General features: G+C 45.9%; 1 protein-coding gene across 1 annotated transcript; it reads left to right on the top strand.

Moving 5' to 3' along the window:
• Window positions 1–1,553: 1,553 nt before the first annotated feature.
• On the top strand, window positions 1,554–38,703 carry EXOG (exo/endonuclease G). Its single transcript, XM_024201979.1, has 6 exons — window positions 1,554–1,632; window positions 2,692–2,841; window positions 4,363–4,502; window positions 6,937–7,013; window positions 10,764–10,878; window positions 37,838–38,703. The coding sequence occupies exons 1-6, from the start codon at window positions 1,554–1,556 to the stop codon at window positions 38,297–38,299; spliced, it is 1,023 nt and encodes a 340-aa protein (XP_024057747.1). The 3' UTR covers window positions 38,300–38,703.
• The last annotated feature ends 23,478 nt before the right edge of the window (window positions 38,704–62,181 follow it).

Below are 62,181 nucleotides of genomic sequence, written 5' to 3'. Positions count from 1 at the left end.
CCCCATAGACCGACCTCCCCTCGCCTCATCAGCACCCCCAACAACCCTCCTCACTGCCCTGCCCCCATATATCTCCCTCCCCTCATCTCATCAGGAGCCACCCCCCCCCCCTCAAGTCCTTCCCCCAATGCCATGCCCCCATAACCTCCCTCCCCACAATGTACCTTCGTGGACCGTTCCAAGAGGAAGTGTTTCCGTGATGAACTTATGGTTGAAGCTCTGAAGAGGACAACAAGCAGGTCCAGTACCAAAGACAAAGGGACTTACGGTTAGAGGAAAGGCATGGCAAGAGGCAAGCAGAAAGGCTGAGGCTGGCTGCACAGCTTGAGAACAGGGTTTCAGCACTGGAGCAGGCACTTGCTTTGCAGTTCCTGGAACATGAAAGGCAGCTAAGGGTGGAAGACATAGTTAAGCAGAAAGAGCTGTTTGAGCAGCTGATATCACTAATCAGGGCCATCCAGGCATCAGCGAAGGAAGCAGGTGCCTGCGGCGGCCAATAGAAAGGGGCGGCACGTGCGGGTCTTCGGCGGCAATTCGGCAGCAGGTCCCTTAGTCCCTCTCGGAGGGAAGGACCCGCTGCCGAATTGCCGCTGAAGAATTAGGTGGCGTGGTAGAGCCGCCGCCGAAGTGCCGCTGATCGCGGCTTTATCTTTTTCTTTTTTCTTTTTTTCCCCCCACCCCTGCTTTGCCGCTTGGGGCGGCAAAAAAGCTGGAACCAGCCCTGTCACTAATGGCTGCAAGAGTGCCGGTTCCTGCTGCATCACCCACACCATAGTCTGAGTCCTCTCTATGATACCTTAAGATGTTGTCCAGAAACAGCATGGAAAACTCCATGGCAGGTGGCCCATGCAATTGGGCCTCATGAGTAGCTGGGCAGGGCAACTTTGCTCCATGCAGTCCTCTATATTGCTCTCCCCCCCCGTCAATACCTCCACCACCTCCCCCAGTGCCAAGTGTGCAGCAAACGGGGAAAGAAGGGAAAAGAGGATGGGGGACCATAGGACATACAACGGCAGGAGGTTCTGTTGTTACCTGTGTTTTGGTGTGGTAATAGGTAGCTGGCCTGCCTGGCAGTGGGTGAATGGGCAGTGGGCAGTTGAACTTTTTAAATACATATTTATAAATAAAGCTTTTTATCAAGAAAGCTTACTGCTATCACTGCATCACATCCTACGGAGTGTATTTCAAATAATAAAGGTGAACACGTGATTAAGGACAATTAGAAATTAATATGCAAACCATATTCCTCAATACAGTTAGCTATATCACTCCATATTTAAATCAACCCCCCATTTGATAAGTTGTCATGTCATTCATAAGTACATTGCATGGCAATCAACCCCCACCCCTCCCCAGCACTGAAACCCCCCCCACAATCAATGAGCTTCTTCCCCATCACATCACTGGTTTGTGCAAGTCCATGATGTGGGAGCACAAAGCATCCCTGACTTCTGTGGCCTGGGTGCATCCAGCTCCAGCTGTGGTTGGTGTCCCTTCTGGCTGAGGGGACCGATTCAGTGGCCCCTCCCTGTCATAGGTCCATTCAGGCGGAAATGGCTCACCTCTGGTTTTGCAAAGATTGTGATGAGCACAGTGATGCGGACAGCATTGATGATGCTGGCATCCAAACTGGTCTGTAGATACCTCCAACAGGATTTCAGTCTGCCAAAAGCATTCACCAACCATTCTGCACCAGCTAAGAGTGTAATTAAACCTTTTGCCCGGGCCTCTGCAATCAGGTTACAGTTTCATAAGCCAAGGGAAAAGGGGGCACGCAGGGTCCTCCAGAATAACTGTGGGGACAGTAACACCATTTATGACACTGTGATTTGGTGGGAATAGCATTCTAGCCTGTCCATGAACATAGACTCCTGCTTGGTGAAATATGAGTACATAAACCGCAGAGGGTTCTACTCCATTGTTACGCAGGCCCTGGTGGACCACAGAGGTCGATGTATGAATGTCAACATGGGTTGCACTGGCAAAGTTCATGTTTAAGCGCTTTGTCGAACTGGGAAGTAAAACCCTGCTTCTGTGAGGGACTGAGTGCATCCTCTGGTTCGGTAAATGCCCTTAAGACCCACTGGCTTCATTGCGGGGGTTAGAATGTGGGGAGTTATCCTTACAGGTTTGCACTCTAAGTGTCATAGAGTCATTGAGCCATAGACTTTAAGGTCAGAAGGGACCATCATGATCATCTAGTCTGACCTCCTGCACAGCACAGGCCGCAGAATCTCACCCACGCACCCTGCAACAAACCCCTAACCTATGTCTGAGCCACTGAAGTCCTCAAATCATGGTTTAAAGACTTCAAGGTGCAGAGAATCCTCCAGCAATTGACCTGTGCCCCACGCTGCAGAGGAAGGCGAAAAACCCTCAGGGCCTCTGCCAATCTGCCCTGGAGGAAAATTCCTTCCCGACCCCAAATATGGCAATCAGCTAAACCCTGAGCATGTGGGCAAGACTCACCAGCCAGACGTTTAACGTAAGTTTGGTGTCAAGCATGGATATGTCTCTGGTGGACATGAGGTTTTTTTTTTTTGTGTCTTTTTTTTTGGTCTTAGATACGTTTTCAGTTAAACTCAAATAGAGCGTTATTCAATACAGAAACCTGAGAGACATTCCTCTCCCTCTTTTGTTTCTAATCCCTGTTTCATCTGAGGGTCGCTTTTTGTTTGTTTCCCTCCTTAGAATCAGTGGAAGAGTCTCTGCTGGAACAGTATGGATTCCCTATAGCTGGAACAGAGACCAGATGTTACACAAATCATGCACTGTCTTATGATCAGGCAAAACGGGTACCTAGATGGGTGATTGAACATATTTCAAAACACAAGACACTGGGTATGTATGTATGCATTTGTTTATTTTGATGGCACCCACAAGTGGGATAGGCACGTCACAGAAAATATATAAAGGGGATAGGTCTTGTTCTGAAGATCTTTCAGTCTGTGACCCAATCCTGCAATGAGCTCTGTGGAGGTGGATCCCTGTGCCCGCTCAGAGTCTCACCAAAGTCAGTGAGGCTACATGGAAGTGCTGGGTTAATGACTCTAGTCCTGTAAAAGGAATCTGCCAGTGCAAGTCTTCGTGCCTGTTCTGAGTCCCATTTTCCTTACGTGACAAATGTGATGGGTTTGAGTATATTCCATACAGCCTGAAGGGGAGGGGTCAGGAAGGACAAGAGTTACAGGTACAGGATGAGGTGGTTGTACACTTTACACAGACACATAGCTGGTGGTTCAGCGGCTGTGTGTACATCTGAAATACTCATTTTTTGTAGGTGACCTGGCAGAAGTGGTCTTAAAAGGTGAAGTTAATGACTGTGAGGCTACCAATGTAAAATTAAACTACATAAACTAAGGCCCCAACACCACACCCATTTACAAACATTCTTAACTTCACTCACTGGAACAGTCCCATTGAAGGCAGTGGGATTACTCAAGTGCTTAAAGGTGATCCTGGGGCAAATCTTTAGCTGCTGTAAATTGTTTTCGCTCTAGTCAATGGAGCTATCACAGTTTACACCAGTTGAGGATCTACCCCATGTCTGTCTTTGCAGGATCAGTCTGAATTAATCAGAATAGCTCTATGAGAGATTTAGTTAAAATATAAAGTGCCAGAAAAATAGGAGTATGTAATATGTAGCCCTGAAATAACATTTTTGGGAAAGTTGAATCAAGTGGGATCAACTGATCAAAACCAAATAATTAATGTAACACATTGTATTACATATGTTACTCAGTATGTAACACATAGTCTTTGTAACCCATTACTTACATTGCCTCAATTCCCCTAAACTGTTTTCACCATCTGAATGAAATGCAAATAATATACAACCGTCTTAATTTAAATTTATAGAATTATTTCAGTTTTAATATTGCAAGTTGTTACTGGTAACAAAGGTACCTGCATAACTGCAAAATAAGTAGCATCCCTTTAGCTATATCTCAATCACAATCTTCAGGGTAGCTTTCAAAACTACAGACATGATCCTGAAAGCACTTAGAACTGACTATAAGTAGTCCCATTGACTTCAGTAGTTCATAAGATGAAAGCAGTAATTTTAAAATTGTATTCAAGTGTCTGTAACCATCTGACATGTTAAAATGTTGTCCAAAGTATCAGAATCAAACTAACCATCCAGTTGAGATTAAACATCTTGAGACATGCAATTCTGATATATGTCTGATTGCTACTCTGATTAAGACAGTTCTATCAAAATTGAGGTGGAAAATAATACTCAGATCGTATATAGAATCCTGAAATGTAAGCAGTTTGGGAAGGCACATTGGGAAACAGCTTTTTATTCTGTAATGATGATGGTTCGCTAATAACCTAACAATTTAGTATGTTGTTCCTCAGGCAACGCAGATCGAAGGCACTGCAAATTCAGACCAGATCCTAGTATCCCTCTCATGTTTAGTGCTGTCAATGAAGACTACATTGGGAGCGGGTGGTCGCGAGGACATATGGCACCAGCAGGAGATAACAAATTTTCAATAGTGAGAATTCTTCTTAACTTATGTCTGTCAGTGGGAGGGTGATCTAAAATTTATTTATAATGGGGTTTTTTTTGAGAGGAAGCATGGCCTACTTGTTGAGGGACAAGACATGGAATCAGGAGTTCTGGGTTTTCATCCTGATTGTGCTGTAGACTTGCCGTGTGAAACTGAGCAACTCACAACTTTCTATGCCCTGGCTTCTCTATCTGTAACACGGGGATGATTTACCTATCACACCTTAAAGGTCTCTTCTGATGCTTAGTTAGTAAGTGAGTGGAGGAAAGCAGCACTGTCCTCTTTGCCAACAGGTACTGAGATATTTAAACCTTGATGGACAAAGCTCTAGCAAACATACTGTAAAGAGCTGCCCTGCACTGGCAGGGGAATAATTTAGATGGTTTAAAGGTCTATTCCCTTTCCAATTCTGTGTATGAAGTGAATTAAGGCAGCGTTTCTCCAAGTTCGGGTCGTGACCCAGTACTGGGTCATGGTATGTCAGGCACTGGGTCGCTCTGGTCAGCACTGCCAACCGGGACGTTAAAAGTCCCGTCGGTGGTGCTGCCCAGCTAAGGCAGGCTAGTGCCTACCTATTCTGACACTGCGCTGCACCCCGGAAGCTGTCAGCAGCGAGTCCAGCTTCTAGGCAGGGGGCCACGGGGCTCCGCGCGCTGCCCCCGCCCCGAGCACTGGCTCTGCACTCCCATTGGCTGGGAACAGGCCAATGGGCACTGAGGGGGCGGTGCCTGTGGGCGAGAGTTGTGCAAAGCCGCTTGTGCGCCTCCACCTAGGAGCCGGACCTGCTGCTGGCCACTTCCGGGGTGCAGTGCGGTCCGCGGTGCCAGGACAGGCAGGAAGCCTGCCTCCACACCCGGGCTGCACCGCTGACCGGGAGCCGCCGGAGGTAAGACCGTGCCCCAGCCCTTAGCCCCTCCAAACCTGGAACCCCTGGCCCCACCCCAGAGCCTGCACCCCCAGCCCAGAGCCCTGCCCCAGCCCAGAGCCCCCTCCCACACTCTGAACCCCTTATTCCCAGCCCCACCCTGCAGACCTCACCCCTCACCCCAACCCTCTGCCCCAACCCTGAGACCCTCCCATACCCCAAACCTCTCATCCTCAGCTCCGTTAGGTCATGGGCATCAACAGTTTTCTTCAACTGGGTCCCCAGAAAAAAAGTTTGAAAACCAGTGCCTTAAGGGACTGCTTTACCATTTGCCTTAGATGTCCTCTTAAAGTCTACAAAAAGTGTCTTTTCTAAGATAAGCGTGCTAAAATATTGGTCCCTTAATCCCTTGGCTGACTAACAAAGCAGCCTTGATTCTATCTGGTCCTAGTTTGATTTTGTTCCATAATACAGATGATTTGCTATTTAGGAAGCAGACTGAAAGTGCGTTCCTGTCCTGAAATGTAATATGCTGTGGAGCAGGGTGATGGCAGCACTGTTATGTCGTAGATTAATGCACTAGTCATTTTACTTATAGTGGAAGGGTCACTGATGAATTTTGTCTGTTCTTCCAGCTATTTCAACATGTTTAGCAGCTTGTACAATGAAGCCCAGGACTAAAATAGGGTTAGATATGTTAACTGGAATATTTCACAGTACAACCACTACCTGTACTAAGCATTGTTCTAAATATTGCTGCCAGATCCTTAACTTCTATGAATAAGGAGAATCTGAAAGAGCACTTAAAAATGAAATAAAATAATAAGTTGCAGGATAAGAGCCTGAGATTTTACTTTCATGTTTTTTCACATATTTGTAAATGTATAGGACCAGAAGAAGGCCAAGATTACTTCTTCTCTGGAATTACTTGGGCCTCAATCCTGAAATGTTTATGCACCTTCTTAACTGTACTCTCAATTTGTAAAGTTAAACAGGTGCATAAACCTTTGCATGATCAGGGTCTTGATGACCATTCCACCATCTGCACCCTATACCTTTTTAAAATTGTAAAATGTTAGTAATGTAAAACCTTTCCTGCCGAATAAAGGCAAAAACATATTGAACCAATCTGGGAAATAAGAACCGTAAGTGCAAATTTCCCTCCCCTTCAGAAAAGGCATCCAGCTACTCTCAAACTAATTACAATCTAATGCCCCTTTAATTCCATACTGTCATTCAATGTTATGCTTAAGTATTATTTTGTTTGTCTGCTGGCTCCAAAAATGGATACACTTGTGAATGTTTCTATAGAACGATAGATGGGCCTGAGCTGCAAAGATCATATCCCAATTTTCCATCTCTACTTCTGCCCCAGTACTTCGGTGGTACTCTGATCTAGGATTTTGATTTTACCCGTTATGTAAATAATGTCCATCTGTGAAGTTTGGATCTAGATATGGGTTCTGATTCCAAACCCTCCTAAAGTTTGGCTTTGTTTTCAGCCCATCTCAATAGCATTTCAATAACATGGCACCATTTTCTTTCTTTATACAGCAAGCTATGGCTGAAACATTTTACCTGTCCAACATTGTGCCCCAGAATTACAAGAATAATGCTGGATTCTGGAACAGGTGAGATGTTACTTTTGGATGGACTAAGTGTAAGATGAAGACTAAGTTTAAGTCAGTGGTAAAACACTAATAATATCTTACATATATAGAGCAAAGGATCCCTAAGCACTTTGCAAGCCATGTGCAAGAATACTGCATACTACATACTGCAGCCTCCTCCAGGAGAAAAGGCAGTGCCAAGAACTATATGCAATCATTTTGGTGCATTATTCAATAGAAATTGTAGGAGGGATTTAGGTAGGTGAATATAATTATTTATCCTAGGAATTAACATTAGGAGCCAGTTACCAGGAGTCAAGCCGGGTTGGAACGCCAAGAGATCAGAACTGAGAGACAAACTGGAGGGCAGGGATCAAGAGTCAGGTCAGCTGTGCAACCCAATTCTGCAGGGCTTGGTTAGCCACCTGAAAGCAGGTGGCCCATTTGGGTGAGTCCAGTGATTCTGGAGGTAGTGGCTGGGCTGCTGGGTCCATTCCTCTCACAGGGGGCCCACTCCTGTGAGTTACAGAGGTCTGTACAAGCTGTCAAGACCGAGCGTGGGTGGCCTGGCCTAGGGATTAACGTCAGGCACGGGTCGAGGGGCCAGGAACCAATTACCAGGAATCAGGCCAGGTTGGAATACCAGGAGATTAGAATTCAGAGACAAACCAGAGGGCAGGAAGCAGTTACCAAGATTCAGGCCGAATCAGGATACCAGGAGGTCACGAACAGGTAAATGCCAGACCAACAGTCTGTGGCAGGGTGAAGCCCAGTTGTAGGTGGTGTTAGATGTTTGGCTGTGTGTGTATGTGTGTTCTCCCTGTGTGCTGTCCTAGCTCTGCGCAGACATTTGGCACAGCAGACCTCAAGCAAACCGCCCAATGACCACTAGATACGTTAAGGTACGAAGGCACCTAGCCAGATTTATTGTGAACGAAGAACAGTCCTAGCTCCCTGGATCAATGACTATAGTTACACTAGCACATGTATGCCCATGACAATGGATGCAGCTCAATCAGTGGCAGGACTTTCCACTGCCCTCTAGGCTGGCCAAAGACACTCCCCCTGAGACTCCATTTTATACATCAGTACAAACAGGTTACATATTGCCACTCTGATGTAGTTAATTGACACCTTCTGACGTAGCCAGTTACCATCCATCACCTTGTACCTGTTGTTTTGATCAAAACATCTCTATCCATCATGTTGTTATTCTGACTTTATCTTTAAGATGGGTCAGCATGCTCCTGTTATCTTTGGGGAATGTGCTAGTATTGGGATGTTCTGGTACCACCCTTTTGGAATGTGTTTGCATGCATGGCCTGTGCCTAGCGTTTCTTTGGAATGTGTGTTTCTGCAATATTAGCCCTGTTCTTGCCAGATTCTGTGAGCAGGCCCTGCCTTTTAATCACAACTTAACTTTGCTTTATAGCAGCAAAGCTCTGACCACTACTTTAGTTTAGGCCTCAGGCCTCATACTAGGCCTCTAATACAAGGGCTTATGTTTCAGGGCCTGTTCCTACTACTGGAGGGAAAATTTCCTTTTTTCTCTTCTGGCTTAAATAGGGGCTGTGGCCCAATCAGGAGACTTGGAGCTCTCCCAGTCAGAGCATAGGGGCGTGGCTTGTACCCCAGTTGGGCTTCATCAACCCTGGTCCCAGCTGCTCTCTGAAAGCTGCCAGGTGGAAGACTGGAGTATAACTCCCCACAGCACTCCCACGGCTACAGATTTGAGACCTGCAAGGCCTGACAGGAGTACATGCATCCAAGTAACAACCAGCCAAAATCTTCACTTGTGAAGACTGGCAGCATCGCAGCTTTGAGGTGATGGAACTGGATGATGTGTATTAACTGTTCATATTGGCTCTTTTCCTTTGTTCCCTTGAGGTAAAAACTAATTAGTAACTAAAACAAACAGTGATTCTGTACTTGTTGTGTGGGACTCAACATCTTTTAAGGCTCAGAAATCAGAGGGAGTGATGAATTTTACAAGGCTCAATCAAGGAGAGGATAGTAAAATAATGTAAAATATTACATTTAAAAATCTAGCATAGGAAACGATTCATCATTCTTGCAAACGCTGCTCTCTACTTTTACAGGGATATATATAAAAGCATATGAGGCATTCAGTAAGGTTATATGATTTTATGGATAAATAATGCACTATGACATTTTAAGAGATATTCAATTGTTTTAATGCCTCAGGAAATTGAGCATAAGTTTTCACTGATGCTAAAGCTAGGCACGTGCTAGTTTAGGGTCGGGAGCCTCTGTTACTCCTCTCAGCTGAGAACTCTGGCTAATCAGGAGATCATGGGGAGAGCCTGAAAATTGCATCAGGCACCTACAGCCCCAAGGTCTTAGCCTACTAAGCAGAATTAAATATCACTGTTACCACTCCCCTCCTCCCCCAGTGCCAGGCCCCCTGCAATTTAAAGGAATAAAACTACTCTGTGTTATTTATTCAGTTCATATTGCCAGTCAGCTTTCTATATGATGCAGTTTTAAGGATGAAATGTACTATGTCTCTAGCTTTTGTTTCACTTCTCTTTTCTTCTACCCCTTCCTGGCTTCACGTCTCTTTTCCTTTCGCCTCTTTCCTATAATTGATTATTTCTAGTGTTGTCTTTCAGTGTCTGTATTCTTTTTTCATTTTCTCCTCTCAATACCCTTATCGCTCTTTCTCTCTCTCTCTTTTTCTTACATTTTATCTGCCACCTCTATATTTTCTGTATCTCCTTACTTCTCCCCACCAAAAAATCTCTCTCAATACCATGCTTCTTTTCTAATTTATCCCATCAATTTCTTCCTCTCTCTCTCCCACCCAACCCAAGTATATGAAATAACCGTTTGTACGTTTGACTATTCAAAGGTGACCAAAGTGAGACTTGCAAACCAAATGTGACACACCTCCCCTCTCCTCTCCAATAGAAGTCCCCACAGTGATCATTTTGACGTATAAAGCCGCTGTGACCTGTAGGAACCATATAAAGAGTGGCTATAATCAGTTCCATTTTATGAAAACTAGGCATGACTTGGCAAGCTGTTCACATGGACAAACTTTTCATGCTCCAAACTAAATTCACTAAGTATTTTTCTGAACCCCAAAAACATGCAGTTTGGTTTGATACCTTTCCCAAAGGCAGGGGGGTTACATTGTTCCTAATCAGTTTCACACAGAAGAGCAAGAAGGGGCTTGGAGACTGCAATTGGCATCAATGCATGTGAGAGAATGCCCGCAACACTTGCAATCTGATATTTAAGATTCTAAAAAATGCAGCTTACAAAATTCTCTAATTATATATTTTACAAAAATATTTGGCAGTATGTTGAAGGACCTTAATTCCTCTAAAATATGGAGGAGCAAACAAAAAATAATATAAAAAACCCTTTTGAAATGAGATAGGATGCAGCCCCCCAAAAATTCTTATTTATTCAAAGTGATCAAGACGTCAGTAGTGGAAATGATTGGGGAATTTGAGTTTTGAGGGAATGTGATGGAACTGCCGATCTGAGGTCTCAAATGTGTGCAGAAAATGCATGACCAATTGTAAATTAACCAATGGGGGGTGAATGAAGGAGATGGGACAACTTCAACTTATGTGTGCATTTACCCATTTTTGGAATGCAGCTTAGGCCCATATTTTGGAAAATGCACCCAAAACTGTTTGAGAGTAGTTTGTCTTGCCCTCTATGTTCTAGGCATGATTTTTTTTTTTAAATTTAAAGTTCACCCACTGGCATTCCCTGACCTGAGGGATATCTTTGCAGAATGGAAATGTATTGTCGGGAGCTGACAGAGAGATTTGAGGATGTTTGGATAGTTTCTGGACCTTTGACCTTGCCTCAGACAGGGGATGATGGAAAGAAAAGAGTTACCTATCAGGTAGGTACCTGTGCTGTTATACACTAAATTGAATGTCACTGTTAACAGTATCTTTACATAAAACAGAAACAAATAAACATAATTGTCTTGCAGTTTGGTTAAAACAAAGTTAAACTCCTTTGTAGTACTTGCAAAATGTTGGAATAGACATTAGCACTATTGTAGCTTGCCTACACTCTGAAATCGTGCTGCAGTGAATTCTGTTATAAAATCCTTCATTTTGTTCACCTAATAGAGGGCATTTAAATGCTTCTTTATAAAGCTGTATTAAAACTGTACTTAGTGCTTCTATAATGCAAGATAACTGCTAGGTAGAGGGCCAGTGGGGTTTGCTGATGTATATGTATCTATTTAATCATTTATGTATATATTCTTTAAAATTACACATCTCTGAACCATCACAACGCTAACACAGTGTGGGGTTTTCAAAGCCATGGAAGGGTTTTGGGTGCCCTGTTCCCATTAATTTTAACAGCAATTAGTTGGTCAAATCCCTTCGCCAGCATTTAAAATCTCAGCTCTAAAGCTTGATCTAAAAATCAGTGAAGTCAACTGACAGGCTCTAGTTGGCTTCAGTAGGCTATGGATGCAGCCTTATCACTGTAATCTTTGTCCTCCCTCCCTGTCACCCCTTATTTTTTATTACACCCATTGATGCGTAAAATGTTCATTGTAATTTTGGACAAGGTCTTCAGAAGTTATTGCATTACAAGCCAAGAGACCGAGAAATGCTATTGAGTTGATTGGTAGCCCCCCACCCCCATCCCTTTGCTTGACCAACTGCTCTTATTCTTAAAGGTAAGCATGTGTGTAAGTTCAGAGCAGGGACTATCTTTGACTGTACAGCACCTAGCACGATGGGGCCTTAATCCTGCCTAAAGTCTTTGGGTGCTAGCATAATGCAAATAAATAATAATAATTCATAATTTTCATCTTCAGAGATAAAGATTTACAACCTTTAATCATCGCAATACCCTTGTGAGGTAGGTAATTGCTGTCCTCATTTTACAAATGGAGAAACTGAGAGTGGTTAAGTGACCTGACCAAGGCCACATAGCAAGTCAGCAGCAAAGCTAGGATTAGAATGTTCTGGAGTCCAGGCTTGTGCATAGCCCACTAGAATTTGCTTCACTTTGATTATCATGATAGTTTAGTTTCAATTGTTTATCCTTTAAAAAAGATTATTATTTTGGATTACAAAGAATTAACAATCAACTGGGATCCAGAGGATGGACCCTGAGACTATTTTGAAAATGACAATGATTTTCTAGCAAGCTGTAGAATTGTTCAGAATCTAGCAGTTGTTTCCACTATGTTGAATTTTAGTCAGCATTTTCTAAATTGGAGGAACAATGTCTCTTCACAGTACATAGAAAAGGAAGGGTATATTTAAAAAAAAAACACTCTAACTCTGGGTATCAGTTTTGAAATGTTAATTTTAGCACTCCACAGGTAAAAATAAGACCAGTTTCTGTATCTTTCTGCCTTTATTAAAAGTAACTTGATACCAACATACTGTCATTGAATAATACAGTAGTACAGTGTGTCCGTGCGGCTTTGATTACCATATCATTTTGTTCTAGTCTGGTGCCAAGACATCTTCATCATCCCTGGGTTTGATGACAACTCACGTCTTTCAGTTGTATCAGTTTTGGTCTTAATACAAGCTATGAAGTGAAGTTCGATCTTATATGAGTCTGGGATAGGAAATGGCAAAGTGATGGTCACATTTATAAACCCTCTTTAGTAAATTACCTTTTTCCAGAATGAGATACAGTGGATAGATTCCTTTGCAATTTAACACTTTGTCATGAATTTCTGTATTATATTCCCAAACTAGCGTATATATAGTTCGAGGGTGGGAGTAATTTAATTAGTTTTACTATTTGAATTATTTCAACTTAAAATCTTTAATTATGTATGTGCATGATTGTTTATTTTAGCTGGCGTATTGGATGTGTTTGTGAATTTTAGAAAGAATCACTATTAAATTTCATGAAAATGAAAGGGGATAGAATATAACAGAAAACAAGCTAAATTTCAACCTAATGTGGTTACCGTGTGGCTGTAGTTCTGCTGCTTCTCAAGGTTGTTTAAAGGAACATGTAGTCTTTTCAACTCGCAACCACTCAGCTGTGTATTTGTTTGGTTATTTGGAGTAGCATGAATGCTAGATGCTTGTTGGCGCCTGATTCTCTTTGAAATTTGAGAAGGGACTCAGACTCTTACTAGGAAGAACTTGCTATTTGCAAATGTGCTTTGTAGCATATGGACAAAGCCACTTGTGTTCAGGTGCTTTTAAAGGGTTCATTCCCTTACTGTAAATAAAATATACACTGAAAATATCTAAAATTCCCCAATTTTTGTCATTTTGCATATTGTTTGCAGTAGAGACTCTTCTGTTCTCACTAGGAGTTTGTCCCTTGGGGAGCAAGACTTTGGAGTGTAGGAATTTTTTATTCACCAGTAAAAACTAATTCTCTCTCCTAAAACAGGGGGCGTAATTTTCCAAATCACACATAAAAGTTCATTAAAAATAAATATCTGGAGTGAAATCTGGCCCCTGGGAAGTCAATGGGAGTTTTGCCATTGACTTCATAGGCCAGGGTTTCACCCCTACAACCAGGAACCCAAAGAATTTGCTACTGGTGGGTACCCTTTAGTGACCTGTGTTGTGTTCAGACCAGTGACCTAGAAATGGAAGTTTCCGTAATCCACAACAAGCCTCTAATCTCATTGTTTGTTTGATGCGGAAGACGTGGGAAAGTATCACTCTTTTGAAGTTGTTGTTTAAAGAGACACACTGTAGTGTAGACTCAAGCACTGAAATTACATACTAATGATCTAACAATCTAAATGCTATGGCTGAGCTACTCATATCTTTATGATCCTCCAGTGTTTTCTTTTGTGAAACAAAAGATGTGTAAGTACTAAAATGTGCATGTTTGCATTAATCTATTTACTGGTCCACTCTTCAGTCTGTGTGTTCTTGTTCTTGGCTATTCAAATAGTGAAATATAGACCCGCTGGTGGCAAGGCTGGTGATTTTCGCATCATGGATATCCCCAAAACATTCTTTTTAGATCACTATAGAGCAGTGGTTCCCAAACTTGGTTCGCGGCTTGTTCAGGGTAAGCCCCTGGCGGGCCGCGAGATGCCTTGTTTACCTGAGCGTCCGCAGGTATGTCTGCTCACAGCTCCCAGTGGCCGCGGTTTACCGTTCCCGGCCAATGGGAGCTGCAGGAAGCAGCGCGGGCCGGGCCATCACTTCCCGCAGCGCCCATTGGCCGGGAACGGTGAACTGTGGCCACTGGGAGCTGGGAGCGGCCGTACCTGCTGACACTCCAGGTAAACAAAGCGTCTCGCGGCCCGCCAGGGGCTTACCCTGAACAAGCCGCGAACCAAGTTTGGGAACCCCTGCTCTAGAGGAAAGTCAGAGCAGCAGCCATGGCATTGTTCCCAGTTCCTGCTTGGACTGCTGTACCATTTGTTGTTTAATTCCAGAAAGGAAATTAACCTCAAACTCCTTATATGCCGATGTTCTATCTATTGGCTGAACTTGCTGTATCCCAAGAGAAATTCTGTCAGCTCATCTGCCTGCAGTGGAGGCTTTTATCGCAAAGGATAGATTGATGATCGTGCTTGGTATTTGAGAGATACATTTGCAGAATATATATATATATATAAAATGTAAAATAGAATGCCAACAGGAAGAATCTGTTCTGTGTCACTGGAGAGGCAGATGCAGGTTTTTCATCTTTGTCCAGAGAAAATCAAAATGACATTGTCTTGTTTTATATATTGCTATTCTCCAGTGAATGTCAGTTTAGTGATTTTCCTCTGTTGGCAGATTGTTGGTTTTAAATATGACTTATACAGTAATTTTATTGCATCACACTCCTCTCTCCACCCTTTGCTCACAATGAAATCATATTAAATTATAACAATTTTTTCAGCAATTGTTGTCAAAAGAAAGCACAATTGAGATCTCTGAAATAAACAAGAAGACATTTTGCTTGATACTTTTTTTAACAAAGTATTTAATAATTACTGGAAGTATTTGTCTTTTGTTTAATGTTTAAAGAATTAATATATTTTCCTAACACGAGACAGAAATCAACAATATGAGATGGGGTGCACAGCTGTCATCCACACCAGCAACTGAGGAGTGGGTGGTTAAAACCCTAACAGCATCTCTTCAAGTGTGTGGTGGTGATGTAAAGATGATTGAAGAACCTCTCAAAGGTTTTTATTAATCTCTTTTAATCTCGATATTACAAGGGAAAAGGACCTGCAACACAGAAGGAAGCAAACTTTGGTACCATTATTAGCACTCCAGATATGCTCAGTACTATAGAGACAAGTAGCAGACACAGTTCCTACCCCAAAAGGCGTCTGATCTAAGGGCCAGGATCTCAGCTGGTGTAAACGTCCATAGCTCCCTCAGCTGCCAAACTTCGACACGATGTACAAATGAAAATAATTTAAACACTGGGGAGGTAAAAAGGAAGACAGAGGTTACAAGATAGGCTCATGTGGTTGCTTTCATTTAGCAGTTCACGCATCTGGAAGGCTTTCTGTGTGTTTTTTTTTTTTTTTTTTAAACATCTTAAAGTTGTTATAGGGGAAATTGTAGTGACTGCTATATTTAGATTGCCTAACACCGAATGAGGCACAATTTCTGTGGAAAAAATAGTATGTGATCATTTATTAAAGTCTGTATTATACTATATACGTGCAAGGAGGCTGAATTATGTGGAGCTGGTTCAGAAATTTTCCACAACACGTTTTTTCATTGGAAAATGATTCGTCAAAACCAAGCTATAGTGTTAGTCCCCCTCTCTCTCTGTGACCCAAAGCTTATTTAATTATTTATACCAAGTGAAACCACTCCAACTGGAGAGATTGCGAACAAGACCAACTCTATAGTCCTGTGGTTAGGGCACTCACCAGGGATGTGGGAGACCCAGGTTCCTACTCTGAATCAAGCTATTGGCTATTCCAAGGTGGGTTTCTCTCTCCCTCAACCTTAACGTTTTTTAGCATAGTCCTTCTGCATGTGATATATTTTCTGTATTACTGTTCACATCCCCAGGAAAAACAAATGCTGAATACGTTACAAGTGAAATAAAAAGAGCCCTTGGAATAGGACTGCATTCAAACTCCTCACTCCCTCATAATGCCATGTGACAGAGCCCTATCAACCAGGGAAACTCGGGCTATAAGAACAGAATTAATGCTCTAACAGGGCCAATAGCAACACGAATGCAAAAGGACAATGGGACTGGAATGGAGAGCATAAGCGATGTTCAGGACAATCAAGGCCAAAAAAAAACGCACTAACAGCAAGGAGGATTCCAGAAAGCCTGTTTCTATAAGGAATCCTGGATCAAAATATGATAAAGCTCTACTGAGTTAATCCTGAGGTAATCTCAATAGGAATGATGTTATCTAAAGCAAGACATCTAATGAACCTGGTCAGCATCGTCCCTGAAGTTATTGGCAAATCAAGTGTCTTCTCTGAGGCACTGGGCCAGAGGAGGCCACAGGCTGAATCTAGAGCAAGAGGGAGGATGTGTCTGAAGATTCAGGGGACGGCACTGCAGATGACCTGGAGATTTAACTGACCCCTTAATTTTGCTATTCCTGGACCTTGATGGCAGTGTAGACTTAAGTAGCAGGAGAGTTGACTCTGTTTCCACGAGATACTGGATTACGGATTTCCTGCTACCCCATAGTTGTTATATAGAGAGAGCTTCAAAACACACACAGAGAGGAAAGGGTTACTGTAGTGCAGAGGAAATTTCTGTAGTTATTGTTTTAATGTATTTGACAATATTGCCTGATGCAGGGAAAGTGTGCAGGACTGGTTAATGTGTACTGGCAGCTAAGTCCTGATGGAATTTGATTTCTATTGACCATGTCCTGCAGAAATCTCAGGTAATTGCCAGCTCAGAGCTGGAGCTCCCTGTAATGAAAGCCCAGTGCCTTTTGCTAATTTTGTTTACAGTGGTTTTGCATTTTCTCGTCACTAGATGGCACAGTGCAACTTTTCAGACATCATAATTGCTTTTCGTGCAAACGTATTACTACCTTATTGGAGGAGACTTGCTTTCTCTTCTTGAATTCACTGGGCAACGGTAGCCCTTTTAATTGGGTTGGATGTAGAATAAAAATATAGTAAAACTTGTGTTTAAAACTACAAGTACGTATCCTTTTAAAAAGCTAGCAGAGGGTTTTGCTGTGTCCTGTATTGGGGCTGGTGTGGAGGTGCTTCGTGCCTGTGGGAGTCCTGAGAAGCATTGTTCCTGAAACAAATGCAAATGCCCTCAGAAATGCAGTGAGTGCAGTGTCTGCTGGATGCTGCGGAGGAGAGGCAGGGCTACCCAGGACCGTCCCTTTTGTTTCCTGATTTGTGCTATTGTGCCCAGTCCTCACATTGGGCATGTCCTGATGCACCTATGCAGGAGTTGGGTAATCTTGCTTACACAGTACAAGAATGATTTTTTCCATTATATGTTGAGAAATTCATAAGCTGTTGTTATTTGGGAAATGCAAGGTATATATTTTCTTTGTCTTTTTAGTTTAACTCCTGTCCCAGCCCCTCTCTGTCCTGTTTGAATCCATTCTAAAATTTGGAACTGTTTTAGCGTGAGCATTGGTAAGCTCTTGTGGCCTTGGGGAAAAGAAAAGTAAAAAAAAAAAAAAAAAAAAAAAATTAATGGAGATATCCTATCCCCTAGAACTGGAAGGGACCTTGAAAGGTCATTGAGTCCAGCCCCCTTCCTTCGCTAGCAGGACCAAGTGGCCCCCTCAAGGATTGAACTCACAACCCTGGGTTTAGCAGGCCAATGCTCAAACCACTGAGCTATCCCTCTCCCCTCGGGTAAGTGCATATTTATTTTTGTCCCATGCAGTTCTCATTCATTGAACTTGGTGGTCAGTAATACAGCATCAGCTTCTAGTGAGGCTGCTGAATTTTTAAATGTAATTCAAAGCATCTATGTATTTTTCTCTGCATCCACTCATCGATGGCAAATTTTTAAGCAACATCTGGGAACATCCTCTCTGACACTGAAACCACTGATTGCCACACTATGGGAAAGTCGAGTGGAGGCGATAAAGCCTATCAAACACCAAATTGGGAAGATAGATGATGCCATAGTTGCCATTATGGAGGATAATGCTATGACAGGAACTGTTCGTGGGAGAACAGTGGCAGAGGGAAATGGAATCACCAGAAACATACATAACTTCAAATTTCTGTGTGGCTTAGTGTTGTAGCATGACATACTGTTTGAAATAAATGTTGTTTGAAATAAAAGCAAGAGACTCCAAGGTGTTGACTTTGATATATCTGGAGCAATGGAACAACTGGACAAAGCAAAGTCATACCTACAGTCTTACCGGTCAAATGAGGGATTTCAAAACGTTCTGAAGAGTGCACAGAAGTTGGCAGAGGAACTTCACACTGAAGCTATTTTCCCACCCATTTAAGAATACAAGAGTCACCGAAGAAGACATTTTGGTTACGAGGCATGAGATAATCCCATAAGAGACCCCAAACAACAATTCAAAGTTGAATTCTTTAACCGGGTGCTAGATTGTGCAGTACAGTCAGTTGAAGAATGTTTCATGCAGCTCAAGGAACACAGCAGTATATTTGGGATGTTGTATGATATTCCAAAACTCCTCACTATACCTGAAGAAGACCTACACCAGCAATGCAGGGCACTAGAGACAGTGTTGACATATGATGACATGCGCGATATTGATGCGAGTGATTTAGGTGATGAACTGAAAGCCTTTTCAAGATACATTTCAGCAGGATCAACTCCAAAGGCTGTTCTGGAATATATATGCACAAATAAGATGACCACCCTCTTTCCAAATGCTTTTGTTGCTCTGCGCATACTTCTAACACTTCCGGTAACAGTTGCCAGTGGAGAACGCAGCTTCTCCAAGCTGAAGTTAATAAAAACACATCTACGCTCCACAATGACATAGGAGAGACTGGTCGGCCTTGCAACCATCTCAATAGAGCATGAGCTGGCCCAGACTGTGGACCTTCAGGAAGGAGTTCAAATCTTTGCAACCAAGAAGGCACGGAAAGTACCACTTTGATTATTCAAACAGATAAAAATGCCAGTGTTTACTATGCAGACAAGAAAAGTTACATTTGCTGTTCAGGCGTTTGAAAGTTGTGTTACTTAAAATTTTTGAACAAGGCATTTTAAGTTGTTAGTTCTTCTTTATTGGGGTAGGTAGCAGAGCAGTACCATGAGGGGAGTAGAACAGGAATAAGGCAGAATTGAGACCTTTCAAAGTTTTGGCCCAAGCGAGGGGGGATGGGGGCCTCATTTGAGCTCCCCGCCTCAGGTGCCAAAATGTTGTGGGCCGGCCCTGCTCTGACCTGGTAAAATTTTAAGGCAGGATCCTACTCATTTGTTTGTCTCAGGCTGCAGATTTGTCATAGTAAGTGAGGGTGAAAGTCACCACGGTATCATTGTAACCATGTGACAAGTCATGGAAATCGCAGCAAAAACTGTGATTAAGTCATGGACATGCTTTGTAGCAGTGAGCAGAATCAGGTCTCTTAAATCTTTTTCTTAATAACCTCTTGGGTACTTCACTACTACACCTATTCAACTCCCCTTATCCTCCTCATAAACGTGCAGATTTCTTTTTGTTAACCCTATCAGTATCAGGTACCGAAGATAGATACATTTAACTTATTTATAGGTTTTCTATGGCCCTCTTCAGCCTAGTGTCTGAATATCTAAGAAATATGAATGAATTTAGCCTCATAAGACACCAGAATTATTACAAATGGGAAACCGAGGCACCAAATGGTTAAGTGACTTGGCCAAGATCACACCGAAAGCAGAACTCGGGAACAGCACCCAGGTCTACTAAGTCCCAATCCAGTGACTTGACCACAGGACCATCCTTCCTTTCTAAATAGACAGGCTGATTCCCATTCTGCTCCTTTTTGTGAAGAAGTATGGGTACTGATCCCCTGATCTTTAGTGGTCTCCTGTGCTCGCCATTAAGTCTGTAAAACTGTTCACTTGCACATTCACTTGTTTGTTTGTATGTGAAAATGCCCAAATGTCAAGAGTCACTGGCATTTTAAAAACCAGGATATTCATGACAACTGTCCAGCCTTAGTTATCATACAAATGTAAGTTTTGCACACTCATTTGTGGAATCCAAATATGGTACTCCAATGATTGTAGCTGTTAGGACTTTCAAAGTCTTGTGAAAACAACAAACCTTTGTGTTGAAAACAGGTCTAATAATGCATCAGTGTGGGACAGTGCAATCTCAATCATACAACTAATCTTTTGCTGGTGAAATAGCAAGAATATTGAAAATCCAGGGCAAAAGTGAATGTGATAGGAAACTCCAAAGAGTGTCATGGGTCAATGAACATTTTTATTAATCAGTGTTGGTAGCAAAACTAATAGGAGCAACAAAGAGAAATGAGATGGGAAATTTGAGATTGCTATTTCCAATAATGAGGGAGATGTGAATATTGTTAAGGTTAAAAAAAGATAATTTTAGTTGGATATATACAACATCATTTTTGGTCATGAGAGAGTTGATAAAAAAATTGTGATTCACAAGCTTCTTGGATCAAATTTTATAGAAGCTGAGACCTGGAAGTGTTCAAGGATGAGGCAAGCTCATGTGTTCTTCAGTTCTTTAATCTTAACAGGACCCCATAATGTGTGGAAGCATGTGGGACAGAAGCAGAAACTGAAAACACTGCTGTGTTTCCTGATTTGTATTAGTTCTGAATTATTATTAGTCACAAATACCATAAAAGAGCTACTGCTGTTTTCCAGCCAGGACAGATTGCTGTTGCAAATGGTGATTGTTAAAAGATCATCCTCTGCCTGTGGATAGACTAGCATAAATCAAAGAAGACATGTACACATGGATAATCTTAAACTGTTTTCTGTTGAGTTACAATTGGGGAATATGCTATCTGACTCAGGGATGCAATTAGAGGAATGTGACAAGTTAAAATACTGTAGATCACTGTGGCCTGGTCTACACTACAAACTTAGGTCAACAGAAGACACCTTAAATTGACTGAATAATGTATGAGTCTACACTACCAGGTCCCTGCCACAGACCTAAGTCGCCTGTAACATCGACTTCTGTACTTGACCTCCATGAGAGGTGTAGTGCTTGATTCGATCTTGATGGATCAACAGAGAGCTAGTGTAGACACAACATTGTGTAATTCAACTTAATTGGCCTCCAGGAGGTGTCCCACAATGCTCTGCTGTGACCGCTCTGGAGATCGTTTTCAACTCCACTGCACAGCAGCCAGGTACACACGAAAAAGCCCCTCCCCTGGTAAAGCCCCGGGAACTTTTGAATTCCCATTTCCTGTTTGATGAGTGTGGAGTGCTCTCCAGAACAGCTGATCATGGAAACTCAATGCCCCAAATGTGCTCCAGCCTGGAGTACACAGGAGGTGGTTGATCTTATTGCTGTGTGGGGAGAAGAGTCTGCAAAGAAATGCTGCAAAAGAAATGCTGACATCTGTGCAAAGATCGCACAGGGCATGGGGGAGAAGGGCTACACCAGGGACACGCAGCAGTGCAGCATGAAAATAAAAGAACTTTGGCAAGCATACCAGAAGACAAGAGAGGCGAACAGTTCTGGTTCTGCCCTACAGACATGCCACTTTTACAATGAACTGCATGCGATTCTGAGCAGCAACCCCACCACTACCCCCAAATGCAGCGTGGACACCTCCCAGGAGTCTGAGTATTGGGCCACCGCAGGCAACAATGAGGAGGACATTCTGGAAGAGGAGGAGATTGGGAGACAGGCGAGCGGTGGATCCATTCTCCCCAACAGCCAGGAGCTATTTTTAACCCTGGGCCCAGCCAGTCACAGGACAGAGTGGTGGCCGAGTGTGATGCTGGGAAGGCACCTCTGGTGAGTATACATTTCCAATCGAAGTGTAGGGGTTACATGCTATTATATTTTATGTTTAATCTGAACAAAAAATGAGGTGGAGTGGGCATCTGCTTCCCGGTGGCCAATCCAGCTACACAGAGGGTGCTCTCCAGAAAAGCCTGTTTACATGCACAGGGATGGCCCTGGAATCCTCCATGGAGATTTCTAGGAAACTTTGCAGAAGGTTTCTGGGAAGGGCTGGCTTATTTCTTCCACCACGGTAGGACACTTTCCCCCGCCACACCAGTGGTGTCATTGCTGGCATCATTGCGGTACACAGCATAGCAACACAAGGACCAGGCCTGTACCCAGGTGCTTGCAGCATCTGCTCCCTTGCCGCCTCTGTTACCCTTAGGAGACTGATATCACATAGGGTCACCTAGGGGAAACGGGGGAAGTTCTCATTACAAGTGGTCATACTGCAAACAGTAGAGTATTTGATCCACCCCCCCCCCCAGTGAATTCTGGGTCCCTCTTCCACGCTTTCCCTAATGTGCCATGGCTTTGGTTGGCATGGATTGGAGTGTTGTACCAGCAGTGTTAAGGGAACGGGGGGATACACCCCTCCCCTGCTGCCTGGAAAAAAGACAGCAATTTGGGTGTCTTAATGGTGGTCCCTGTTGCTGGGGAAGGGGGCATTGTCCAGCTGTGCTCCCAATGTGGGTATGCCAGAAGTTGCAGCACAAGGCCTGTCGCCCATGCTGCAGGGCTATACTCACCATGGCTGGAACAGCAAACCGACTCATTGAATAGCTAGGAATTCTGATTATGTTCTGGCTTGCACTGAAGTGTAATAAGGGGAGGGTTTTTTTTTAAATAGCAACCTTGCACTAGACTCAGGGTATGCGCTGACAATGGTTGCCTTGTGCTTTGCATGCTTTACAGAGGAAATCTTGTCCTTCAGCACATCCTCCACACCAGGAGAGAGGCTTTCAGAGATTAGAAGGCAGAAAAAGAGGACATGGGATGACATGCTCAGCGAGATAATGAATGTCTCCAGGACAGCTGAGGAGGAGCTTGGAGCCTGGAGGATTTCACTCTCTGAGAAACTGGACATGGATGTGGAGAGCATCCCAGGAGCATGAGTGTGCCATGCAGGAGGAGATGCTGAAGATTATGAAGGACCAGTCAGACATGTTGAGGCGTCTGATTTGAGCTTCAAGAAAAGCAGCTTGAAGCTAGACTTCCTCTGCAACCCCTGCAGAACTGCCTGCAAGAATCGCCCTGCTCCCCCAAACATTCAGGGTGGTGAGGGAGAAAGCAGGAAGTTCAGTAATCCTTCCACTCAACCCCGTGGGAGGGTACAAGAAACAGAAGGCACCCATTCCAAGACCTTTGGTGGTCAAGAAGGCCGTGCTTTCAAAATCAAGCTGACTTTTTTTTCTCCCATCCCAATTTTATAAGCCCATTTGCCCAAGGTTAACTTAGGCCTGGTCTACACTAGGCTTTTATGTCGACTTTAGCGCCGTTATATCGAATTAACCCTGCACCCGTCCACACCAGGAAGCCATTTAGTTCGACATAAAGCTCTCTTTAAATCGATTTCTGTAATCCTCCCCAACGAGAGGAGTAGCGCTAAATTCGACATGGCCATATCGAATTAGGCTAGGTGTGGATGGAAATCGACGCTAATAGCTCCGGGAGCTATCCCACAGTGCACCACTCTGTTGACGCTCTGGACAGCAGTCAGAGCTCGGATGCTCTGACCAGCCACACCCCCGGGAAAATTTGAATTCATTTTCATTTTCCTGTCTGGGCAGTTTGAATCTCAGTTCCTCTTTGGACATCGAGGGGAGCTCAGCAGCAGTGGCAACTATGCAGAGCTCTCCAGCAGAGATGGCCGTGCAATCCAATAGAAAGAGGGCCCCAGCATGGACGGATCGGGAAGTCTTGGATCTCATCGCAGTGTGGGGCGATGAGTCCGTGCTTTCAGAGCTGCGCTCCAAAAGAAGGAATGCTAAGATCTACGAGAAGATCTCCAAAGCCATGGCAGAGAGAGGCTACAGCCGGGATGCAACGCAGTGCCGCGTGAAAATCAAGGAGCTGAGACAAGGCTACCAGAAGACCAAAGAGGCAAACGGACGCTCCGGATCCCAGCCCCACACATCCCGTTTCTACGAGGCACTGCATTCCATCCTTGCTGCGGCCGCCACCACTACCCCACCACTGACCGTGGACTCCGAGGATGGGATCATGTCCGCGGCCGGTTCCTCGTCGGACATGACAGCGGACGGGGAAGATGAAGAAGGAGATGAGGAGGACGAGGCAGTCGACAGCGCTTACCAAGCTGATTTCCCCGACAGCCAGGAGCTCTACATCACCCTTACAGAGATCCCCTACCAACCCTCCCCAGCATGTAACCTGGACACAGATTCAGGCGAAGGATCAAGCGGTAAGTGCTTTAAACATATTAACCTTTATTTTTTACAAAACTTGAATATTAATACTAAGAACAATCTGTGAATCATGATTTCTTCCCCCTGGGCGCTTAAGTAATCAGTAACAACTATTTAAAAAAAATCAAACAGTGTCCGGTTGTGCATGATTGTGCTGCCCAAGCTGCTCCACTCTTTAGTGCCTGCTACTGCAGCTATATTAGAATCCTGTCTATATGTCCGGGGATAGAGCAGTAGTCCTCCACGGACATCTCCACAAAGCTCTGCTGCAGGTAATGGGATAGCCTGTTCATCAGGTTCCTGGGGAGAGCGGCTTTACTTGGTCCTCCGAAGTAGGAGACGTTCCCGCGCCAGGAGACAAGCAGGTACTCCGGTATCATTGCCTTGCATAGCATGGCGGCATAGGGCCCCGGTCTCTGCAGGCTTTCTCGAAGCATCCGTTGGATCTCGGTGTCCGGGATCCTCATGAGAGTTATGTCGCTCATGATGACCTGCTTTGAATTAGGTAGGGGACTGTTAGTATTGGGACTGCTTGCAACAAGTTCCTTTACAGAACTGTGACCGCTGGTTTACAGCCACGCGGTGGGGGCGGGAGAGGGGCAGCATACAGGGATCTTTCCCTGGCTCATCCGCGAGGGGGTGGGACAGGGCCAGAGTTCCTGCTTGGCCGATTGCTGGCAGCACAGACTGGCAGTGCTTTCAATGTGAAAGGAGGCCAGTGGTACTCCTACAGTTTTAAGCAGCCACAAGTCTACGGCTTACCATGTTTGCCTGCTACAGAGAGTACCGTGTCCTGCCCCGCTTCCCAGATCGGCAGTGCAAAAGCCCAGGCACTGAAGGCGAGGTTCGAAAATTCGACCTTGTCCTGAGTGCGCATGTGATAGGTGTGGTTCATGGTCTTGTTCACAGAGAAAAACTATGTTCTTGATTCACAACCACATTTTTCTTTCGGAGGAATTCACTGCCTTTTCCTCATTCCCACAGCCACATCTGCAACTGTCTCCCAACCCAGCTTGGCATCACACTCCCAGAGGCTAGCGCACATTAGGTGGAGAAAGAAGAAGACGCGAGAGGACATGTTCTCAGAACTAATGGGCTGCTCCTGAGCCCAGGCAGCACAGCAGAACCAGTGGAGGGAGAATTTGTCACAAATGCACCGGACACACATGGAACGTGAGGAGAGGTGGCGGGCAGGAAGACCAGCAGGCGACTCAAACGCTGCTTGGACTTCTGAGGGAGCAAACGGACACGCTCCGGCGCCTTGTTGATGTTCTGCAGGAACGGAGGCAGGAGGACAGAGCCCCGCTGCAGTCTATCAGGAACCGCAGTCCCCCGCCACCAAGTCCCATACCCCCCCTCTCCCAAAGTCCAAAGAAGGAGGGGTGGCAGAGTCCGTGAAAACTCTCACTCCACCCCTGCAGACTGCTCAAGCACCAGAAGGCTGTCATTCCCCAAAATTTGAAAAGTCCTTTCCTGCCCGCCTCACCCAAGCCCCCGTCCGACTTTCACCCCCCAGTTTCCTGTCTGGTTGTTAAGAAAAAATATGTTTCTGTTCATTACTGTTTCAGTCAGGTTCTTTTGAGGGAGAGTCTGTCTGGAGGGGGGGAAGGGGCTTGGTAATTGGACAGGACAGTGACCTTTAGCAGGGTACAGAGGCGGTGTCAGGTCCAGCATCAGGACACATACACAGTGCAGTCACTGGTTACCCTGGTCAGTCTGGGAGGTGTTTTTCATGTTCTGGGGGGGGGGTTGCTCTGTGACTTTGTGGCGGGGGAGGGCAGTTACAGATCTTATGCAGCGGTCCTTATCATGGATCACAGATCCACGCAGCAGGGGATATGTAACCCTACCCCCCCTGCCAGAAAGTCACATAGCCGACACATACACACAGTCCCCCCCAGGAGTGCTGGCAGGCTCCATTGAAATAACCAGTCCACCAGTGCGGAGCCTGTCATTCCGGGAGTTTAGAAGCATCATTTGCATCACAACCCTAAACCCGCCCCCCGCCACAGTCTGCGTCCCAGGTTTAAAATATTCCCGCGAAAACAGCAATACAGACAACGGTGTTCATTAACAAAATCTAAATGATTTTATTTTTTGGGAAGGGGAAGGGGGTGAAGGGGGTATGTAACTGGAGAGGATAGTGAAAATGAACTGGGTAAAGAAACGGGGGCAGGTTCAGCTTTTCTGTCCACAAACTGAAAAGTCACTGGTTGCCCTGCTCACTCAGGAACCTAGCTTTCAAAGCCTCCCGGATGCACAGGGCGTCCCGCTGGGATCTTCTAATGGCCCGGCTGTCTGGCTGGACGTAATCAGCAGCCAGGCTATTTGCCTCTAGCTCCCACCCCGCCATAAAGGTCTCCCCCTTGCTCTCACACAGATTGTGGAGCACACAGCAAGCTGCAATAACGATGGGGATATTGGTTTCACTGAGATCACAGCGAGTGAGTAAGCTTCTCCATCTCCCTTTGAGACGGCCAAAAGCACACTCCACCACCATTCTGCACTTGCTGAGACGGTAGTTGAACAGTTCTTTTTCTGTGTCCAGGGCGCCAGTATAGGGCTTCATGAGCCAGGGCATTAGCGGGTAGGCTGGGTCCCCGAGGATGACTGTAGGCATCTCCACATCCCCAAGAGTTATTTTGTGGTCTGGGAAGTAAATACCTTCCTGCAGCCGTCTAAACAGACCAGAGTTCCTGAACACGCGAGCGTCATGAACCTTGCCCGGCCATCCGACGTAGATGTTTGTAAACCGTCCCCGATGGTCCACCAGTGCTTGCAGCACCATTGAAAAGTAGCCCTTTCGGTTGATGTACTGGCTGGCCTGGTGGTCCGGTCCCAGGATAGGGATGTGAGTCCCATCGATAGCCCCACCGCAGTTTGGGAATCCCATCGCGGCAAAGCCATCTATGATGACCTGCGCGTTTCCCAGGGTCACTACCTTTGGGAGCAGTACCTTCACGATCGCCTTGGCTACTTGCATGACAACAACCCCCACGGTAGATTTGCCCACACCAAAGTGGTTCGCGACTGACCGGTAGCTGTCCGGCGTTGCAAGCTTCCAGAGGGCTATGGCCACTCGCTTCTCAACTGTGAGGGCTGCTCTCATCCTGGTATTCTGGCGCTTCAGGGCAGGGGACAGCAATTCACAAAGTTCGAGGAAAGTCCCCTTCCGCATGCGAAAGTTTCGCAGCCACTGGGATTCATCCCAGACCTGAAGCACTATACGGTCCCACCAGTCCGTGCTTGTTTCCCGGGCCCAGAATCGCCGTTCCACGATATCCACATGACCCATTGCCACCGTGATGTCCTGGGCGCTGGGGCTCGTGGTTTCTGACAGCTCTGTGCTACTCTCCGACTTCAGGCCATCACGGCGGTGTCGTAGCCTCCTCGCCTGATTACTCTTCATCTGCCTCAGGGAAAGGTGTATGATAAGCTGCGAGGTGTTGAGAACGGCCACAAGTGCAGCGATGGTCGCAGCGTGATCCATGATCGCAGTGCTGTGGCGTCCGCGCTGTCACTGACCAGAAAAGTGCGCGAACTGATTTCCCGCCGGCGCTTTCATGGAGGGAGGGAGGGCGTTAGTGACGGACGGATGACGACAAATTTTTTTTACCCAGAAGGCATTGGCGGCTCGACCCAGAATTCCGATGGGCAGCGGGGACTGCGGGAACTGTGGGATAGCTGCCCACAGTGCACCGCTTCCAATATCGACGCTCGCCCGTTAGTGTGGACTCACAAAGTCGAATTACTGTCCTTAGTGTGTCCTTAGTGTGGACACACACGTTCGACTTTGCAATATCGATTCCACATATTCGATTTAAGTAAAATCGAATTACCCTCGTAGTGTAGACATACCCTTATTTTTCTGTTATTTCAGTTTCATTGTGTGTGTACAATACAAGTAAACATTTCAAGAAAGAAATGCTCTTTATTGATTCCAGTCGTGGGGAATGGGGGTTACAGGGAACCCGTGTAATGGAGGGGATGGTTTGGGAAGGCACAATGCAGATAAGCGGCACACATTACTGTGGCTCTTTACTGAAATAGGTTGGTTTCCCAGGACCACGATTGGCATTTCAATGTCATCAATGGTTATTTTGTGGTCTGGAAAGAAAGTCCCTGCTTGCAGCTTTCTGAACCGACCTTTTTTCTTAAAGATGCTCTCATGCACTTTTCCTGACCATCCCACACTGATGTTGGTGAAACACCCCCTGTGATCCACCAGCACTTGCAACATCATTGAAAAGTATCCCTTGTGGTTTATGTACTCTTTGGCCTGGTCTACACTATGAGTTTAATTCGAATTTAGCAGTGTTAAATCGAATTAACCCTGCACCCGTCCACACAACGAAGCCATTTATTTCGAAATAAAGGGCTCTTAAAATCGATTTCTGTACTCCTCCCCGACGAGCGGAGTAGCGCCGAAATCAATATTGTCATTTCGAATGAGGGGTAGTGTGGCTGCAATTCGATGGTATTGACCTCCGGGAGCTATCCCACAGTGCACCATTGTGACCGCTCTGGACAGCAATCTGAACTCGGATGCACTGGCCAGGTAGACAGGAAAAGCCCCGCGAACATTTGAATTTTATTTCCTGTTTGCCCAGCACAGGAGAGCACAGGTGACCACAGAGAGCTCATCAGCACAGGTAACCATGCAGGCCGATAATCGAAAAAGAGCACCAGCATGGACCGTACGGGAGGTACTGGATCTGATCGCTATATGGGGAGAGGATTCAGTGCTAGCAGAACTTCGTTCGAAAAGACGAAATGCCAAAACTTTTGAAAAAATCTCCAAGGGCATGATGGACAGAGGCCACAATAGGGACTCAGAGCAGTGCCGCGTGAAAGTCAAGGAGCTTAGACAAGCCTATCAGAAAACAAAGGAGGCAAACGGTCGCTCCGGGTCAGAGCCGCAGACATGCCGCTTCTACGCTGAGCTGCATGCAATTCTGGGGGGGCCGCCACCACTACCCCACCTCTGACCGTGGATTCCGAGGCGGGGGCAATCTCATCAGCCACACCTGAGGATTCTGCGGACGGGGAAGAGGAGGAGGAGGAGGAGGAGGACGAGCTTGCGGAGAGCACACAGCACTCCATTCTCCCCAACAGCCAGGATCTTTTTCTCAGCCTGAGTGAAGTACCCTCCCAAGCCAGTACCCAAGACCATGACCCCATGGAAGGGACCTCAGGTGAGTTTACCTTTTAAAATATAAAACATGGTTTAAAAGCAAGCGTTTTTTAATAATTAATTTGCCCTGAGGACTTGGGATGCATTCGCGGCCAGTACAGCTACTGGAAAAGTCTGTTAACGTGTCTGGGGATGGAGCGGAAATCCTCTAGGGACATCTCCATGAAGCTCTCCTGGAGGTACTCCAAAAGCCTTTGCAGAAGGTTTCTGGGCAGTGCAGCCTTATTCCGTCGTCCATGGTAGGACACTTGACCACGCCATGCTAGTAGCAAGTAATCTGGTATCATTGCATGACAAAGCCTGGCAGCGTATGGTCCCGGTGTTTGCTGGCATTCAAGCAACATCCGTTCTTTATCTCGCTGTGTAATCCTCAGGAGAGTGATATCGCTCATGGTAACCTGGTTGAAATACGGGAATTTAATTAAGGGGACAGAGGTGGCCGTTCCTACTGGGCTGTTTGCCTGTGGCTGAAAAGAAATCCTTCCCTGTAGTAAGCCAAGCGTGGGGGGGGATTGGCGCTGAGCTTTTCACATGTGGCTAGCAGGGATCTTCCCTGATACCAGCCACGCGGTGGGGGGAGGGATAAAGCGATCATCCCAGAGAATTGGATCGGGGGGCGGGGTGGTTAGTTTGTTTTCTGCTGCTGAAGGTTAACAGGAAAACCGCAGCACTCAACGGGCTTTGCTTGGTATGTGGGAAAGGAGGGCGCAGAAGCCGAAAGACAATGGCTTACCATGGCCGCATGCAAGCCGAATTCTGTTGCCCGGACCTGCGTCTGTGATCTCTAGCAGCAAAGCCACTCATTATTAAGAGGCAAAATGCGACTTTGCACAGAAATCACATGTGCTATGTAATGTGAATAGTGTTGTTCACCGTGAAAGAGTATAAGCATTGTTCTGTAAAATGTATCTTTTTAAAAAGTTCTCTCCTTTTTTCCCTCCCTCCAGCAGCTGCAAATTTTTCAAGCCTCCCTCCTCCGTCCCGAAGGCTATCTCAGATAAGGCGTTGGAAAAAGAGGACGCGAGATGAGATGTTCGCGGAAATCATGGAATCCACCTGCAATGAAAGAGCTCATCTGAATGAGTGGAAGGACACGGTTTCAAAGTATAGGAAAGATGCCAGTGAACGTGAGGACAGGAGGGACCAACGTGAGGACAGAAGGGACCAATGTGAGGAGAGGAGAGACGCTCGAGATGAGAGGTGGAGGCAGGAAGATCAGGAGGCAGGATGCAACGCTGGGGCTGCTGCGTGAGCAAACAGACATGCTCCGGCGTCTGGTGGAGCTTCAGGAATGGCAGCAGGATCACAGACTGGCGCTACAGCCCCTGTATAACCCCCCCTCACCATGTTCCATAGCCTCCTCACCCAAACGTGTAAGAACGTGGCGGGGGGGGGAGGCTCTGTGCACCCTCCCATTCCACCCCAGTGGACAGCCCAAGCAAAAGGCTGTCATTATTTTAACCTTTTTTTAGTGGCCTTTTCCTTCCCTCCGATCCTCCTCCCAAACCCCACCCGGGCTACCTTGTCAGTTCTCTCCCTCTTTTTATAATCAATTAATAAAGAATACATGATTTTTAAACGATAGTGACTTTATTTCCTTTGAAAACAAGCTGTGATCAAAGGGGGAGGGTGGGTTGCCTACAGAGAATGAGTCAATAAAGGGGGCGGGTTTTCATCAAGGAGAAACAAACAGAACTTTCACATGGTAGCCTGGCCAGTCATGAAACTGGTTTTCAAAGCTTCTCTGATGCGCCGCACTTCCTAGTGTGCTCTTCTAATCGCCCTGGTGTCTGGCTGCGCGTAATCAGCAGCCAGGCGATTTGCCTCAGCCTCCCACCCCGCCATAAAGGTCTCCCCCTTACTCTCACAGAGATTGTGGAGCACACAGCAAGCAGCAATAACAACGGGGATATTGGTTTGGCTGAGGTCTGAGTGAGTCAGTAACATGCGCCAGCGACCTTTTAAACGGCCAAATGCACATTCTACCACCATTCTGCACTTGCTCAGCCTGTAGTTGAACAGCTCCTGACTACTATCCAGGCTGCCTGTGTATGGCTTCATGAGCCATGGCATTAAGGGGTAGGCTGGATCCCCAAGGATAACTATAGGCATTTCAACATCCCCAACGGTTATTTTCTGGTCCGGGAAGTAAGTCCCTTGCTGCAGCCGTTTAAACAGATTAGTGTTCCTGAAGACGCGAGCATCATGAACCCTTCCCGGCCAGCCCACGTTGATGTTGGTGAAAGGTCCCCTGTGATCCACCAGTGCTTGCAGCACCATTGAAAAGTAACCCTTACGGTTTATGTACTGGGTACCCTGGTGCTCCGGTGCCAAGATAGAGATATGGGTTCCATCTATCGCCCCACCACAGTTAGGGAATCCCATTGCAGCAAAGCCATCCACTATGACCTGCACATTTCCCAGAGTCACTACCTTTCGTAGCAGCAGCTCAATGATTGCTTTGGCTACTTGCATGACAGCAGCCCCCACAGTAGATTTGCCCACTCCAAATTGATTCCTGACTGACCGGTAGCTGTCTGGCGTTGCAAGCTTCCACAGGGCCATCGCCACTCGCTTCTCAACTGTGAAGGCTGCTCTCATCCTGGTATTCTGGCGCTTCAGGGCAGGGGAAAGCAAGTCACAAAGTTCCATGAAAGTGCCCTTACGCATGCGAAAGTTTCGCAGCCACTGGGAGTCATCCCACACCTGCAACACTATGCGGTCCCACCAGTCTGTGCTTGTTTCCTGGGCCTAGAATCGGCGTTCCACGGATGGAACCTGCCCCATGAACAACATGATCTCCAAAGCGCCGGGACCCACGGTTTGAGAGAATTCTGTGTCCATGTCCATGTCCTCATCACTCTCGTCGCCGCCTCCTCCTCGCCTCGTTTTTCTGGTCCTGGTTCAGCATAAACTGCGCGATAATGCGCAAGGTGTTTACAATGTTCATGACTGCTGTCTTGAGCTGAGCGGGCTCCATGCTTGCCATGGTATGGCGTCTGCTGTGTTCACCCAGGAAAAAAGGCGCAAAACGGTTGTCTGCCTTTGCTTTCATGGAGGGAGGGGTGAGGCTGTACCCAGAACCACCTGCGACAATGTTTTTTGCCCCATCAGGCACTGGGATCTCAACCCAGAATTCCAATGGGCGGGGGAGACTGCGGGAACTATGGGATAGCTATGGGATAACTACCCACAGTGCAACGCTCCAGAAATCGACGCTAGCTCCGGTACATGGACACACACTGCCGAATTAATGTGCTTAGTGTGGCTGCATACATTCGACTTTATACAATCTGTTTCCAAAATTCGAATTCTGTAAATTCGGATTAATCCCGTAGTGTAGACATACCTTTGACAAGGTGGTCTGGTGCCAAGATAGGTATATATGTGCCATCTATTGCCCCACTGCAGTTAGGAAACCCCATCACCGCAAAACCATCAACTGTGTCCTGCACATTGCCCAGAGTCACTACCCTTCTTAGCAGAAGTTGATTAATGGCCCTGTACACTTAGATCACAGCAACTCCCACGGTGGATTTACCAACTCTGAATTGATTCACCACAGACCAGTAACAGTCTGGCATTGCAAGCTTCCATAGAGTGATCACCACTCGCTTCTTCACTGTCAGAGCAGCTCTCATTTTAGTGTTGCTGCACTTCCGGGCTGCGGAAAGCTCTGCACAAAGTTCCTGGAAGGTGGCCTTCCACATTCGAACGTTCTGCAGCCACTGCTCATCATCCCATAGATGGATAACGATGCGGTCCCACCAGTCACTGCTTGTTTCCTGGGACCAGAAACGGCGCTTCACTGTGTTCAGTTGATGCGCGCCTGCCAGCAGCCCGCGGGAATTGTTTTGTTCTATGGCTTGCAGCAGGGCTGCGTGCGTGACAGTGCAATGTTCCGCACTGCGGCTCCTGTCTTGGCTCTGGAAATACTGAGGATAAGGTGCAAGGTGTTTATAATGCTCACAACAAGAACGCACAGCTGAGCAGGGTCCGTGCTTCTCAGGCTATTGCGTATGCGCTGCTAAAACCTTTGAAAAAAGGTACGAAAAAAACATGGGTTGTTTGCCATTGATATCAGGGGAGGGAGGAAAGTGCATCATGGGAGACCAAAGCCATGTTGTCATTCCCTCCCTCCCCCCCACAACAATGTTTTGGTTCCATGAGGCTTTGCAAGCCCTTCCCAAAACCCTGTGTGGCTATTTGCACCATGGGATTGCTACCCACAGTGCACTGCTCTGTGCATCGATGCAAGCCCTGCTAGTGAGGACGTACTCCACTGAGACAGTGAGCGTGGTGTGGACACACGATTGACTTAATGTGGAGGCTTGATGTTGACTTACATTAAGTCGACTTAACTTTGTAGTGTAGACATGCCCTGTGAGTCTGACTGTTGCTGCAGTTACACAAGACACTCCGCAAGGTGGCACTAGAAAATGAACTGATCATGTGCTCTTCTATTATTCCCGTTCAAACTTTGCTCTCTCTGCAGAACCATACTTTACCCCACTTGCTGACTATTCAGCTGTGCGTATGTGTATTGGGCAACCTATAGAACCATACATCGTATTCTTTTACAGCCTCTTTCATATAAAGGCAAGTAATAGGTGTGTATGACAGGGCAGGTACTTGTGCAGAACGGGGTAATGATGGAGGTAGGTAAGAGTCTTCTTGTTGCTACGTTTTTCAACAGATCATTTGTATTATACAATGCAATATACGTGTGCAGCATTTTATGAGCAAATACCACTAGTATCGGCCATCATGCAAAGTCATGTATTGTGTGTGTATTGAATTAAACCCCAGTGTATTAACAGTGCCATTATGGCACCCTCTGTCATTGTAACATTCACTGTTGGGTCACTTTTGCTGCCAGTAGGACCTGCAATACAAGAGTGTGTGGTCAGTATAGGCTTTATACTCCAGAAGACTTTTCTTATAAAGAAACATATTTGCAAGGACATGCATCCCCTCCGCCCAACTCTCCCTAAAAAAGGGTGTTTACAAACTGCTGGAAGGGGCTGGGATAGAAGCTTTACACCTGTTCTGGATAGCGTAAGAGGATTGTTTTGGACTATGCTGAAACTTGTCATGGGAAAAAAATCATTGGAACAGTGTTTTATTCACGGTGGGTGAAATTCACACCGACGCACAGGGCTAGCACAAAGCCTGTGTATCACTTCAGTTTCCCTGGAACCCACAAAGCCGTGCATAGGCCTCATGCTGGTCACTTTCTGCAGAGGATTGAATTTCACCTAGAATGAGCAACACTGTTCATTTTACAATTCAATTTGAATCCATCAGATAAAGCACTGGGTTTGGGGGTAGTGGTAATTTTTAATATAGATTTTAAAATTACCTGCACATCAATCACTTTTGATTAAGCTCTTCATGCCTGGGAGCTGTCAGTCTGGCTTCACGGACTCTAAATGCTAAATGCAAAGTGATTTGAAGCTTAAGAGCTCCGACTCTCTAGGATCAAGACATCTATCCTCATTGAAAGGGAATTTAGTGTAAGGTATTTTGGGGATTGCTTTTCCTGGCGCTGTCTTCGTGACTTATATGCATAGGACGGGTTTTATTTGGGAAAGGGTTGGGGGCAAAGGGAAGATTACTTGTAGTCTGCTGATAAGTTGTTACCATTAGGAAACCGTCTAAAGAGGAGAGGAGTGCTTGCTGTTATGATAATGTTGATAAACTAAAGAAAATTGAGATCACGATCTGTATGGAGAGATATGGAGAGAGCAGCAGTGAAGTTGTTGCCAAGTAACTGCACCAAAAATGAAAACGCTGTAGTTATGATTTCCATTTCCTTTCTCCTAAGGGCAGGGTGGTTTCTTTCTAACTCATTGGGCTTTAAGGGTTTTAATTATTGCAACAGGATGTGAAGAACTATTTCAAACACTAAAGGAATCCACCACAGTGCTAGCAGAAACCTAAATGAGTTAAATATTGGAACAGACTGAACTGAACTTTGAATACTTCAGTAGCCATTGGCAAGGTTGGGTTTTAAAAATGCATTATCTTGTGCAAAAGTGCTCAATACTATCCCATTAAAATATATTGAGATGATGATTATTCTATAACTGAATTATATTGAATATTCGCTGAGCCAAAGTACATTTCAACCATTACCTCGACTTAAAAATGCTTGTAATTAATTGGATCAATCACAGCAGTGAAATAGATAGATAGATAAAATATGACTCCAAAGAAAGCAGCCATGCCACAAAGATGTAAAGAAATGAAAATGTACTGCCAGTGTCTTTGTCTTTGCATATATTATAAACCAAGAATACAGTGTTTCACTTCTGGATTTTGTGCATACACACAGACATCTTCATAGTTCATGTTAAATAATCTACCTCATTTTCTTGTTTGCCATTTTAATTGTGTTTTTAAAATATAATGATATAAAAAGGGTTAAACAGAACTCAAATCTTCTAGACATAAGCCTCGCTGTACTTTCTTGACTGACTCTGTGTTCTGTCCACATGCCAGATAAACATCATAGCAAATAAAAAGGGTCCTAGTAAAATGCCCACCTGAACGTAATTTATTTGAATAGTTCATTTTCCTGGCAATGGGAACACTCAGTCCCTCATTGACTGTGTCTTCTGCCAGATGGATACGTGGCACAGGAAGGGCTCTCAGCTGTAAGGGGTAGCCCTCTGTGTATGGATATGTGTGAGCATGTTACAGGCTTCAAATGAATTCAGAGCCCTGAGGTCACAGACAGCAGAAGCTCACCCCGGCGCTTTTTAAAACTCCCCACGTGTTTTTTGAAATGTGTTTTCCTGATTGCTCACCTTAGTGAGCACACCTCTGAGCATACCTTTGCTGTTTGCGTTTGGCTGTCCAACCATGCTGGCTGTATGAACAGAGAGCTACTAGACACACTTCTGCCTGGAGCAGGCAAGAAGTATTGGATCTCCTGGGCCTATGGCAGGGGTGGGCAAACTTTTTGGCCTGAGAGCCACATCGGGTTCCCAAACTGTATGGAGGGCCGGGTAGGGAAGGCTGTGCCTCTGCAAACAGCCTGTCCCCTGCCCCCATCTGCCCCCTCCCACTTCCTGCTCCCTGACTGCCCCCCTCAGAACCCCCGACCCATCCAACCCCCCTGCTCCTTGTCCCCTGACCGCCCCCCCGGGACTCCACCCCCTATCTAACCCCCCATCCAACACCCCCTGCTCCCTGTCCCCTGACTGCCCTGACTTCTATCCGCACCCCCGCCCCCTGACAGGCCCCCCGGGACTCCCACGCCTATCCAACCGCTCCCTGTCCCCTGACTGCCCCCCGGGACTCCCTGCCCCTTATCCAACCCCCCTGCTCCCCACCCCCTTACCATGCCGCTCAGAGCCTGGCCGGAGCCAGCCATGCCGCTGCACTGCCCAGCAGGAGCCTGCAGCCCTGCTGCCCGGAGCACTGGCGGCACGGGGAGCTGAGGTTGCTGGGGAGGGGGGACAGCAGGGGAGGGGCTGGGGACTAGCCTCCCCAGCCAGGAGCTCAAGGGCCAGGCAGGATGGTCCCATGGGCCGGATGTGGCCTGTGGGCCGTAGTTTGCCCACCTCTGGCCTATGGGGAGAAGAGGTTGTGCAAGCACACCTAAGGAACAGCTGTAGAAACATAGACATCTATGAGCAGATCGTATGGAGAATGTTGGCAAAGGGGCATGACAGAGATCAGCAGCAGTGCTGCATGAAAGCAAAGAAACTATGCCAGGCATACCAGCTAGTTCTGGGGAGTGGAAATCTAAGTCCTGATCTGATCCTTTCTCCTTTTGCTTTGCTGGCTTGTGCTACATTAATTGAATTGTATTGTTGTATAAATGGGGTACTTACTAATGCTGTATCCTAGATTTTTGATGTTTCATATACAGTATATGAGATCCTCACTTTAAAAATAATCCACTCTGCATGGCTGATGGTAAAAAGGAAATAATCTGCACAGTTGGGAATACAGATCATCTGCTTCTGTACATATTTGTTGCCTCTGCAGTCCTACAGCAAGTTAGAATCCTCTTTGTTTTTAAGTTTAATTGAAAATCAGTTGTACAGGGGTTGCATTAGGATGTTCGGATGAGAGGGACCAATACAATGTTCTGGAAAAAATCTTCAACCAACCAAACGTCCGTGTAGCTTCCTCCAGGATGTTCTCTGCCATGTTTCTGTGTCTCTGCTCACCAATGAGGATAGGGGCTGTTTTGAGAGTTACAAAGCAATTGATACAGAGGGAGCATACTGTAGTCCAGTATAGCTTTCATGATCTCCTTGGTGCTTAGTTATGCATTGTGTGCTGATAGTAGCTCGTTTCCAGATGTAGTAGGATTAGGCCTAATTTCCGGTTCAGATGTGTATCTCTAATGTAACTGTTTTGTTGCTAGGTAATCGGCAAGGGCGATGTGGCTGTGCCATCACATCTCTACAAGGTGATTCTCGCCAGGCGAAGCAGAATGTCCTCAGAGCCCCTGGTGCTGGGGGCCTTTGTGGTGCCCAATGATCCCATCGGCTTCAGTCACCAGCTACCTGAATTTCAAGTGCATATTGAAGACCTGGAGAAAATGTCAGGGTTGGTTTTCTTCCCACAAGTGGACAAAACCAAAGATCTTAAAAATATCTGTGATGTAGACACCTGTAAACTGATGGGGTTTGATGAGTTTACGTTGTACATCACCGCCCGGAAAGTTCACAGTGCCAGAACACTGCACAGGCTGGAAAAGGTCATGTCCGAGTTAAGGGAGACGGGAATTGAGCCTGACGAATATCTAGTGAAGCTTTACAAGAAGAAGGAGGAAGAACTAGTGCAGCAAAAGCAAATGGAAGCTAGAGAAGGGAGAGCTGGTTGAGTACGCGGTTCAGAAAATATATGTGGAATGGTATTCTCTCAGAAAGGAGGCGCGTGCACACACTCAATTTGGATTTCATGATTTGGCCATTTTAAAAAAAAAAATGGGGAAACAATTAGAAGTATGCGTTCAGGGTAATGTTAATTCTCTTGTAACCTGATGTATGTATGATTTGCTACAGTACTGTGTGGGAAATGAAAATAACCCTTTCCTGGCATGACTGGATTATGGGGCCTCTGAAAAAGGCTTTGTACTATTTTCTAAACCAGACGTCAGAATTGGGGTTTGTATGGAATCCCTTCTAGGAATATTATAAAAATAGACAGTGGGCACCTTGGGAGTATAACTGGAATCGGTCTAAATGTAACTGACCCTACACATGTATTTTAATACAAAGCTGTAGAATAAATGGTGTTACTGTGAGGTGGGGTTTTTTTGTTTTGTTTTTTTAATGAAAGAAATGCTGACGTGAGATTTTTTAAAAATCCTGTAACATTTATAAACCACTGTCTAGTCAGTGGCAAATCTCTCATTGACTTCAGTGAGGCCAGAATTTCTCCCATTCATTTTATTAAGTATAACGAAATGCATAGTACCTCCCAACACAACAAGCTACCTCACCTCACCTCACCTGGAATCCCCTTAGGGGCCTTGGCAAACACACAGCCCAGCAGGATATTGGAGACGCAGTGTATCCCCATGATTCCATTGGCAAGGGGATGGGATAGACAGACTTACCTGAGCTGCAGTCATCAGGGTTCAGGATGGGTCTTACCATCAAAACATAGCCATAGGAAGGGCAGAAGCCTCACAGCGGTGTGTAAAGGAAGGTACTTTTTGGAGGAAGCAGTTTGCTCCACCCATCAGGATAGGCCACTCTCTCATTTGTGTTTCAGTATAAATAAATCTGCACTTACCCTATCTAATGGGTAATAGGGAAGCACATACTAGTAGAGGGAGGGGTCTGTTATTTTTGTGGATCCAGGCTCCTATTAGTTATTATCCACCCCTACCTGGCAGGTGAGTGTAGTGGAAGTAGGAATTCAGGGACTGAGTGTGGTTTAATTTCATTCCTAACAAGGAGGGCTATAAAATCCATAAACCGTCCCCTCTGGTCTAATAAAGTCATATGCTGTGTCAGCCTCATGGGCAGCAAGTTCAAAGGCAGCAGGTATCCCCTTCAGCTTCTAGAGCTGCCATACCACCGAAAACCACACTGTGCAGAGAACCCTGTAAATTGTGACTCTGTTGCCAGTAGAAATCATACCAGCAACAGTAGCATAGCTGTAGCACATATTTTCTTATGGGAGCAAGCTGCACAGAGCATCCGCTCTATTTCAGCACTTACTCCAGGTCTTACATACCCCCTTGAATTCCTGCAGGGCCCACTTAGCATGATTTTCATGTCAAAGGGCTCACCATGTGGAATCTACTCCTAGGATTTTCAACTCCATCTGAGTGCAGTCACTGCTCCGGGGTTCCCCTCTGAAGCATGCAAGACAGGGGACCATAAGGCCCAGGGTAAATAGCTGGTTCTGGCCTAGCAAAAACACATCCCTATCTGGTACAAACCACAGAATACAACCATAGGCATTTACTTTGCTTGTTTCACAAATTGAGGTAATAACTTTGGCCACTGTAACAAAGCTTATTTATAGTCCCTCACTGTCATGGGGATTTCCAAGTGAAACAGAAAATACAGCACAAATAATGACATCTCTTGACTTGTTTATTTCTAAGCATAAATAACCACCTGATATGCTCTGAGCCATGTACAGCAGAGTTAGTGGCTATCAGTGGTTGTGTCAAAATTCCTCACGATCAGACTGTTAAATGCTAATGCCTTAACTAGAGTTTCTGTACAATACGTATTCATTTTCCACTCTTAGCCATCATCCAGGTCTACCAAAATGCCCAGTTTTCATTGGAGAGGTTATAAAATGGCTAATTGTGATAGAAACCAGTAGTGAAAAGTGCTAGCGTTGGTTTTTGCTTTGGGTGTCCTAGTGTTTTGGCCTCTAAGGCTAAAGTAAGAGAGTTGTAGGGTGGGGACATCTAGATTCTATACCATTTGCAATCTGATACAATCATTTCCTGATCTTTTCTTGACCTGCTGCTCTCCTGTGTTCTCTCAGACCTTGATTCAGAGCGTGTGAGTTGGTATACAATATGTTTTCATTTGCTAATATGCAGAGACTAATAAAAGGAGAAACTGTTGTTCTCAAGTGGTCCTCTCAGCGGTGTACCTTCTCCTTTTGGATTCAGTGCTACTTACTGGCATGAACCGCAATCCACCATCGTTTCATTTTCATTTGTGTTCCTTTTGTCAGGGGTATGAAATGTAAATGCAGTTCTGATATTTGGCCTTTAGGGGGCAGTTGAACTCTATAATAGATATTTGGCTACTGACTGTTCCAGCTGCATATAAACTTTAAGGGGCTGAATGTTTTATGGAGGATTCAACTGACATAGCTGTAAATAACAAAGACACTTGGGCTTTGTTTCCCCCATGCTAACAACTGCCTTTCCTGCTTATAATGCTACTACAACCCCTTTTTAAAGAATTATGATTTCATTTATTACACTAGACAGCTGTGCACAGTGCAAACCCGTGACCTTCCCAGATGAAAAGGGTTGTGGAAATAACATACCTGTACTAGATTTACCAGTGGTGTTGATGTCTTCATTTTGTATGTCTGGCTCTAAGCCAAGTCCAGATTCTGCTTCTTTATGAGTGTAATTGCAGCTGAGGATGTTAACACTTTCTATACTATGTGAATACTTTGTAATCCTGTTCATTTGTACCTGTCCGTGCAATGTACTGGGGGATATTTTTAAAACGGCTTTTTATTTTTCTAGGCGTTAGCTGACTGTGGTGTTAGTCCATATCCCAGCTGTGATTTGTATTACAGTAGTGACAAGAGGCCCCCAACTGAGATCAGTCCCACTGAGCTAGGTGCTATACAAATACATGGTAAGGGACAGTCCCTGGCTTGAGTTTACACTCGAACAGATAAGGCAGACAAAAGCTGGGAGAGGAACCAAGAGCACAGAAAAGTGAAGTGCCTTGCCCCATTTAAGCCTGTGTATTTAAAAAAGCAGAAGTGTCAGTTCTGTCTGTCTATCTGCCCCAGTGTTTGTTGCCTGGCAGTGGAGCTGTATAGGAATTATATATAAACCCCAAAGTGCTCTGCGGGTGACCTGACTCAGTGGGGAAGTGAGGAGCAATTTTGCTGTTATTTTTGAATGGGCTTCTCCTGCAGTCACACAGCCACGCAGATCAGTAATCAGCAGGGATGTAGGAAATGTTCATTTCTGTGCTTCAGGTCTATCTAATCAGCCCCACCTACACCGTTCTGGGGGAGCCAGGTCTCGTATGTTCGCTAATGGCCTGTGCAATTAATGGACTATCCGCTGTTGCCATAAGTCAGATTCAAACACTGAACAGTGGCTCAGAGTACGTACCTAAAAATATCTGAAGTATGTATTTTGATGCTCTGGGTTAAGTATGTAGCGTTGGTGTTCACTATATCTAAGTAAAACCCTGCTCTCCCATGTCGTGAAATAGGGCAGCAGCTCGAGCACACGTTCCATTATGCCCTTCGTGCCGCCTGGTCAGGGCGCTTTCCCACCCGCCGAGTGGAAAATCAGCAACTATGGCCACATAATAGTCCCAAAATAATCACTTCAAAAAGCTGAATGAAACGACTTTGTACATGCTAGTCGGAGAGGCACAACGGCTGGCATTCCCCCTTTCACTGACCATGCCTTCCACAGGCAAGGAGCAAAAGGATCTTGAATGATGCGTGTCTAATGTTATTTAAGAAAGAGGACATGGATTGTTCCCCAAACATAGAGAGGAACTATTGTGCAAATCATTTCCAAAGCAGGAGGGAGTAAAGGCCATGACAAATTCCTGTTAATGCCTCTCTCAGCAAGTTGTAATGTGCAGCAAACTTGGGCTTGATTGTAGCTAGAGAGTTGGGAGAAAGTCAAACAAGCCAGTCAACCTGCTAGAGCACTTTGTCTTGCCCTGGGCCCCCCACAGTACTGCTAACAATCTTGAATCCTGACTCACTGTGTGCAGATGCATCCATCTGGAGTAAAATACCTTATGGAATCTGACCAGCACCTGCCAGCCTGCCGCCGTCTTCCACTCAGCTAGCCAGGTCGAATGAGGCCACAGCCTGCAGCTCAGACACATCACGCCATCCCAAAACACAAACAGGTAGCGAGAATTGCAGAGATGGACAGCAGAAGACTTCCCTGCTTCCCAGGAGCAGTGGGAGGCTCAATTCATTAGGCCAGATCATAAGCTGGTATGAAGTAGCATAACTCCACCGAAGCTCCCATTTACACCAGCTATTCAGCTGAGGGACTGGCCCAAACTCTAAGGTGCTTTGGGATCCAATGCACTGTACTGATCATAGTTTAAACAAACAAGGGAAATGGAGCTAGATCAGATTAAACTCAAAGATGGGCTCCAACTGCAGGGCTCCGATCCTCAAAAATGTTTTCAGTGTTCTGTGGCCTAATTCTACTTCCACCTACATCATCAAACTACGAGGCAGTGTGGTGCAGTGGCAGGAGACTTGAGCTCTGCCAGCGACTTGTTGTGTGTGATCCTGAGCAAATCACTTCACTGCTCACAGTATGAAAATAAATAAATAAATAAAAATAAAAAGATACTTTCCTTCCTTTGAGAAGCAGTTAGAGATCTCTGGCTAGCATGTGCTATAGAAGAGTTAGACATGATCATACCATAAAATGGCTGCAACTCCATTTCCTGATTTACACCAGTAAAATTAAAGTGTAATGAAATGCAACCCAAGCTGAAACTGAACAAGCTGGCTATATAAATAGGTTTAAACTTGATTTTGATTATACAAGAAAATTGCAAAATGCAAAGCAAGCTAAAAACATGAAATGTGAAGTAGTGAAAGCTAGGCAAAAATCTGACCTAGCCCATGGCAGTGCTAGAGTACAGGCAGCCAAACTGTGTCCCTCAGCCATCAGCTGTTCTCTTAGGCTAAAATGTGACCTACTTCAGAGCCAGCTGAAGGACCTTCTGTAACACTTAGAGCTCTCTCAGGGGGCCTATGGCAGTCAGTGGGCAGAGTAGTCAGGCAGGTGGGAGATGTCTCTTCATTCCCTGTGTGCCATTGGAGGGTCCTCTGCACCTGCCCCAAATGTCAGCATGAAGGAACAGGTTATGGATGGGCAGGGACCATAAAAATTGCCTTATGGATCAGAGCAGAGGCCCGTGTAGTCCAGTATCTTGTCTCCATGTAGAAGATTGAGGACTGAGGGCATTGATGTTGTTCCCTGGCTCATCTCCTTGCTTAAGATCTGTGGGCATGTAATTTCACGCTTTGAGGAAATCTTAACCTGTCCAGTTCCTAGCAAAGCACATTTGTCAGTAACATACTTGTGTTAGTGAGGACACAACTTTATACCTGACTCAAGATCAGCTCAAGGTGTTAAGTTCAGAGGCCAGCTCCTCAGCTGGCGTAGAATACCATCTTAACGTGGGTTACATCCCCCTGCAGGGGCTGGGCCACCTAGAGGCGTGAATCTGCTACAGCGTATGGCTAACACAGCTAGGTTTCTAGTTCCGTCAGCAGAGCAACATACTTTAAGATCCACAGCTCCCAGGGTTAATCTCTGCTGATGACCCACACATGGGCTTTGCGTTATAGGTGGAGCTCCCTGATATGGGAATCCGTGACTTCCAAAGACCTCCGTGACTTCAGCCTGCGGCAGCTGGGAGCTGCAGGGTACCAGCAGTGGGGGCCCCCTGAGTTCTGAGCCACTGAGGGCAGGGGGGACCCCTCAGCTCCTGGACGCCACGGGTCAGAGGGACACTGCAGCTCCCCGCCGCCATGGCTGGCAGGAGGTACCCCGTAGCTCCCAACCACCACGGGCAGTAGGGGGCTCCGAGCCACTGCGGGGGGTGACACGGACGACAACACCCCACAGCTCCTAGCTAGGCCCCCTGCAGCTCCCCGCCACCTTGGGCAGTGGGAGACCCTGCAGCTCTGAGCTGCAGGTGGAGAGGGACCGCGGACCTCCAAGCCCCCACAGGCACTGGGGGCTCCCAGAGCTCCCAGCTGGCCCCTGCAGCTGCCCAGCAGCTCCCCATTTTGTCATGGATATTTTTAGTAAAAGTCTGGGACAGGTCACAGCTTCTATGAACTTTTCTTTATTGCCCGTGACCTGTCCCTGACTTTTACTAAAGGTATCCGTGACAAAATCTTAGCCTTAGCGATGTGCTTACCCTGGCTCCAAGCAGTTATCAGACGTGTTGGGACCAGCAGCTTTGCTTGTCTATACTTGCAGGCTGCATGGGTGCAGTGGCATGGTGGCTGGCCACAAGTGCTGGAATCAGGGCTGATTCATAACATACCCAAAAGATAACGTTTCCAAAAGCATCTAATTGACTTAGGAGCCTGAGGCCTGGTTTACACCTAAAACTTAAGTTACATTGCTCGGGGTTGTGCGTGAAAAGTTCACGCCCCATAGAGACGTAGTTAAACTGACCTAAGCCCCGGTTTACACACCGCTTGGTCGATGGAAGAATTCTTCTGTCGACCTAGCTACTGCCTCTCGAGGAGGTGGATTTACTATAGCAAGGGAAAAACCCCTTCCATCGCTGTAGGAAGCATCTACACTATGAAGCTAGAGCTGTACCACTTGTAGTGTAGACACAGCCTATGTTCCATTATCCAAAGTGACTTAGGCCCAGAGCCACAAGGTATTTCAGCCTGCAGTTCACATTGAAATCAATGGAAGTCAGGCACCTAAATACCTTTGGGGATCTGGGCCTTAGGAGCCTCTCTTCCATCGCCTTTCAAATTGCCAAAGTCACTTCTGAATATGGGACTTGGGCTCTTTTGAAAATGTTCTCCATGGCATTTTTGAAAATTAGGCACTTTTGAAAATGTTCTCCACGGTCTAATATAGCCAAAGCACAAGCTCCGAGTGTCCATGGTGCACAGCCTAGTAATAGTAAATGGCTAGGTGTCAGGAGGTTCTTCAAGTAATAATAGTCATTAATAAAAACAGACTTTGGGCCGGATTCCGCTGCCACTTCAGTCTGTAGTAAAACTTCAACACGAGCAGGACTGGGCCACTAGGAGCAATTTTTTGCACTGGAGGTAACACACACAGTTCAGACTAATGTGCTAAAAGTAGCAGGGTGTTGGCAGCTCCCATTGCATGGCCCTTCATCTCTCAGAACGTGGCCCTCTTTATTACAACATGCATATTTTAAAAGAGGCACCACTCCCTACTATATTATATCTAAGCCTACTATACTCCTGCTCCAAAGGAAACCGCAGCTACCAAGTGAGCACATTGCTCTTACTAATAGCAAGCTAATCAATTTGAGTTACTGTAGACATTAGTAATGCCCATGTAATTCTAGTGCAAATTAGGTTTGGGTAGAATGTGAAGCCCATGATATCCTGTCTTCCTGAAGCAGAACTTGGATTTACAGCTCCCTTGGGAATGCCACACTAGAACCCCTCCTCCCTCCCTCCTTCCTAAATCCTCCCTTGATTGGATACAGCCTGGTCCTCTGATTAAAATTGTGCGGTGGTTCAGAAAATGATTTCCAGCCAGCGCCTCTCAGTGAATTACTTTTTTTAGACAACACATTTTTACCTCAAATACAGCTGGACGTTATGAAATCTTAAACGGAAATCTAACGCAGGCTAAACATCGGCCTGGCAGTGGGAAGAAGAGGGCAGGGCAGGGCAACGCCGCGTCCTCAGCAGGATGAGAAGACGCTGCAGGATGGTCGCAAACGTCCTGAAGCACATTACCTGTTTGCACTGAGGGACACAAAGGCCATGGCGATCAGAGAGCATTATTTTTACACAGGATGCAACAGAAAGACCTCCACATGCACGCTGATGCACTCATGTAACTCCCCCTCAGGCAGACAGCAGACAGCGCACCCTTTGACTCCAGTGGGAGTTCTGTCAGAGACCGAGATGTGGAGGGTCAGGCCTAGTGGTTGGTGCAGTGGCAGCCGGGCCAGGAACCAAAACCAGGAGTAGGAGCCGGAAACAGGAGTCAAGGGCGAGGTTGCAACAAGCCAAGAATAGGGCTGGGAGCTAAGCTGGCGGAAGAGCAATGCTGGAGCAGGACTGGGAACAAGGCTGAAGTCCGAGCAGGGCTGGAGCAGGACAAGGCCTGTGGAGTCTGTCATCACTATCAGACAGGGGAGAGTTCTGAGCCTTGAAGTGCCACTGGGCAGACCGAGCTGCTGTTTCTCCTGTGGGGCTTACATACCTGCGCTGAGAGGCACCACACCAGCTCCTGGCTTGTGGATTGGCTGGAGCCTGGCACAGGAATGACTCATCACCGCATATTGGCTTAATAGGCTCTAGTTCAGGGATGACTCATCACCTTACATCAAACCTGAGGATGCTTCCTCAGTGTCCTCGGGCCTGGCTGGTGGGGGTGAGATCAATGACATTCCTGAAGGAGGTCAGGTGCATGTATATTACTGGCCAGTTCTCATGAATGGTTTGGTAGGCCATGCCCTTCCCTGTCCACAAGGTACAAGAGTTGTCCTCAGAGAAGCTTAGTATCCAGGTTCTCGTGCCACCCCGCAGACAGGGCTGGGAAGAAGGTGGGAGCTGTGACTGTGTGGATTTACTGGCCAATCTTTTGTGGAAGTTAGAACAGCGAGCAACAGTTGCAGTGCAGCTCCATTAGTGTTTTGTGGTCTTGTGAAGGGAGGATTGCTTTGCATAACCGCTGAGCTCCCCTGTACAAAGCCTTCTGAAGGCTTTGCCCAAGGGTCAGGATTTGGCTTGTGCTGAATTGCAACTTACTTTGGGTAGCACCCAAATGCCCTAATCAGGATAGAGCCCCGTGGTGTTAGGTACTTTACAACACCAGAAAACACAGTCCCTGCCCCAAAGAAATTAACTTTCTGACACAGCTAGGCAATTAGGCACATTCAGCTTTTTGTAGATTATCTTCCCCAACCAACCTTTCCAATGGGATCTGCATTATTGGCACTTGGATATGTCTCCATTCCAGTATGGCCCAGAACGTCCATTGCCCCCACCTGGATATTCTCTGGATTCTGTTCTCATAAAACCGGTTGGCCAGCCCCCAGTTTAACTGGTAGCCTTCTGTATCTTGGCATGTGGATTGGATCTTAAATCAGTTGCTCCAGGTGAAGAAGAAAACAGCAAGAAAGTTGGAGTGACTTTGTTAACATAGTCACTAACTTTTTGGTTAGAGAGATAGAATCATTGACCGTACAAATTAGTCTCTTCCTTGTGTGTTTGATAGATTTCAGAAGGGCCTATTTATTATTTTTCATTTGTATTACAGTAGTGTCTAGTAGTTCCACTAGCAGACCATGACAGGTATGCTAGGTACTGTACAAACCCATCATCTAGACTGACCTCCTGCATAACAGAGGCCACTGAATTTCACCCACCGTTCCTGCAGCAAGCCCAACAACTTGTGGTCGAAATACTGTATATGTTCTGGGAAGGTATCCAATCTGGATTTAATGACTCCAAGCGATGGCGAACCCACCACATCCCTTGCTAATTTGTTCCATTAAAGGATAATGTGGCCGATATAAGAAGAAGTATAGAGGATGCACCTGATCCTCCGAGTTAGGGTAGGTATGCATTTTGTTAAAGGTTAGTTCAGTGTTTTTTAAACAGTTCACTCCATTTGTTCCATCCACCAGCCTTGCGAATTTAAAACAGTGGTGACAATTCACTCCTGCACCAAGATCTGCACAGCACAGGAGAGGGAGTGTGTCAGTCACTCAGTCACAGGGGCTGTCAGGGTCCTGGCTTCCTGCTTCTGTGGGTTGATCTACACCACTCCTGGCCCCTTCTAAGGCCTGGTCTACACTAACCCCCCAAGTCGAACTAAGGTACGCAACTTCAGCTACGTGAATAACGTAGCTGAAGTCGACATACCTTAGTTCGAACTTACCGCGGTTCAGACGCGGTCCACACGCGGCAGGCAGGCTCCCCGTCGACTCCGCGGTACTCCTCTCGCCGAGCTGGAGTACCGCAGTCGACGGCGAGCACTTCCTGGTTCGACTTATCGCGTCCAGACCAGACGCGATAAGTCGAACCCAGAACTTCGATCCCCAGCCGCCGAACTAGCGGCTGGGTGTAGACCAGCCCTAAGTTAAAGCTGCCAGGTAAGAACCAGTGGAGCACAGCTGTGCTCTACTCCCCAGCCTCTGAGTATTGGTCAACAACCGGTAGCAACAATTGACAACAGCTCCAGGCAAGCTCTGGGTGTAAAACAAAATAAAAGTGTTCTTTCTCTAGGACTTGTTAATGAAAATAACCCCCCCCCCCCCCCCAATCATTGTGTTTAAGGCCTCAAACTAGCCGAAGCCCCACTGAGCTGCTTTTTCTGTCTCTAGCTCTGTATTCAAACTAAGCTCCAAAACAAATAGCTATTATGCTGTATTAAGGAAATAAATTTACTAAGTGGTTATCTGGAGAGAGGGCTTTTCTGTTAAATGGCAATAAAGCAGAGCTAGAAAGGAAGAAGCTGACAAATTTCCTTCCCTAATCACATCTGAAAACACTGCATTCCAACGCTCTTGCAGGGCCACTTTAACAGGCACAATAGTTGAGACTTACTGCTGGAACCATTAACAAAGGAGGGATTAGGGGGGATATTTTTAAAAGGTAATGCTGGCAGGAAACACCTGCAGGAATGCCCGAGAGCCTGAAAAGTACTAGAGAAAGGATGCTGGGTAATTGGGGAGCCCGGTCAGCTCTTTTCTTTGAAGACAGGGCAAAGGAAATAATTGTACTCTCTGTATTGCCATAACGGTGTCATCGGGCCTGCTTCTCCACTGCCTTGCCCTTTGTGGAGCCAGTCACCTGGGTGTGAAGTGAATGCAGGGTGGGTGTAAAATGCTGCCCAGTCAGAACGGGCCGAGCCAAAGCCCTTTGAAGTCCATGAGAGTCTTTCCATTGGCCTCGGTGGACCTTGGATGACTAAATAAGGAGGAAGGCCATGGAAAACCAGGCCCTTCGTATTCATTTTATATAAAAGTGAATGACTGCAGCCATGACATGGGTCAGACTCATTCACATCTAAATGCCTCCCATCATTACAGCAACTGAGCACCTTAACAAATTCATGCTCACAGCACTCTTGTGATGAGAGTTTGGCAGAGGGAGTTTGACAGAGGGAGCGGACAGGGGGCTGCAGACGGGAGTTTGAGAGGGAGAGCAAGAGATTCCGCTGCCGAACAGGCTACCAGGTGAGAGGTGAGAGAACTAGCTGTTGGGGTGAGTTAGTTTGCTCGACTGTTTGAATTTTAATTGTGATTCTGATTTCAAGTGACTTCAATTTCAGTTACAGCTGCTGTGGCAGTTGGGACTGAGTGCCTGACCTTGTTCCCTTGATTGTTCCCTTGATTGCCTTTGATTGGCCTTCCCCAGTGTGACTCACGAGGGGGTGGGACTGACCTAGGCAAGCAGGCTTTAAAAGCCAGAGGCAGAGCGACCAGGGGGCTGCAGACAGGGGAGTTTGAGAGAGAGAGTGACAGAGGGAGGCTTACGATGGTTAGGAAGACCCACAACACCTGTGCCAGGACTGCTTTTGTCTCCTCCACCTGCGCCTGTAGCCAGACAGAGCGCCTGAGCATGGATGCTTCTACCCAGATCCTGGTGTGGTTTTGCAGGGACTGTAACTTGCAATTTCCACTTACTGATATCCAGGCTCGGGGGGCATCCAATGTGAAAGGTGCCTGCTGGTGGAATCTCTCAGGCAGCAGGTGGGAGAGCTGCAGGAGGAGGTGGCTAGGTTGAGGAGCATCCGAATCCACGAGCAATTCCTGGACAGTGTCCATGTGAAGACAGCTGAGATAGCTGTCCCAGGACACAGGACTGCTGACACACCACTGGTGGAGGAGGAGATGGCTCAGGGTGGACACTGGCAGCTGGTTACTTCTGGCAGCAGGCAGTGCTCCACCCCTGCTCCGAACCCTCCCGCCGTGGTAATAGGTAACCGTTATGTTCTTCTTGATACAGGAGAGAAGTAATCACCCCCTACAGTAAAGGAGGAGAAGCCTCGTACCCCTAAGGCTGGGAAGTCTGCTGCCACCACTGCGAATAGGAAACATAGACTCTCTGCTGAGAGGGACAGAGGCGCCCATCTGTCGCCCTGACATTTCATCTCGGGAGGTATGCTGCCTGCCGGGGGCCCGTATCCGAAATGTTACGGAGGCATTGTCGAGGATTATCCAGCCCTCTGACTACTACCCCATGCTACTCATCCATGTGGGCACAAATGATACTGTGAGGTGTGACACTGAGCGGATCAAGAGTGACTACAGGGCTCTGGGAGTACGGGTGGAGTTTGGAGAGCAGGTGGTATTCTCTTCGATTCTTCCTGTCAAAGGTAGGGGCCCGGGCAGAGACAGATGCATCATGGAGGTGAATGCCTGGCTGCGAAGATGGTGTCACCAGGAGGGCTTTGGCTTCCTCGACCACAGGATGCTATTCGAGGAAGGACTGCTAGGCAGAGATGGTGTTCACCTTTCGAGGAGGGGAAAGACCCTATTTGGACACAGACTGGCTAACCTAGTGAGGAGGGCTTTAAACTAGGTTCGACGGGGACAGGTGAGCAAAGCCCACAGGTAAGTGGGGAACATGGAGACCTGGGAGATGGGTTGCAAACAAGAGGGAGCGTGGGCTATAATGGCAGAGAGAAAGGAGGGTTCAGGGCAAAACTGGAAGGCAAGATCAAACCAGTATCTTAGATGCCTATATACAAATGCGAGAAGTATGGGTAATAAGCAGGAAGAACTGGAAGTGCTAATAAATAAATACAACTATGACATTGTTGGCATCACTGAAACTTGGTGGGATAATACACATGATTGGAATGTTGGTATGGATGGGTACAGCTTGCTCAGGAAGGATAGGCGGGGGAAAAGGGAGGAGGTGTTGCCTTATATATTAAAAATGTACACACTTGGACTGAGGTGGAGATGGATATAGGAGACGGAAGTGTTGAGAGTCTCTGGGTTAGGCTAAAAGGGGTAAAAAACAAGGGTGATGTCATGCTAGGAGTCTACTACAGGCCACCTAACCAGGTGGAAGAGGATGAGGCTTTTTTTAAACAACTAACAAAATCATCCAAAGCCCAAGATTTGGTGGTGATGGGGGACTTCAACTATCCAGATATATGTTGGGAAAATAACACAGCATGGCACAGACTATCCAATAAGTTCTTGGGCTGCATTGCAGACAACTTTTTATTTCAGAAGGTTGAAAAAGCTACTGGGGGGAAGCTGTTCTAGACTTGATTTTAACAAATAGGGAGGAACTCGTTGAGAATTTGAAAGTAGAAGGCATCTTGGGTGAAAGTGATCATGAAATCATAGAGTTTGCAATTCTAAGGAAGGGTAGAAGGGAGTACAGCAAAATAGAGACAATGGATTTCAGGAAGGCAGATTTTGGTAAGCTCAGAGAGCTGATAGGTAAGGTCCCATGGGAATCAAGACTGAGGGGAAAAACAAGTCAGGAGAGTTGGCAGTTTTTTAAAGGGACACTATTAAGGGCCCAAAAGCAAGCTATTCTGCTGGGTAGGAAAGATAGAAAATGTGGCAAAAGCCCACCTTGGCTTAACCACGAGATCTTGCATGATCTAAAAAATAAAAAGGAGTCATATAAAAAATGGAAACTAGGACAGATTACAAAGGATGAATATAGGCAAACAACACAGGAATGCAGGGATTAGAAAGGCAAAGGCACAAAATGAGCTCAAACTAGCTACAGGAATAAAGGGAAACAAGAAGACTTTTTATCAATACATTAGAAGCAAGAGGAAGACCAAGGACAGGGTAGGCCCACTGCTTAGTGAGGAGGGAGAAACAGTAACAGGAAACTTGGAAATGGCAGAGATGCTTAATGACTTCTTTGTTTCGGTCTTCACCGAGAAGTCTGAAGGAATGCCTAACATAGTGAATGCTAATGGGAAGGGGGTAGGTTTAGAAGATAAAATAAAAAAAGAACAAGTTAAAAATCACTTAGAAAAGTTAGATGCCTGCAAGTCACCAGGGCCTGATGAAATGCATCCTAGAATACTCAAGGAGCTAATAGAGGACGTATCTGAGCCTCTAGCTATTACCTTTGGAAAATCATGGGAGACGAGAGAGATTCCAGAAGACTGGAAAAGGGCAAATATAGTGCCCATCTATAAAAAGGGAAATAAAAACAACCCAGGAAACTACAGACCAGTTAGTTTAACTTCTGTGCCAGGGAAGATAATGGAGCAAGTAATTAAGGAAATCATCTGCAAACACTTGGAAGGTGGTAAGGTGATAGGGAACAGCCAGCATGGATTTGTAAAGAACAAATCATGTCAAACCAATCTGATAGCTTTCTTTGATAGGATAACGAGTCTTGTGGATAAGGGAGAAGCTGTGGATGTGGTATACCTAGACTTTAGTAAGGCATTTGATATGGTCTCGCATGATATTCTTATCGATAAACTAGGCAAATACAATTTAGATGGGGCTACTATAAGGTGGGTGCATAACTGGCTGGATAACCATACTCAGAGAGTAGTTATTAATGGTTCCCAATCCTGATGGAAAGGTATAACAAGTGGGGTTCCGCAGGGGTCTGTTTTGGGACCAGCTCTGTTCAATATCTTCATCAACGACTTAGATATTGGCATAGAAAGTACGCTTATTAAGTTTGCAGATGATACCAAACTGGGAGGGATTGCAACTGCTTTGGAGGAGAGGGTCATAATTCAGAATGATCTGGACAAATTGGAGAAATGGTCTGAGGTAAACAAGATGAAGTTTAACAAAGACAAATGCAAAGTGCTCCACTTAGGAAGGAAAAATCAGTTTCACACATACAGAATGGGAAGAGACTGTCTAGGAAGGAGTACAGCAGAAAGGGATTTAGGGGTTATAGTGGACCACAAGCTAAATATGAGTCAGTGTGATGCTGTTGCAAAAAAAGCAAACATGATTCTGGGATGCATTAACAGGTGTGTTGTGAGCAAGACACGAGAAGTCATTCTTCCCCTCTACTCTGCGCTGGTTAGGCCTCAACTGGAGTACTGTATCTAGTTCTGGGCACTGCATTTCAAGAAAGATGTGGAGAAATTGGAGAGGGTCCAGAGAAGAGCAACAAGAATGATTAAAGGTCTTGAGAACAAGACCGATGAAGGAAGGCTGAAAGAATTGGGTCCGTTTAGTTTGGAAAAGAGAAGTCTGAGAGGGGACATGATAGCATGATAGCAGTTTTCAGGTATCTAAAAGGGTGTCATAAGGAGGAAGGAGAAAACTTGTTCACCTTAGCCTCTAAGGATAGAACAAGAAGCAATGGGCTTAAACTGCAGCAAGGGAGGTTTAGGTTGGACATTAGGAAAAAGTTCCTAACTGTCAGGGTGGTTAAACACTGGAATAAATTGCCTAGGGAGGTTGTGGAATCTCCATCTCTGGAGATATTTAAGAGTAGGTTAGATAAATGTCTATCAGGGAGGGTCTAGACAGTATTTGGTCCTGCCATGCGGGCAGGGGACTGGACTCGATAACCTCTCGAGGTCCCTTCCAGTCCTAGAATCTATGAATCTATGAGGAAGTGTTATCAGGCCCATTTTACAGATGGGATAGGAAAGCAGAGAGAGACCAAGGCCCAGATCCTCAAAGGCATTTAGCTACCCATGTGCCTCTTTAGGGGCCGAGGTCGCCCATTTAGGCTTCACTGACATTTTCAAAACTGCCACTCAGTTGCTTCCTGACCTAGTAGGCAACTAAATCCCTGATGGTTGGCATATGCCTCATAGCTGTCAGCCCCTGCAGTGGGAGGGCCAGGTTCAGGTTGGAGGGGGAGGGGAGCAGAGTATGGCACCCACACAAAAGCCAGACGGGGACACAGGGAAATGGGTGAGCATGAGCAGGAGACAGAGAGAGAATTTCAGCTCCTAGGGCATGAGCTAGCTAAGCGGCTGTCCTGGTTTAGGTGTCTAACTCCAGGAGAGGGTTTGCAGCTGAGGATTCCAAGCAGAGGGAAGTGCCTATCAGGCCATATAAGCACCTAAGTCCTTCTCCACAGTATTTCCTATTGGCTAGCTTAGGCGGCTCCCCGCTCGGCATGCTGGCTTCTGTGCACCCCTTGCTTAGGTGCCTAACTCTCCCCGTACAATGCATGGAGAACCTGGGTGCCTGGCGTTGAGGTGCCCCTCAGGTGGTAGGGCATCTCGGAGTTAGGCATTGCAATGCCCAAGTCTCTGTGGATCTAGCCCTCAGTGCTCAGCTCCTCAAAGGCACATAGGCATTGCTCCACTCAGCAAGAGATTGAGAGAGCCCCACCCTAGCATCCTGAACAGCCTGGTGATTGGAGCACTACCCATGGGAGGTGAGAGCCCCCGGTCTGAGTCCCCACTCTGCCTGATTTAGAACAGGGACTCGAACCACGTCTATCACATTCCAAGTGAGGGCTGTAACCAGTGGACTATTGGGTATAATGGCCGCACACACATAACTACGTACCCTGTTGTCTTTTGTGCAGGTTAGGGCATGCGCTGAGCCCAGGATGGGGCCCTGCAGGAGGTGGGCAAAGCCTAGCTTGAGAATCCCACTGAGGCGTAGGGATGAGCTAGAGCACCGAAGTGCTCGGACTTAGGCAGTTTTGCACATGCCCACGGCAGGAATTTAGGCACCTAAAGGGTTAAGTAGCAACTGAGTAGGGGCTTTGTGAATGTCAGTGGTGCCTGAATGTTGGACTTAGGCACCGAAAGAAGCTTTTAGGTGTCTAAGTCCCTTTGTGAACCTAACCCTAAGTGACTTGCCCAAGGTCACACAGGGAATCTGTGGCAAAGATGGGACTTAAACCCAGAGCTCCTGAGTCCCAGCCCAATACCTTAATCACACAAGACCAGCCTTGCTCACACAAATCCACTTGTTTTTTATACTACACGAGGTGCTGTGCAAGGCTGGGGTTTTGGGGTTTTTTTGTGTGCATATCATAGTGAGCAATCTGAGAGAATACTTAGTCTTTGAAATATTAGCATTTTTTTCTTTTCAACAGCAAATATTTGCCCAGTATTTTGGACAGTACCTAAGAATACATTCACATACAAGAATGAAAACACCCCCCCGCACATACACATCACACAGATAAAAGCTCCTTATAATTGTGGCAGGAAATGAAATGTGACATTAAAAACTAGACTACGTAAAGCACTAATACATCTCCACTAAGGAACAATCCTGCAGTGACAGAGAGATGGAGTGAGTTAACCTAATGGGTCTTTTCCAGCCCTAGATTCAGTGAATCTATGAAATGTATTTACTTACTTTAAAAAAAAACCTCTTTCTGTTTTCCATGATGATTTCCCACAATGCCGATTTCTCATACAGAAAAACCCTATTGTGAAGCACCTGTATCTCTGGTGAAAAAGTAAACAGAAGCTCATATACACAGTCCTCTGTGATACGCATTATGACAAAGCCCCATTCCTTATTTGCACAGTGTGCACATTTCCTTGTTGTTTTGTACTTTTAAGCAGCTGTACAATTTTCTCTTTGTGTTTTGGGTTGATTTTGAGTTTAAATGCAAAAATATATGCTAAACGGTGTCCTGGAAACTCACTTTTTCTGGCTGGCTTTGTCCTGCAAAGCTCTGCACAGGACTTCCCATTTTCCCTCCTGTGCATGAATGGGAGAGAGAATTTAAAAAAAGCAATAGATGGAATCAGCACAGGACAATGAGAGTGAGTCAGTGATCAGACAAATGGGATGAAAGACAAGCCAGCCCCCTCCCTCCATTCCCCTCACAGGGTGTCTTCACTGCAGAGTTAACCAGGCTCTTATCCCAATTTTAACCCTAACTCCCAATCCCTTCCACACACCAAAACTTTTGACCTGAGTTTGGAGGTGCTGTGAACCCAGGCTAGCATATCTGGATTCAAATCGATAGGTTGGAGCTCAGGTGCTGCTTCGGCTTAGGCCATATCTGCCCACTTTGCGGTGTGGATGCAGCTGTAACCTGGTTTCTTAACTTGGGTGCTGATAGTCCACAAATGCCTTCACATAGTTCCCCTGAAGCCTTTTTTCCCCTGTCCTCCTACCTATTCCCTTCTTCTGCCCTGGATATCATCTACCAGCTTATATATATATTGGTGCAACATTTCAACCTCACATTCCACATGGCCGGCTCCATTTCTCTATAGCACTCAGTGCAGATTACAGAGATGCCATCTGGGAGTTCCTCATGCCAACATACTGCCAGAGGTTCACACCAAGGTTCTGGCAGACCTCTAGTGTGAGATCAGTAAAGTCTGCAGTTGGGGAGTTGTACTCCAAATCAGCACCTCTAGCCATACATCTCCAAGAGGGAGCGGGGGGGATTAACCAGACAGTAATTCAGTGCAGGGAAAGAATCAAAACCTTTTTACAAGGCAAGTCTGGCAACACACTGACTACCTGCCACTACTGTGAGGAGTTGACCAGTGCCCAGCACCACCCCAAGCACACAGTCATGTGGGTTTGTGAGACCAGACGGGGATGCTACTTGGCCAAGGGCAGAGGGCCTGGAGAAGCCAGAATGGGGGGACACTTCAGGGGACAGCCGGTATGTCTTCAGCCCAGAGTCCCAGGAACTGCTTGGGGAGGGGCAAGAAGGTGCTTAAGCACTTGTCTAACTTTCAGTGTGTGAGTAGTTCCACTGAAGTCAAAGGCACTACTTGTGCTTAAAGTTAAATAACTGGTTGAGCTGCACCTGAAGAGGTGGTCTGATTTTCAAAAGTGAAACGTGCTCAGCAGCCACCACGGACTTCGTTAAGAGCGCTGTGTGCTCAGCATTTAAAAAAAATTAGGCCACTTATTTAGGTGCTTAAATAGGGTATTAGGATCCCACGTTTAAGCATACAAGATCTGAAAATCTTGGTCTGATTTTTAAAAGAAAATCACAGAGGAGGAGAAGGAGGACCACGTAAACGAAGACAAATGTGAGAAGAAAAAAGAGCCCAGAAAGGGGAGCAGAGAGAGAGAGAGGTTTGTTACTGGCACTATTTCATGCCTCACTTTATAAGCCAAGGTGTTTGGCTAGTAAAACAGGGCTCTTTAGAAAGCACTGCATTTCTTCTTGGAAACCAGGATGAACGATTCAAAAGAAAAGTCTATTCTGTTATTTACTCCCAAATTGTGCAGATTGATTGTCTCTAACATACTCATTATTCAACGTTAACATTCATAATCACTTCTGAAAATACATCTTTGGGCCCAACCCTTTGCTGCTTGCCCTTTGCGTTGCCATTTACATCTGAATGTATCGTGCCGCTATCATGACACCAGGGGTACGGCAATGGACAATGATACTCTTAGTTCGTAGATCGTGTGTAAGTCATTTGTCGCAGTTGCATTCTTCATCCTCTCGCTCTCTAGGGTTTTTTGTCCCCTTTTCTTCACCCTCCCTTCGTCCATTTCTCTTTCTTTCCTTCTGGCTCCTTGTTCATTTCTTTCTCCTTCATTTTGGAGCATTTTGGATTGCACTCCTAATGGCAACTTGGGTACCTGTTCAAAACTGATGGGGCTAATCAATATGTGGAGAAGAGCAGATTGCCAAAGTTACAAAAGCCAACGTTACAAAAGATGAGGCTCAACATGCTAGTAAGGGGCAATCTTTAATTACCCAGCCATGATTAGATTATTGTAGAGTGGAGGAAATATGACTAGTAGCATGTCTGGGCATCTGGCATATGATTTGCGTTTAATTCAATATGGGGTTATTAAGCAGTGCAGAGGGTGTGGCTGAAGAAAATGAAGAGCAGAATCTGGAAAATAGCAATCCCAGGCATATTGTGTGTTCTGTGAATGAAAGGTGAAGGATTTCTATTTTAGGTATAATCCTGGCACACCTCTCTAGTTCTTGGACAAGAGAACCACTGATAATTGCAGCATTCAGCCAAGCCCACTGATTTAACCTTTTCAGTGATGTGCTTTGACTTAAGAGTTTGAATAAACAAGTTCCACTGAGAGGCGGAACCTGATCGACACATACAGTTAGCTCTTTGGAAGTTTCACGGTTACAGAGTCAGATTCTCCGTTGGTGTAAGCTGAAGAAATTCAATTGACCTCAGTGAGCTGGGCCGAGTCATGCCAGCAGAGAATATGCCCCACAATGTCTCCTTTGGCATCACTGGCTCGTTCTTTAAAGTGAAGAGAAAATCGACAGATACTTGTCCATTTTAGTGCATTAAACAATTAGAACAGTAAACATGGAGGGTTAGCGAAGGAAATACACCACTTTTCCTTTCTTCACCAAACATTAGTGTTTTTCTCCCAGATGGGATTTTAACAGCTGTGTTGTTTCAAAAACCTAGCACCATTAACAGCTTTTCAGAACAACTGGATTATTTGTAAATAGTGCATTACAGGACTTAGTAACACAACTTTTTTTTAAAACAAATATGCTATTAGGTAGGCTATAGAGTGTGACTCAAATAATTGATCACGCGTTGTTTAGCTAGGGAGGGGATAGCCAAATCCCCATATTAATCAAACACTGAACAGTGATTACACTGATTTCACAGGCCCAGTGGAATAAGGTGGCAGTAGGGTCTGAGCAAGGCAGTCGTTAGTTATTGCATGTGTTGCTTGGCCCCTAATAAAGCAAGAGAATCAAAGTGCACATATATTACTTGCCCCAACATAACTTGTCTTTTCAGTATGCATCCATTGCAAATTCTGCTCATTTAGGGACTAGAGCTGGGCAAAAAAATTTCGGTTGAAATGTATTTGGCTGACTTATTCACCCCGAATAACAATTCCTCATGAAATCCAAGGGGCTAGAACAAATATGAAATTTCTTGGCTAGATAAGGTGGCCTCAGTAAAGATGAACGTCCTTCCAAAATTATTAGTCGTGTTTCAGTACAGGATGCACTATTAAAAGTAATATGGAAACATAAAAGACAAAGGGTGAGCTCTAAAGTTCTGTTTAAGTCTGCAAAGTGGGATAGACTTGCTTTCCCTAATTTGGTTGATTATTGTTATGCATGGGTTAACAATAGACCATCCAAATACTGTGTAAAACTTGATCAAGACTGGAGCCCGAATAGAGCAATTTATATTAATTTTTGAGTGAAAAAGAAATGTAGGTCACCAAAAATAAAAAATAATCACTCAGTCATCCAGACCATCTTGCCAGCTTTTAAAATTCCTGTCGCTGAGGCCCTCTCCCTTAGTTATTTTCATTAAATAATCAGGGATTTATCTCTAGGAAATATCAGTTGACTGTTCCTTGTGGGCAAGAATTGAGATTACTCCTGATTATTCCTGGGTCCTGATTTGAAATCAAACCAAGAGATATGTAATAATGTAAATAATATAAAGATCCTGTATTTTCAGTATTTACAAGTACAATATTTTATTGTGAAATCTGGATACAAGGCGGCTCTATCTAGACCTTTAACCACATTTGAGGAGTTGACCCAGGAGCAAGCGGGGACAAAAGGTTTAATTTCTAAGCTACATACAATTTTGATTGGAAAAGATGTTGATAAGAAAACAAAAGATGAAAAGATAGGAGAGATATTTTGACAAAAAAAATTGATCTTGCTCTCACTTAAGTTAATGTAAAGCTCCTAGTGAAAATCAATGGGCGTTAGTGTTTACATACCTTTAAGGATCTGGGCCCCAGTGACTTTGAAGCATCGCCTGACTTACCCAGCATGACCATCCCAAACAATTGTGATGACCGGCTCATCTTTTTCCTTCCCCTTCTCCTCCGCTATATGGAAGAGGAAAAAGAGAAAAGGGGTGGGGGGGAACCCAACTCCAAAAGTCTCCTCCAAACGTTTTTGTGAAAAATGTCAAATAAGCAAAAAATTGTTTCTTTCCCAATACTGTGGGCTGAAAATTATTTCAAAATATGGGACATTTTTCTTGAAAAAATCGTTACTGTTAGTTGAGCAGCCCTGAGGCGAATGGCACACATTTATAAATCCAAAATGTAATTCATATAGTACTGAACTTCTGCAGTTTTCTGCATATGCAAACTATTTCAGAGGCGGGGACATAGGGCAACCTCTCTTCCCCTTTACTGTACAAATCGTTTTAGGAGCTCCCTGCGGGCCAGCATTTAAAATGGTGATCGTTGTCGAAAAAGGCTGGTTTCTTTGGCTGTACGATCATTGCTTAACACACATGCACACAGAGACGCCCCACAAGTGAAAAAAATAATGATTTGATCATTTATTTTATTTTCATTGATTTGAGCATTTGAGATTTTACCAAACACGAGAGGTCTAAAATGTCTGGGAATGTAACTGGTCTGGAAAGGTCCCTGTCCATGAATGGTGTCATGCGTCTGACGAAGTGGGTATTCACCCATGAAAGCTTATGCTCCAATACATCTGTTAGTCTTAAAGCCACGCTGTATGGAGTAAGCTGAATGGTTGAATAATTACCAGTGTATGTCCCTGATGACACAAATGCATTGAACTTATGTACTAATCATAAACCTTAAGTATGTGGCAGAGAATGAGAGAGACCAAACGTCAGCTCTGGAAGATGTTCACCTCCTTGTATGACATCAACTGTGTTGCTGAAGATTAGCCATCTCCAGGTTGTCTCTGTAAGGGACAAAAGTGATAAGGAGCATGTAATGTGTATGAAAATGAAAGAGCTGTCAGGCTGCCATTGAAAGCTCTGGAAACAGAGCTGTTTGCAAGTCAGAGAGACAAAATCCAAAGCTTTGAAAGGGACACCATTAACATGACTATCATATCAACATCGGAAACCGCTGTACCTCCCATTGTTAGGGATCACACTGCAGAGTGCTAGGACTAGAAGAGATCAGGTATGGTGGGACGGCTTCCTCACACCAGGGAGGCTGCACAGAACCCACTAATTAGGAAAGGGCTTATTGAGCCCACCAATAGAGGGAAGGCTTGCTGGAGCAGCCAATCAGGGCCAGTGAGGGCCATATCTAAAGGGCTGCTAAGGCAGAGTAGAGGGGAGTCTCACCCTGGAAGGCAAAGGAGGAGGACTGGCTGCCTGAAGAAGTGCCATAGATAGAGCAGTGCTGGGCAGGGGCAGCAGAGTGTGAGGATGAGCTGCTGGCTGACCACTGCCAGGCTGGGGCCTTGCTACAAGGGCTGAGAGGGTGCTTGGGCTATGGGGGAAGTGGCCCATGGAAAATAGGAAGCAGGTTGGAGAAGGGCAGTAAGTGACTGCCGGCTATAGTGTCCCTGAGTCAGGACCCAGAGTAGCAGGTGGGCCTGGATCCCCTCCCCCTTTGCACCCCACTTGCCAATGAGGAGAGTGGCCGGTATCCAGGCTGCAGTTTGCCCCTGAGGTGAGAGGCTGGACCTTGGACTGCAGTTGGCCGCTGAGGCAAGGTGCACGGCAGGGGGCACCGCCCCCCATTGGCTTCAGGCCTTTCACGCCATTTCCAATGAAGCAGAATCTGGGCAGCTGTCGGGAGAGTGAAGCTATGAAGGAAAAGAAGCAGGTTCTCAGGAACAAGCAGCACAACTGGACTTTTTTGTTCTGACGTAGGTGGAGGAGGCAGGGAAGAGAAGGGGAAGGAGGACCACTGTTAGACACCTTTGAACTCAGCCAGATATCTGTAGCCATACGCCAGGCATACTTTGGCTCAGGTGCTTTGGCCTGTTTAGCATGGATTAGCATCTGTTAATGAACCATTCGTCCATGTTAGTATGACAATTGGGGGGTGTGGCTGCGCGAGCAACTCTCGTAATTGCACACCTCGGCCAAAATTTTCATAACGAGGGCCTGAAGTGATGCCCTGAACTCCGCATTTGGCACCCAAGCAGCCTACATTTCAGAGGCGAAGATCACCCAGTGCCGCTGCACATGCTCAGAAC

The sequence above is a fragment of the Terrapene carolina genome, unplaced genomic scaffold (assembly GCF_002925995.2).
Source record: "Terrapene carolina triunguis isolate 2854851 unplaced genomic scaffold, T_m_triunguis-2.0 Scaffold111, whole genome shotgun sequence".
Taxonomy (NCBI): domain Eukaryota; kingdom Metazoa; phylum Chordata; order Testudines; family Emydidae; genus Terrapene; species Terrapene triunguis.
Note: the sequence above shows the minus strand (reverse complement) of the source record. Positions and strands in the feature narration are given on the sequence as shown.

Bases quoted from the DNA above. Each gene is read 5' to 3' on its own strand.
- EXOG (XM_024201979.1), top strand. From the start codon at position 1,554: ATGGCTCACCTCTGGTTTTGCAAAGATTGTGATGAGCACAGTGATGCG. The intron at 2,842-4,362 runs GTATGTATGTAT...GTTGTTCCTCAG, and splicing joins TTCAAAACACAAGACACTGG to GCAACGCAGATCGAAGGCAC. The intron at 4,503-6,936 runs GTGAGAATTCTT...TTCTTTATACAG, and splicing joins GAGATAACAAATTTTCAATA to CAAGCTATGGCTGAAACATT.